We start from the raw sequence: 51840 nt of genomic DNA, 5'->3' as shown, positions 1-51840 counted from the left end.
CCACCTCAGTGCAAAGATGCTTGTGATAAGCTCATCACCCCAGCAGCAATGCAGACGGGTGAGAGTCCCTGTGGTTAGGGGGTGTAGGAGAGAAACGTGACAGCATTTTGTCCCCAGCACAGCAGTCCTAACCCTGGAGCAGCCCCTATACAGATTGGCATACAGATCCAGGCACAGCTGCTGGCACTATTCGCAGGCCCATGTGCTAGCTGCACAGTGGGATGAAGGAGTTTAGCACATGAGGGGGGCAGACAGCAGTGTGTGGTGCTACAGAGAGGGCTGAATGCAAGCGGCTTGTTAGAAGAGAGGGGGCCCCCTCTGTCCTGACAGCAGTGGCCCATGCAGACAGCAAAGGGACAGTGCAGGTTGCAGGCAGTGCGTATTCAGTGGAGCTTTCCAAGAGGGAGAGGGGACTCTATGTAATAATGCTGAGCTGTCACCATGCCAGCTTCCACAGGGAAACAGCTGCTTGTGTTGTTACAAAACATGCCTGTGACCTGTCCTGCCCAACAGCCCACAAGACAACACATCCAGAGTGATGAACAGCCCCTTTGGCCAGCTCCAGCAGCATAGGCCTCTACCGGCCACAGAGAAGACAGATTACACCTACACTAGGCAGTGCCTAGGTAGCAGTAGGGCCTAGGCCAGCTGTACACCAGGCCCTTCAGCAGGGCAATAGACACTATAGTGGAAGGGCCAGCAGGGCTGTTCATAAATGCTCCTGTTGGCTTAACTCTGCTCCCAACATCCAGCCACTACAAGCAGAGCATGAGCCGCCAGATTGCATGCACATGGGACAGGAGCCCCAGCCCTGAGAACCCTTCCCTTCCATGCAGTTCAAGGGCAGAAGACTCAGATCTAGTTTCCACGGTCCAAAGCACGGGGTTTTCAGTGTGGACAGAGCCGCTGTGGCCCTGGGACACCAGGAGTCGAGCACAGGTGGCAATGCTCCAAGCCAAACAAAATCCATATAAGCCACTCAGCCCCCTGGTAGTCAATAGGAAGAGTGACGCACCCTAAGCAAGGGGTGAGGGGAACCCACCTGAGAGGCTGCACAGGGAGAAGCAGTCAGGTGGGGAGCAGAAGACTGGGAGAAGCAGTCAGGTAGGGAGGCCCTTGCCTGGTGCTGTGTGAGCTGAGCAGGGCTTGGGCAATGGTCTGACTGAAGCACAATTCATCACAGCCAACAGCTCTGAGGCACTGACTCAGCCACACAGGCACCTTTCCTCTCCATGGGGATTCACATTCAGACAGTCCTAGAAGGGGCCTGAGCCTAGATCTCCCTCAACAGATGAGCAGGCACTGCTGGCGTCACCAGCACTAACAGCCCTGAGCAGGGAGAGGGTCAAGCTGGCTACGCTGACTCCAACACCACAAAGTGAGCACAATCCAAAGACCCAGGAAGTGCTGGCTTCCTGAGGCGGCTATGCCAGAGGAAGATTTAAATGCTCCTAGCGCTGCTACCAATCTGAGTCCCTGACTCTGCTGTTACCCCTTTCCTGCAGTCCCAGGCTGCCAGTGAATTCAGTGTTGTGGAAAGGCATGTGCTTTCACAGAAGATGGAGGCAGGACGCTGACAAGTCTGTCCCAAGACAGCCCATCTGCTGCTAATTTGTTCAGGAGACCCAGTTTCACAGGGACTCCAGCATGCCCAGCCCCAGAGGCCAAAGGCTCCTTTCCAGTCTGCATAGGACACAAGTTCCATTTGTTTGCTGGAAGTGGGGGACTGGTGCCAGCTCATGCCTCTCACAGTGGGTCAGTCAGTGCCCAGAGCACGAGGCAGGTGGCAGACCGGACATCCTGGCACCGAGTACAGGCAGCCAGGGCCTGAAGTACAAGGCTGTAGGAGAGCAGGGGGTCACTAAGCCTGGGGAGATCGAGTCCCCAGGCCCAGCTGTGGACTATGGGGGCTCCTGCTGGGTACCAGGCACAGTACTTTTAGCAACAGGGCTATAAAGCAGGGGCTCTCCAACTCTTTTTGCTGGGACCCCCTTTGAAAATATTTCAGGCTGTGATGACCCCCTCATGCCATGCCATCCTTATTGGCATACACAGGAGCTGACAGCTTGCAACCCCACCGTAATAACCTCACGACCCCATGAGAACCCCTGCCTTAAAGGGATAGGATCTGCTTAAAACCATTAAGGGTAGGTCTACACTGCACCTCTCTCAGCCGTATGTAGTGTACATGTGTGTGTAGCCCCCAGCATGGCTGTAAACAGCAGTAGACCATGAGGCGGGTGGGGAAAGCCCACACAGCTCCACTCAACCATGCTGTGCCTCCCCATCTACACTGCTATTTTTAGCATGGTGGTGTCCTGCTGCTGCGTCCACTGCAGGAAAAGGCTCAGCTTCCCCCTGCCACGGCCTTTCACGGACATGTATAGCTACGCCCCAGTATGCGGCGTAGTAGTGTGTAGTGTAGACGCAGCCTAAGAGACAGCATCCCCTTCAGATTGCGCCTTTCCATCTGCAGCTCTTGGGAGTCGCACCAGAGCTGGTTGGACCCCCGAGATTGGGCAGAGAAGGGGAGGTCTCCTAGGCCATTTTCCTTTGTGCCTTCTGGGGAGGGGCAGCTAGCCCAGGTGCTCCCCGCTAACAGCACAAGCCAAGCAGAGCAGGGAGGCTGTGTGCAGGGGAGGCAGGTGCAGCTCTAGCTCTTGGGGCCACTCAGAGGGACTCACACAGCAGCAGACAGGATGCTAGAGACCCTGGCAATGTGAAAGGGATTTAGAAGGAACAGAAGGTCCTGGCCCCGGAGGATTCTGAGTTATTCATGGGTGTGGATACTGGACATACCCCTTTAAGGCCCCAGGGAAGGATCTGATTGATCCGGCCCCACAGAGGATAGCCAGCAGCCATCACCAGCGCGCGCACACACGTGCTGGGCTGTGAACAATGCTCAGGGGAGGCTGGTGTCATCACTGCAGTGATTCCTAAAAACAGGATTTAAAAAGTATTAAAACTCCAAAGTGACTGGCAAAAGGAACTGAGCCCTTGGGGCTCTGCTGCCGTGGAAGCAGAAAGAACCTATCCTTTCCCACCGTTATTTCCATCAGAAACTTGGCTCCCCTCTCTGTGCTGGAGGCTTCTGGAAGGCTTGGAGACCGGCAGAATTGTGACATCAGAGCACAGCAGAGCACAGACACCGGGCTTTGTCAGACCCTCAAAGCTGAAGAGGTCTGTGCAAAGCCTGAGCATGCCCTCCCTCGCTGACAGGCAGAAGCTGATACCCGCTCCCAGCTCTCTGCTCCTCCATGGAGACCTCCAGTAGGAATCGGGGAGAGCAGACTGTTTCTAAAGGTAACAAAGTAGAGGAAAAATAAGGGCTCAAAACACCCCGAGGCAGCAGGAAGGGCTCAGTCCAGCGCCCGCAGGCAGGGCATGCTAAGGGGAGTGGCTTGAACATTAAAAAAAAAAAGTTCTAAAGCTAAATCCAAACTATCAAGAGCCCAGGCTGCACAGGGTGGCCAGCACAGCGGGGCACAGCTGGCCAGCGGCACAGGGGCTGCAGCAGACAGACCAGAGAAGAGAGCTAAGACTGGAAGAAAGACGCGGTGACAGAAAGCAGTACCCAGGACACAGGCTCTGGGGTGGCACCAGTTCCCAACAGGGGGTAGGGGGGGTTAAGAGCATCCACAAGGTCTGGAGAGCAGCATCTTCCCTGAACTGTCCTAGCCCCCTGCAGAGTTGGGCTCTCTGCCTAAGGGAGCAAAGGCTCCAACACAGGAACTCCTTCCACTATATAAACTCAGCACTCTGCTGGGCCTCAGGCTGGCAGAGACAGGGGCAACTGCTGCTGAGGGGTGGCATCGCCATAGGGCAGGATTGCTGGCATCACTGCAGTGCCCATCTCATTCAGGTTCCATTCCGCCAGGCTCCACGTGAGGAGCCACGCTTCCCCCCCAGGCAGCGACAAGAGGGGCCCTCAGCCCTTTTCCCCCTCCCTCCACAGATCACGCAGCCTGGGAAAAGTAAATAAAAAAGTTACATAAAAGCTGTGGCCACAGCCCAGGCAGAGCACGTGGCCAGCGCAGGCTGAGCACAGGGTCCATCGGCTGTCGGCTAAGGCTGGCTCAGCAGATCCAGGGCTCCTATCGGTGGACAGAGCTCAGCCACGTCTCTGCTTGGGGGCCACACAGCCCCACTCCTGCTACCAGTCCTTGGAGTCCTGCTGGAGAGGCAGCTGCCACTGGAAAGCAGTAGGGGAGGGCCCCAGATCCACAGGGCTGGGACTGTCCCCACAGCCAATTCCCTCCAACCAGTTCCATGCACAGGCTCAGTTCTGCAGCAGTGCAACAGAGGGCGCTCTCCCGCACAGGTCCACAGGTCAGGCTCTCCCACCAGGGCTGTCAATTCACCACCAGTATGTTGTCCTGTAGCGGAGCCCTGCAGGGGAACAGAGGAACCCGTGAGCACTACGGCCCCAGCCCCAACTGGGTTCGCTGCATCGGAGGCCAGCGCTGACAGGCACTCTGACGGCAGGGGGAATCCAGCCCCAGGGCAGAGCTGGCTGGCCGGGAGGCTGCCATGCAGCACAGTGGAGCTCAGAGCTGCACCAGGACTGACCTCTGTACAGCGTGCTGAGCTGGGAATTGCCCCAGCAGTGATGCCTGCTGCAGAGATGGGGCTGGGCCGGGAGGTCCTTGAGCAGGTTGCTAGACTCTGATCTGGCTGCTGTTTAGCCTGATGTTTGAGAACCTTTTATACCCAGACTAAACAATCCGTCCAGATGCCCCTCTCCATCCCACGTCCTAGGGAGCAGGTGGGGAACGACTCTCAGGCTGCTTCCCATCTCTAGGCTGTATGTACGCTGCCGCCAGTATTTTCACATGGAGCGCATGGAAGTGAAGGACTAATACGTGTAGTAAGATTACAGGCTTCCTGGTCACCACAGACCTGACCTGCTGTCCCAGCCCTGCCCCCCACAGCCCTGCCAGTGACTCTCAGTCCTGACCCAGTCCCCTACTATCACAGGAGTGGGCAGTGATGAGACAAAAGAACATAAGACCGGCCATGCTGAGTCAGACCAATGGTCCATCTAGCCCAGCGTCCTGTCTCTGACAGTGGCCAGAACCAGAGCTTCAGGGGGAGTGTACAGAACAGGACAGTTGGAGTGATCCACCCACGTCTTCCCCTTCTGGGAGTCAGAGGTTTAGGCTTGTCCCAAGCATGGGTTGCAACCCTCCTCCATGAACTCACCTAGTTTTTTTTCAAACACAGTTATACTCTTGGCCATCGCAGCATCCCATGGCAATGAGTTCCACAGGTTAATTGTGCATTGTGTGAAAAAAGTATTTCCTTTTGTTCCTGCTAAATCTGCTCCCTATTCATTTCATTGGGTGACCCCTGGTTTTTGTATTGTGGCAAAGGTAAATAATACTTCTCTATTCACTTTTTCCACATCACTTGTGATTTTATAGACCTTTAACATATCCCCTCCAGGCATCTCTTTTCTAAGCTGAATGGACCTAATCTTTTTAGACTCTCCTCATATGGAAAGTACTCCATACCATTGATTATCTCTGTTGCCCTTCTCTGAAACTCTTCCAGTTCCACTATAATCTTTTTCAGATCCGGCAACCAGAACTAGACATAGTATTCAAGGTGTGGGCACACCTAGGATTTATATGGTGGCATTATGATATTTTTGGTCTTATATTCTATTCCTTTCATAATAATTCCTAACATTATTAGCACTTTAGTCCACTGCTGTGCATTGAGCTGAAGTTTTTGGAGACCTATCCATGGTGACTCCAAGATCTCTTTCTTGAGTGGTAACAGTTAATTTAGAACCCATCATTATATGTGTAGTTAGGATTATTTTTTTCCAGTGTGCATTACTTTGCACTTATCAACGTTGAATTTCAACAGACATTTCTTGCCCAGTCACTCAGTTATGTGAGATCCCCCTACAACTCTTCACAGTCAGCTTTGGACTTACCCATCTTGTATCATCTGCAACTTTGCTGCTTCACTGTTCAGTTCCTTTTCCAGATTGTTAATGACTCTGTTGAACAGTACAGGTCCCAGTCTAGGACCTTGGGGCACCCTGTTGTTTAACTCTCTCCATTGTGAACACTGACTATTTATTCCCACCCTTTGTTTCCTATTGTTTAACCAGTGACTGATCCAGGAAGGGGCCTACCCTGTTATCCCTTAGTTCCCTTAAGAGCCTTTGGGGAGGGACCTTGTCAGTCTTTCTAAAAATCCAAGTACACTATATCCACTGACTTACCCTTACCCACATGCTTGCTGACTCCTAAAAGTCATGCCTCATCATTTGCAAACACCATGTTGCTCTTCCCCAACACGTTTATCTAAGTGTCTGCTCATTCTGTTCTTTACCATAGTTTCTTCCAATTTGCCCAGTACTGAAGTTACGTTTACTGGTCAGAATCACGTCTGGAGCCTTTTTCTATTTGTTTTTTTTAAATCGGCGTTACATTAGCTGCCTTCCACCCATCTGGTACAGAGACTTGTTTGGGCGATAGATTACATACCATAGTTAGGAATGTTGCAGTTTTATATTTGAGTTCCTTCAAAACTAGTGGGTGAACAGCAGCTGGTCCTGGTAACTTACTACTATTTAGTCCATCGTCTTTGAAAACCTCTTCTATTGAGCAGGGTACAATGTGCAGTTCATTTCTCTGCTTAGCACATGGGGACCATTCTCCCCACTGCCACATCTCCTAAGAGCCACACCAGTTCTGACCCTAGGGAGTTACTGGAACAGGGCTAGAGCAGAGTGGTTCAGCTCATCCTGTCCCCAGAGCCTGTGGGGCCTGGCCCTGGGGCAGGTTGGCTCCCGCCCTGCATACGTACCGCTCACAGCAGCAGAAGACTGAGCAGGAGGAGCTGCTGTCACGGCGGAACTTGCCAGACCCAGGGCTGTCTTTGCACTCAGCAATGTACATGTGGAGCTGTGTGATGGGTGTATCGCCCTCACACTGGTGCTGCAAGAATGGACAGAGAGGTCAGCATACTGCCTGCCAGCTCCAGGCGTGCTGCACCTGGCCTCCCGCCTCCTCTCAACAGCAGGTGACACTGGGAAGGGGAGCCAATCCAGGGCACTAATGGCTCGGAGGGCTGGTCAGTGCCTTATGTGGGCATGCTGGAGTCTTGACCATGGCCTAGCTGGGACCCAGATGATGACAGCAGAGGGTGAGGATCCAATGGGCCAGAGACAATCCCCTCACATCACAGGCAGCCCTGCCATGTCCCTGGGGAAAGCTCACCTTGCGCTGACTGCACTGGGCGAATCCCAGGGCAGAGGGGTATGCCCACATGGACGAGATCCACAGACCTGGAGAGAAGGCCACAGCATCCTTGGAGAGCACTTCCTCATGGGACTCAATACCCATGAGGGCAGGCTCCAGGGCCCTCACCCCCTTCCTCATAGCCCCCTACGGGGCTGTCAGCAACCGGGCCACAGCAGCACAGCCCAAGGGACCGTAGATGGCACCACTTTGGATTTAAATTGATGGAGCCCATGGGTCGAGCTGGGAACAGGCAGGCTCAGGCACACAGGTGCTTATGGTCTCAAGTAAAACTGCCTCCAAAGCACGTCCCCAGGGGATGCTTGCCAGCTCCAGCCAAGCCATGGGGGTCCTGCCCAGCGTGCCCTTCACCAAGTCCACCGTTGGCACCATTCTAACAGAGCAGCTTATGGAGCTCACAATGCGCGCTGCTGCAAGGGCTTCACAACCCAGCATGCTGTGCTCCACCCCAAGATGGAGACGGCTGAGGGAACTTGAGACAGGGTCCATTTCGTGCAGGCTGGACGTAGCCGTTGGGCTCTGACAAGCCTGCAGCCCAAGCTGGGCCCCACAACAGGCGGAGCCCAGAGAAGACGCACGCCTCGTACTGACCTTGATGGTCTCATAGGAGCCAGTGATGAGTGCAATGAAGAGGCTGAGCACCATGTAGATGAAGAGGCTGATGAAGGTGTAGAGGTAGACCTGGCTGAAGAGCCACACCAGGTAGCTGTTCTGCTGCATCTCGGCGAAGGTCACGAACATGTCATCCCCGTTGATGAGAGAGAAGAGGCACTCGGACACCATGGAGAGGGAGCGGAACTGCACATGGGGCAGAGATCGCCAAGCCCTTGAGTACAGGCACTGCCGCGGAGACACCGGAGCAAGGCCACGTGGGGAATTGGAGCAGCGCTGCATGAGCAGCTGGGCTCAATGGCACCAGAGCTACCACGACCACCAGGGATCTTCCCCCTTCACGTCAAAGGGCCCTATGCGCTATCCAGCCATTAGCCCCTCCTCTCGATGGGCACAGAGAAGGGAAGTGACTAGCCAGCATCCCCCAGCAGGGCAGCTGTGGAATCAGGAACAGGCCCCTTGAGGGCCCATTTCCTGCTTGACTCATATCCTCCTGCCCTCTCACCACCTGTCGCTTGGAGCTGCCTGCCCGGGAGCAGAGGCTCTGCCTGAGCTGAGTTGAGTCAAGCCAAGCCGTGTGCTAGAGGGTCTGTTATAGCAGCCTCACCTGCTCCAGGCCCTACACTGCACTAACCAGTGCAGCAGGACAGAGAGGGTCATTCCTCGCTGCTGCTCCCCACTGTGCAAGGAGAGGCTGATGCCAGCTGCTGTTGGGGGAAGGGCTGCTCTGTCCCCTGCATTTTGTTTCCGCTGGGAGGGTTTCTTGGTGATCTCTTCTCCCCCCCTCCCTCCCCCACACACACACACTGAAGGGACTGGGACAGGGATCAAGACTGGCTGTGTTCTTCCCTAATGCACAGGAAGGGTCGTTACCATTTCACAGGGCAGGGAGGGATGCAAGGCTGAGCTACCACCAGCACCACCGGAGACTCCAAGCTCCCAGCCCTCGGTGCACTCCAAGCCATAGAGATCCCAGAGCCTTAGAATTCCACTCAAGCAAAGGCATGACTCCAGTGCTCCTAGCCACAGACCCAGCCCCCCTCAACTCCCCATGATACAGACCTGGTCCCCTCCAATGCCTGGACAGGGTAGAGCCTGCCACACCTGGTCTCCCCAACCCAATGCCCTTAGCCACAGAAACCTAGTTCTCCTCCGCAACCTGGTACAGTTCCCAATGCCCCTGGCCAAACAGCACAGTCCCATCCCCCCAATGCCCCAAGCCAGACATAGCCCCACCACCACCACCACACATCCTCACAAAATGGTACAGTCCCCCCAGGCCCCTAGCCACACAGGTCTGGTCTCCCCAGCCAACCCCAACATGGCACAGTGCCCCGTGGTACCTTGACGTGGTATGGTCCCAGTACGATCCACCCGCAGAAGCAGTAACCCAGGTAAATGACGGCCACACAGCAGCAGAAGCGGATCACGTTGGGGAGGGCAACCCTCATGGTCACAATGAGAATCTGGGGGAGACAGATGTGATTGTGGAACACTAACACAGCAGGGCTTCTCCAGCGGCACACCCAGAGTCCACAGGAGACGGCTGCCTCCAGGGGAAAGGGACACCATCATGGAGCTGGGATCAGTCACCACATGGAGATCAGATGGGAGCAAGAATAGCTGTGGGGGCTGCATGAGAGGAGCAGCAGAGGAAACCAAGGCCTGCAGTGCCACATGGCAGCCAGCAAGGCCACAGCTACTCTCTGCTACACATGCAGAGGCATCACGTCTTGGAGCAGGGTGGCACGAGTCTTGCCAGAGCCCTGCAGGAACAGCACCTGGGACTGAGTCCTGTCCTAGGAACCCACTCCCCAGGCTGGCAGTGATCCTCCAGAGAAGAGCTTCAGACAGCTGAGTATGCATAGCTGGGAGACCTCGTGTCTGCTGGAGCAGAGGCTGTTCATAGGAACAGGAGCCAGGGAGGAGGGGCATTTACGTGACCCAGGGAGAGAAGCAGAGGCAATGGCATGACCATACAGGGCAATGGTGCTGAGTATCAGGGCAAGCGACCAGGCTGCAGAATGATTCTCCAAGGGAGTGTTGGAAGCGTCACCCTTTCGGAGGACTTATGCCAAGCACTCAGAGCATTAGCTAGCCCGACAGGTTTCCAATGAATTGCTCCAGTTTTGTTTGTTGAGAGAGCAGGACTAGAGTAGCAGGGGGTTGCGAGGCAGGACTGAGGGACACTGGCAGAGCTGAGGGAGAGGTGAACCCCCATCTGGAATGGCAGGGGCAGGGCTGCAGGTCAGGATTGAGGGGCATTGGTTGAGCTGTGAGAGCAGAGATGGGGATAGGGAGACGTAGTGACATGCTGCAGGTCAGGACTGAGGGGGGTTGGTTGAGCTGTGAGAGCAGAGATGGGGATAGGGAGACGTAGTGACATGCTGCAGGTCAGGACTGAGGGGGGTTGGCAGATTGGGGCAAAGTTTACCCAGGCCATCCCTCTGAGCAGAGCGTGGCACCGCAGGCAGTGCTGCCGCTAAGGGGGCAGAGCTCTCTCATGCGTGCTGTGTGCGTCTGCATGCAGGCATCACTCACATTGTATTTCTGGAAGAAGCTGAGGTAGCGGATGACCCCGACCCAGACCAAGAGTGTGGAGGTACCCAGGAGGATGCTGCACACGTCGTAGCTGGCAAAGTTCTGCAGACAGACACACAGACACGTCAGGCGGTCCCGCCCCTCCCAGCAAACATGGGCCCCATCGTTAACACGAGCTTTGGGTGTTCAGTGCTCTGGACTATCGGTCCCGCTCTGCTGTTCACCAAGGGCTGTGGTGGACTCTCCATCACTGGCAATTTTTAATTCAAGATAGGATATTTTTCTCAGAGCTGTGCTCTGGGAAAGGTCTCTGGCCTGTGTTACCTAGGAGGTTAGGGTCCCTTCTGCCCTTGGAATCTATGAATCTATTACAGCCAGGGGAGCAGGAACCCAGCTGAGCTACTGGCACGGTGGACGGGGCAGCTGGGAACAGCACGCAGCTCATTACACGTCTTTGGAACATGATCGGTTAGAAGAGGGCCCCAAGCAATTTGGGCTGCATCAGGAAAGACCTCACAGCACCCAGAGTGGTGACACTCCCTCACAGGGCAGCTCCAGCACCTTGTGCTCCCAGGAGGCAGCAGAGGGAGGACAGATCAGAAGGGAGCCTGGCTCCAGGACAACAGCCTGTCAGTCTCCTTTGGGATGGACCAAGGGGATGCAGCTAGGAGGCAGGGCGGGTTGGGCTCTGGATCAGCACAGGGTTGGTTAGGACACCTGGAATGGTTTCCCAAGGGAAGGGAGGAAGCCACTTGGACCCTTTTAAACTGGACAAAGATCTGGCCTTGTGTCCTCTACATCTGTCTGTTGGTGGGAGGAGCTGTGTCACTCAGGGCCCGGTACAGGTCTACAGAGCAGAACATCACTAAAACGCTCCGGTGGTTGTGCTCTGCAGCCATGTTCATGCCCTCACTCCAGAGCACGGGGAGAGCAGCAATCCGGCACCCCCAGGCAGCCACGGGGCCACCCAGTGGCAGACGGGGTCCCTCCTGAAGAGCCTGCTGGGCTGGGCACGGATCAGGAAAATGGTGCCTCTGAGCTCCACAGGAGGCCAAGGAACTGCAGGATTACTGCACTGATCTTACAAACAGCTCTGAGTCAGCAGGTTTGGCAGCACCCCATCTGCATCGAGGCTTGGAGCACCATGCCCCTAAGCCAGTCACTGCCAGCAAGACTACTGGCTGCCTGTCTGGCCTGTGACTCCCCTCCTGACACTGGGACGCTAGGGAGCTGGTTCCTCTAGTCTGGCTCCTTAGTGCTCGTCCCCTCAGGCTTTTAGCTATTCACAGCTCTGGCTGGGGGCAGATGGTGCATTCCAAGGGGATCAGCACCTGCCTCGCCTCCTCTGGCCTGGCTGAGCAGGGTCCTTGCCCCTAATCCTGTCAGGGCAAGGAGGAATCCCAGTGCCCCAACCACAACAGAGCAGCAGCCAGCTGCTGGGAACAAAGGTGTGGCCTTCCAGGGGCCATACACACCCCTGCCAGCATTCCTGCCCTAGCAGCATTCCCAGGATGGAGAGAAGAGATTTTGCTAGTGAGATTCTCTGGGAGGGTTCCCAGCCCCATGGGGAGGAAGGAGGGCAGAGCACACACAAGAATAGATGCCTGGTTATCCCCTCACCTTTGACTCAATTCCAATCTTCATGATGGTCCCGGACACCGTCAGGACATCACTCACCACCAGCAGGATGTACCAGCCGTTCACGAACTCCATGCGGTCCGACAGGCAGACGTTCTGGTTGTAGCGTCTCTGAAAGAAATGGCCCAACTCCTGCAAGCAGAATGGAGACTGGTGACGGACCCGCAGCAGGACAAGGCTCCTCGGGCAGGGGATTCAGGTGGACGCGCAAGGGACCCATGGGTATGTTTGGTTTGGGACCATGGCTGTTTAGAAGGCCCCAGTGGGAGCAGCAGGGCCCCATCCCTCAGAATTCTCACTCTTGCAGAAACAGACAAAGCAAAACTCCCAGCTCCGCACAGTGCTCCAGGAGAGGGAGATTCTCTCCGGCTCAAAGTAAATTCATATTTGCCTTTGACAAGGTCAGATCATCACCTTCATCTCCTTTCACTGCTCTGACGCTCTGCTCACCTCCAGGTCAGCTCAGCTAGGAGCAGTGTCTCCAGCCTCTGACAGCTCCGTCTCACACAGACTGCATTCCCACGGAGCCACACTGCCCCCAGAGCTGCCCGCGGCCCTCAGGCTTGTGCAGTAGTTGTGTGCCCCAAGGAATTCATAGGAAATGACTTGGAAATCTCACCAGTGAGACCCAGCCTCAAAGGGGATCACTGCAGTGAGCACGGCCTTACACCCATGAGGAGGCCCACTCATTCCTGAGAGGCTGCATGCGTGGCAAGGGGCCAGGCTGTCAGAGCCGGATGCTTGCGCCTAGTTGCACTCCAAGGGCTAATGCTGATCAGCACAGCAGGACAGGCCAGTACTCACATGCTGCAGCATCAGGCCCCGGATGATGGAGCGGGCACACAGGATGAAGGACAGCACACAAACGAGGATCACAGCCACATCGAAGAGCACGCGGAAGGTGTTGTCTCCTGGAAGAAGCAGTGTAATGTCAGGGCAGCCAAGCGGAGCCCAGAGTGCAGTGTGGGAGAGCCCCGGTGGAGGAGAAGCAGCTAAGGAGACAAAGCGCTCCAGGGTCTGCGAATGAAGCCAGCAGGTGCAGAGCCCACAGGCAGCACTGGCCTAGAGCACCCAGCAGACAGCAGCGTCAGCCTGCCAGACAGCAGGGGTGGCACCCAGTGCACACCCTGGAGCCAGGATTTGAGTTACGGGGGAGTGAGGAAATAGAGTGAGCGGGTCTGCTCGGATCACAGAAATGGCGCATGGTCTTCCAGGGACACTTCCGAGTCACATCACCCACAGATCACTCAGATGCTGCTGAACAGATTCCTCCACCCACCCCAATCATCCCCAGGCAGATCAGGGCGAGGAAGGCTCAGCCCAGAGGTGAGGTCACATTTGCTGAGGGGGGTGTTTAGAATGGACAGGCCTTAATGGAGCATCGCAGCACTGGCATGGCCGCACCAACGGCCCTTCCAGTTAGCAAGGGGAGAGGAAGTGCCCCCCGTTCTGTCTGCTCTGCCCAGCCCGTACCTCGGCCATAGACACTGGGGTCTTTGCACTCTTTGATGTCGGCTTTGTTGTCCAGGCTGATTTTCACCCGGCCACTGTGAGCCTTGTTGTCAAACGTGATCTGGTGAAGGAAGAGGAAGGCTGCTACTGCACAGCAAGGAGGGGCCGGGACAGCCAGGAACCTCTCTGGCTGGACATCTCGCCGTGCCCCAGAGAGTCCTCGCCAGCCCCACTCCCACCGCAGGACTCTCACTCCCTTATTCAAGTTCTGCTCTGGTCCCACACCTACCCTCTGATGGAGGACCCGCTTAGCTAGCAGCCATGCAGACAGGGTGCATCTGCCAGCCCACCAGCTCAGCGAGCCCAGCTGGGCTCCTGGCTCTCTGGGAAGGGTTTCTCAGCTCAGAACTGAGCAAGTCTCTTGGAGACGCATGAGTCAGCTGGAATCCAGCCACTGAGCTGGTTCTGCAGGGCTAAGAGGAAAGAGCTGCAACAAACTTTTCCATTGCTTAAGTCAGCAGATGGACTGTGGAGCAAGGGCAGTTCTCTAACTGAGACCTGCACTAGAATTGCACCAAGGCCAGAAACCCTGGCCTCCTCCCTGTCTCTCATGTCGTGGCTGCTCATCACCCCAGGACACAGCCCAAGGAGCTCCCTGCCCTCTGCCTGTGCTGTGTCGCAGCCTCACTCGCTGCCCTGGGGCACACAGCTGGGAGGAATTCAGCCTGAACCTTCCTTTGTTTAATAGCAAGTGCTCCCTGACAGCAAGAGTGACCAGGCTGTGGTGTGGGCTCCTGGGAAGAAGGCAGTGTAGGCCAGTAGGACCTGTCCATCTCTAGTTCCTCGGCTTCCCTCAGGCAGCTGCAGCCCTGTGGGAGTGCTGGCTACCTATTCCTCTGGCGCAGGGAGCCCTGGCTCAGAGCCGGCCAGGTTACTCACAGTGATGGTGAAGGTGTAGCAGTCCGGGATCTCATTGTTAATGATTGTCTGGATGTTGATGGCCTTCAGTTTAAACTGGATGGTGATGTTAATGAGTCTGCGGGAGACAATGCTCAGGATGAGTGATAAGACCAACGAGACGGCTTCTGAGTGGAACGTTCCATTCCTGCTCTTCACAACTAAAAACTCAGCACAGTACAGCCCTTTTCAGCCCAAAGCTCATCACCATCACTAAGCTATACAAACCATCCCCCCTTAAGAGGCAGGTCTTGGCCCATTTTACAGATGGGGAAACTGAGATGCAGAGACCCAGCTGAAATCACAGGAGCAGTGATAGAGTCAGGAGCAGAACCCAGGAATTCTGACTCACTGCTCCATCCCAATCACTAGGTAACACTACCTGTGTTTCCCTTTAGGACAGTGGTTCTCAATCTTTCCAGACGACTGTACCTCTTTCAGGAGCCTGATTTGTCTTGCGTACCCCAAGTTTCACTTCACTTGAAAAGTACTTGCTTACAAAAGGAGACATAAAAATACAAGTGTCACAGCCCACTAGTACTGAAATATTGCTTACTTTCTCATTGTGTTTGTACTGACTTCACCAGTGCTTTTTATGTAGCCTGTTGTAAAACTAGAAAAATACCTAGATGAGCTGCTGTACCCGCGGGAGATCTGTGCGCACCCCCTGGGGTTTGCATATCCCTGGTTGAGAACTGCTGCGTTAGGCTATGTCTGTACATTGAAGCTGGGAGGTACAATTCCCAGCTCAGTAGACCTACATTCACTAGTCTGCTCAAACTAGTGCCTAAAAATGGCAGCGTGGCCACCATGGCTTAGACTAGTCATCATAGTACAGCCCAGCCGAGATGCTAGGTACATGCCCAGGTGGCTAGTCTGAGCCACTGCCCAGGCCACCGCGGCTACACTATCTGTAGTGTGTTAGCTCGAGTCGTGTGTACGTCTACCCAAGCTGGGAATCACACCTCCCCGCTGCAGCGCGTCCCAGTGCACCTGGGGACGAATGTGGCATGAACATAACTGGTGGGCACTTTCTGAGCCACCTCTCCCCACAAACACTGACTCCTGCTCATTAATGCAGGGAAAGCATCTCCCCTCCCCTACCCCACCCCAGGGTTCAGTTCCACAGGGAGCTGTCACTTTAGAGCCCGTCTGTCTCAGCTCATTTCCCCAACCCTGTGCTCACTCCTATGTTGCACAGTGGTCACTGCACACATCCTCATCACCACAGCGCTCCTAGGTCCCTCCCGCACCATCCGCCAGCGCACCCAGATCTTGGCAGCCGTGCTGACTTCGCTGAGTTAGCAGCACACTGAGTAAGTATGGGGGAAGCAGACATCCTTGTAGACAGATGCAACTGTGCTGACACAGGCTGGAGCCGGGCCCAGACTCCCCACAAGAAAGAGAAAAGGGAAGAGGGACCCAGGGCACACGAAGAACGAGAATAGCTGGTTCAGCATTTCAGAGCCCAGCTTGGCACCCTGCCCCATACTCTCAGTGGCTTCTAGGGACTCCTGCAAGATCAGGAGCTTTCTAGGATACTGACCTGTTTTGCTCAACTAACGCTTTGCTCTGCCAGCTAGCCCACCCTCCTGTCTCCTCCACCACCACCTTAGCCCCGCCAGCCAGCACACCTGTCTCACCACAACCTCAGCGTCAACAGTCAGCCCGCCCACTTATGTCCCCCAACTTAGCTCTGCCAGCCAGGCTGCCCACCTCTCTCCCCCACTGCCACCTCAACCCCGCCAACCAGCCCACCTGTCTCCTCTCTCACCAACTTGGCATCAGCCAGTCCGCCATCATACCTGTCTCCTCCTCCCACCCACCACCTCAGTCCTGCCAGCCAGCACACCTCGCCCCCGCCCCATGCCTTGACTCCGCCACGGAGCCCAGGCCACTTTCACAGTCACTCACTCATTCTCCATCCCTCTCAGGCCCAGGTTGCCACATGTAGAAATCTGAAGATTGTTCTTGCTGCACCCTATGGTTTCACCCCCCAGCTGTGGGGCTTCTGCCTCTTACACTCCAGTAACAATTCTGCAGGCAGTGTAGTGTGGGAGATAGACTATTGGAATGAGACTCAGGAGACCTGTTTGTGCCTCTGCCACTGGCCTGGTTGGTGACCATGCCAGAATCACTTCCCTCCCCACACCTGTTTCCCCTCTTATCCTGGGTCTGTCTTGACCACTCAGATTATGCTTCTGGGGGCAGGGTCTGAGTCTCACGAGGCATCTGTGCAGAACCCTGCACAGCTGTGATGGGAACCGAGAGCCGCTGGGGTGGAGGGTGGGGCTAGCTCAGCAGAGTGCACGGAAGCAAGTCAGACCTGTATGTACTTGGGAAACAGCTGCTGAGGGAGAAGGGGCTGTGACTTCAGGAAAGTGACTCTCTCGCTCTGGCTGAGGAATTTGATTCATCTCTGTCCAATGACCCTTTTCATGAGCAAGGGCTGAGTTTTGCTACAAAGACCCCAGATCTGGAATCATTAGAGCAGGAAACTTCAAAGAGCTGAAGCCACACGATGCTGCATGTACTGCCCCCCAGTAACGCGGCCAGGGAACTAATGAGGTCTCCCCTCAGCCAGCATCAGACCCAGCCAATGACTCAGTTTCACTCCCTTCAGCTCTCTAATGGTTTCCCAGCAACAAGTCTAGCCCCCTTCCCGTGCTCAGCAGCCTGTTTGCCCTGTTGGTACAGGGCAATGCAGAGGGACTCCTTCCTACCCATCCCAGGAATCCCAGCCTAGACCCCAGAACAAGTGCAAGAGCCAATACCCTTCAACCCCCCCCATCTCATCCTACCTGCTTCTAGAGACACCCTTGCCAGGGTCCCCCAATCCTCTCCTTGCGGGTTGCCTCTGGCTGGTGTGGCCAGCTCCATAGTGTTACAGGCCAGAAGTAACCACCAGATCCCCTAGTCAGAGCTCCTGTGTATCACAGGCGACCAACACCGGCACCATAAACCCAGCAATCACAATTAGACCAAATGATTACAGCCCACAGGGGACTAAGCCACAGGCAGAGAACAGGAGGGACCAAGAGGCACCTATCCCCAAGGTCCCCACACTGGCAGGGAACTGATTAAGTGAGATACACCAAGATGATGTTGGCAGATGAGCCACGCTCCATGCTGCAGAGAAAAGCAAAAAATCCCAGGTCACTGCTATCCGACATGGGGGAAAATTGCCTCCCGACCCCACGTATGGCCGACAGCTAGACCCTGTGCCTGTGAGCAACAGCAGCCAACCTGAGAGACAGACTGCTCAGTGCCCCTTCAGAGTCCTGGCTCATCCCACCCAGTGTCCCATCTCCAGAAACCAGAAGACACTGAGGGGAGGGAAGGATCCCTTCCTGACCCTCTGCCACTCGACAGCTGAAACCTCGAAGCATGAGCTTTACCGACATAAATGAGTGTGTCCCCCGTCTCCCTGGGCTGTTGAGACCTGCCCCCACTATCACAAACAACCCCTTCATGCAACCGCACTCAAACGTGTCCAGCTCTCTCTCAAAACTAAACACATTTTTGCCCTGCAACTCCTATTGGGAGGCTGCGTCAGAACCTCACCCTTCTGATGGTTAGAAACCCTTTTCTAATTTCCAGCCTGAATCTGTTCATGGCCTATTTATAACCATTTGTTCTTGTGCCAACTTTGTCCTTTAGCTTAAATAGCTCCTCCCCCTCCCTGATATCTGCCCCTGGTGTGCTTCTAGAGAGCTGCCATATCCCTCTCAGCCTTCTCTTTGCTAGACTAAACTCCCTGCTCCTCTCTGGCCCGGGGTCCCCTGCAAGCTCTCCCTCCGGTAACCAAGCAAGGGCCTTCTTCCAGGAAGCACCATGCCTGGGCTACCAGCATGTGAGCCTGGTCATGGCGCCTGAGCTCTAACCCAGCAGCTGGAGATGGAGAACTAGGCACAGTTAGGGCTGAGCCCCGTCCCCTTAAGGGCCAGCCCCCTGTGACAGGAACACTACACCGCAGGTAACACTGCCAGGAACTCTAGCTTCAATGACATCTCCTGTGTTTCAGCAGGTAGCCGTGTCTGCCCTCAATAAGAGAAGAGGAGACCTCCACGTCACTCGTGACCCCTTGGCCGTGTCGGAAGAGATAAGGCACTTACTTGTGAAACTTGAGCGTGAAGTTCCGGTAGCTGTGGTGGGGCTGCAGGGAGAGGGTCTCCTCAGGATGCAGGGGCCATGGCATCTGCTCCATGGGGTCCACACCCAAGCAGTCTGCAGAGGAAGGGGAGGCTGTCCTCAAAGAAGCAGCCCAGCCAGCACCTTCATGCAAAGCCAGCTGTCCCCTCTCCCACCTTCGAGCAGTAAGGGGTGCCCCTCCCCCCCTCCACAATGGCACCATTTGCCACAGTGGGGACTGCCCAGCCCCCAGGATGGAGCCAGAGAGGAGCAGAGGCCAAGGACCTAAGCCTGCTTTTCAGACATGAGCTGGTCTAAGCCAAGCCACCCCTCACATATTTACAGAGCATGTTAGCATGGAGTCTGTCCCACTGCACGATGGGCAGCCATCGCTGGCTGGGTGCAACACCCCCTGCAGCAGACAACGCCTGCCTAAAGGCATTCCCAGCCACCCCATCCCCCGCAAGGCAGGGGCAAGGCTCCAGAGAACTCACCTGCCAGTGGAGAGCTCCCCCACCTCACCTGGGATTTAGCCTGAGAAAGGCCTCGAGTGCACCCACCTTCCCTGGCACAGCTGGGGCTATAAACCACTCGGACTCACTTTGCCCCCACCAAGGTGTGTGGTGCTCCAAGGGAGAGATGCAGGACAAGAGCCTAGGCAGAGACGGGGGCACAGACAGCAAGCCCACACTCTGCAGGGCATTGCCCCTTTACCCAACTAAGGCTTCAGCCCTGCCAGACAGTCGGTGCCCGAGCCTGTCATGCAGCTTGGGCACCACATGATATTCACCAGGCCAGCTGTGCACTCACGCTGAGTGTGTGGGAGCCAGCACCAGCCCATGGGGCCCAGCAGAGAGCCTGATACCAGTCCAGGGGCCCAGGAGCACCCAGTAGCCTGGGGCTCACTTACCTGTGATGATCTTAGGGTCAATGTTAAAAGTGTCGTTGGCTGGGTCGATCTGCCCTTTGCGGTAGTACTGCTGGCACAGCATGAGGGCCGACTGGTTCCCGCCGCACTCCCCATGCACGTAGGCGTAGCGCCCGATCGTCTCGTTAGGGATGGCCAAGTACTGGGGAAAGAGGAGACTTCACCATCCTGCCCCAGAGCCTGTCAGCAGTGCTCCGCCATGCGCCACAGACAACCATCAGGCTCAGCTCCACACCACTCCTCCCACCCAACCCACCTAGGTCTCCCAGTACTCCAGTACCTCTCACCTTCTCCACAGCATAGAACATGTGATCATAGAGGTCCCTCTGCGTATAGACAGCGTAAGTGTCCTCCGACCCATCCACATAGTCCTTCAGGAACAGGTGTTTGAAAGCAATGGTGTTCTCCTCCTTGAATGTCACCACCATCTGATTGCTGAGCCCAAAGAGGATGAGCTGCAGAAGGGGATAGAAGGATGAAACCTTGGCAACAGCTTACCATTGGAGTCTGTCCTTCTGAAGAACTACCAGCTTCACTCACTTGCACAGCCTCTATTACACAATGGCCATCAGCCTTCTGAGTGTCACACTCTCATCTAGTCAACCCGACGCAAAACCAGGTTTCTATAATCACCAGAACTACCTCTCTGGCTAGCACAGTAAGAGCTGGAGGAGAGGAGCAATGACTGATGATCATATCTGGCAGCAGTAGAGTGCTCTAGGAGCTTCCACTGACCGGTACAATTCTACAGAGGACGCGTGGTTTGCGACCGTAGTTCTAAGCGGTGTTACATTAGGCTATTGGGGTCTCTGAGCATTGTGATGGCTCCTATCTCTGCAATAAGCTCCCATGTCCTTGATATTTTTAGGAACAAAGTTGCAGTCATCTTTGAGGATGAAAGCCATACTCCATCCCAAACTATGCCTTCTGCTTCTTCGTGTTGAACACAGCCACCTTCCCATCAATAACTGGGAAGTGGGGTGTGTCTGGAGTAAGGAGAAATAAGGGACATTTATCATTATTAAATGTCAAAGATGTCACATTTCCCCTTGTATAGCTAGAGCTACTCAGACAGGAACACAGGACTGCCAGACCAGATCAGAACCAAGATGCACCTAGCCAACCACCAGATGCTGCAGAGCAGGGTGTGAGAAGCCCGCAGGAGCAAATGAGGGATATCAGTCCGCATCTAGGGCTCACACTAGTCACTGCAGACCTGGAGCAGGAGGTTCAATATCCCTTCCACATCCCTTGTTATACTCATAACTCTGGATCCTGTTAGCTGTATAAACATCCAATCCCTTTCCGAATCTTGCTGAGTTCTTGGCTTCAACTAGCTGAGGTTAGTCCTGCTTTGAGCAGGGGGTTGGACTAGATGACTTCCTGAGGTCCCTTCCAACTCTAATATTCTATGATTCTATGACTCAAGGCAGAACTGCAGCACAAGCTTCTCAATCTGATCACATAGCAAAAGGTGGAAAATTTAAAGCTGAAAAGAGGAAATACTTTTCCACTCAAAGTCATTCTTTTAGCCGTATGTCTGCCCTGGCTTTTCAGTCTCTCTTCACAGGAGAATTTTCCCCTGCCCTTGATCATTCTCACCCCGCTTCTCTGAACCCCTCTAGCTCTTCAGAATCCTGTGTGAAGTGAGGTTCTCAGCACTGCAGTGTCCAGATGGGGCTGCACTGCTGATTAGATAAAGGCATTAGACTATTCTCTGGTTACTTACTAGCCCACTCTTTCTGCATCTGCACTTTGTTTTTCTGACTACAGCTGCACATTGAGCAGAATTCTCCAATGTGCTATCTATAATGACAGTCAAGTCCCTTTCCTGGGAGATAGCTCATTTAAACCCACCAGGTGCAGTTCAAATTTTTCCTTCCAATGTGCTTTGCATTTATCAACATGAAATTTTATGGCACCATGCTGCCTATTCATCCAGGCTGGTTAGATGTCTCCGAAGTTCCCCATAGTCCTCTCTGGTCCTCACCAACCTTATCAAGAGCAGAGAGAACTGTCTGTCAGGAACTTCAGAGATGCAAAGAAAAGTTATTGGTGCTTAAATCCATTGGTATAACGGCACAGGAACTTTCTTCTGAGAGCTCAGACTGACTATACATGGGAAGACATTTGCTCTTTTGATCTAAAACTTTTCTTGGGTCACAGATGACTAATATGAACAAAGGGCAGAGTGGGGAATTTGCAGACAGCTCAGGGGATGGTCTTATGACATATCCTGTGCCTTGGAGTTTTCCGTAACACATCCTGATATACTGCAGTATCTCACTGCAGCCTCCCTACGCTGAAGTTATCATCTAGGAATACTTTGGATCTTAGACTAGAAGCAGACTAGGCTTCGCAACAGTCAATTGCCTGCATATTATTTGACTAGTCAAACACTGTCATTCCAGCAAGAATAGGCGGCAGCCTACCCTTCTGATTGCATCACGGTGCCATTCTTTCATCTTTTAGAATTTCATTTCATTGTGATTTGCATTTTTATGAGTTAAAATATCTCAAGTAACTTGGTTTTTTTGTAATTAGGCATAAGCATTTAAGGCTGGGCCTACCGGAGACCATAAAGCCTTATTCTTTTTCTTTTTTTTTTTCCGTATTCTAACAAATTAGAGTTTCAGAATATTTGACCAATGCCTCACAGGTCAACTCACCAATTACTTTTTGACTGGTCAAATGCCCTACCCTAAATCACTAAGGACTTGTCTACACTCAAAAACTAAGTGAACAAAATATATGTCGACTTGCAGCCCTCGCAGTAACTACTGCAATGGCTGATGTCCACACTACCCTCCCTGGGTCGGTGGATTGCATCCTCACCAGGAGCACTTCCACTGACCTAAGAGGGGCTGTGTCAGCTGACAGACCAGGCTCTCAGCTCCCTGCCTGGAGCCCCACAAGTTGGCTCCCAGGTGGGCTGCTTCCCCCCCCCCCCCCCATTCCTGCCAGGAGCAGCCCCAAGCTTCTCCCATCCCCATTCCCCAACGGGAGCCAGGGGAAGCTGCCAGAGGCTTACCTCCTCCCTGTTCTAGGAGGAAGCAGTCCAGGGCTTCTCACCCCTGAGGAGTGGGGTCCAGCTGCCTGGCTTCTCACCTCCCCCTGCTCCCTACCAGGAGCCAGGAAGCCTTGTCAATGTCATGGCTCAATTGATAAGGTTGCCGGGAGCCAGGCTCCAGTAGCCCAGGCTTCTCGCCCCTCTTCCAATCTGGAGCGGGAACCAGTGGCCCTGGGCTGGGGCTTTCAAGAATGACAGCCCCACCACCAACATAAGGAGACACAATGTCTACATTGACACCGCGTTGCCCTAGCTATGTCAACAACAGCCCTATACCTCTCATCGAGGTGGTTTTATTTTGTTGAAAAAAACAGAGCACTTTTGTCGGCAGAGGGGTGACTGCAGTGTGTACACCAGCACTGTTTTGTCGACAAAATTGTCTAGCATAGACCAGGCCTCAGTGAGGTAAGGCCTTCCCCTTGACAGGAATTTTACTCCAGCTATTGTTTCCTTTTAACTGGGTCTTTTCTATGTCTTTAGCCAGTAAAATTTCATTGATGGCTGTAATGGACAGTGACTTTTTTAAAGTTAAAGTGCAGTTCTGCCTTGAAACATGCCCATGTGACAAATGGATTCCTTTACTCAGCAGATGTGGGAGAGGGAGTCAGCTGGATCTGATGGCTTCCGAGAACAAGCAGCCTGCTTTTCACAGAATGCCTGGGTAAGAAACTAGGGCTGCGTCTATGCTGCGGAGCCCAGGCTGCCATAGCTATGACAGCCAAGCCCCCTAGCAGAAAAAGCGTACAGCCACAAGAGTCTTTCTACTACTGCTACAGGAATGCTAACTCTCCGCACAATAGCTACTACATAAGAGAAGCGCCCTTCCATAAGCATTGCGCATCTACAGTGGCGTTCTGTGGGCACTGGTCTGTGGCTGGGAGGTGGGGTGGGTTTTCACATTCCTGATTGATGTAGCTATGCCAGTACAAGTTTTAAATGCAGAGCAAGCCTAGAACAGTTTGTGCTCCCTCTCACACCTCCAAGGTCACACCCACCCACACAGGGCATTAAAAGGAGCTGCATCCCTTACCCAAATCTGGAGTCCCAGCCCTCCTTCCACACCTTCCCTGGTGCCTCCTGTGCAGAGTTTATTCAAACTGCCTGTTAGCTGCTGAAACCAGAAAGCTTTGCTAATTAATGCAAATCCAGCTGGGTGAGCAGCATGGGGTAAAGGGAAACCTCCAGAGATTGTAAGAACAAGCTGAAAAGCAGGAAAGGATAGAACTCACCATATGAAGTGCATGGGGGTATCTGCAAACATAGGGGCAGCATGAAGAGGGTGGAGCTGGGGAGGAGAGATGACAAAAGAAGATGGTAGAGAGAGCCTAGATGGGAAACAGAGAGCTGCAAGGAGACACCTAGGCAGGATGGGAAGAAACAACCTTGAACCAAATAAGACCAGTGAGGGGATTGGAATCAGGAGGAGACAGAAGAGGAAGATGACCTTTGCGGCTGCATTTGGATATGAGGGGCGGGGGTGGGACGCTGGCTGGATTAGAGGGACCATTTACGATATTATTTAACATCAATATTTCAAAATTACAATAATTTGTATGAGGTAGGCGGTCAGGTACCATTAGAAAGGTTATACTTTGTGAAGTATGATATTTGTTGTGTATTTGTATTGTAAGCTACGGACAGGTTTGATTTATCTGTATTTCAACTTGTGCTGTGTTTGTGGGTGACACCCCAAACAGGATGGCAACAACAATAAGCCTGCTTAATGGCCCATTAAGGGAACACACAGGTACAATAAGCCCAGGGACAGAAGCCAGGGCTACACCTTTATGAGTCATTAGGACTTGCCCAGGTGACCCTGGACTCCCTCATGTTTCTGTAAATTTCCACAAGCAGCATGGCAGAGGGACATAAAAGGCAGCTGCTCCATTCCATGTTCCAGTCTTCATTCCTGCTTCCTACCTCTGGACCAACTCATTTGCAACTGAAGCTGTGAAACAAAGGACTGAGACTCATCCAGGTACTGGATTCACACCAGAGGGACTATATAAGCCTGCAAACTCCACAATTCTACTGAAAACATGATATGTTTGGACTTTCAAATCATTTGCATGTATCTGATTGTTTTAATCATATAACACCTCTCACTGTGTTTGTTTCTTTCCTTTTATAATAAACCTTTAGTTTGAGTCACTGAAGGATTGACTGGAAGCCTGGTATTTTGGGTAAGATCCAAACTTATATTGATCTGGTAATGTGGATGACCCTTTGGGGTCAAGAGAATTTTTTGGTAAAGAGTACAGAGTTTTAATAACTTATCTCTTTACTGGACCTAGTGGCTGATTGGGAGCCAGGGACTGAAATGCAGTAAAGGGAGCTGTACATTTCTTGTTGTAGCTTTTTGATAACCACAGTGGGGAATCAGAAGCACTGTTTGTGATTGGTTGGTGAATTTACTGCAGTGTTAGCCACCAGTTTGGGAGAATCTGCTCTCTGATTTTGCAGCATGCCCTAACCTTGGCATTTTCAGGTGGCTACCCTCTAGGCACGTATGGATCTCAAGGAAGATGAGCTTCTGGGAGACCCTAGAAGAATACATTGGAGCTGCTGAAGTGATGCCAGAACTGTGATCTTTAAAGCTCTCTCTGTTGGTGGATTCGAGGAGGGAAGTTTTATTAATGACTCAGATCTAGACTCCAGAATTTCACTTCTAGATGTGCTGCTTGCAAAGGGAGGTCTTTCCAGGCATGAGGGTTTTCTCATGGAAGTTGCTTGGCCAGAGGCTATGTGAATATTTTTCACCATCCACCGATTATTCTTCTCCCTGCCCTTAAGTGCTTTGGATTTTCCCCTTGACATTCACACATTAATACAAAGACACTGTCGCTGAACAAGCTTGATACAGAAGTCACTGGGTGAAGATTCTCCGGTCTATGTGTCAGACAAGATAATCATAATGAACAATTCACAGTTACCCTTAAGGAGGGCTAGCTGATGGGTAAGCTTGATTTGAACAGCAACTTTGGAAGCAATTCCAACACTTAGATGAGTGCAGAACAGAACAGTTCAAGGAGGTTTTTCATTACAACACTGCCTACCATTACATCCACTCCTAGAGGAGTTACCCAGCCAACACCAGGGGGCAGCCAAGTCCCTGTGTTCATTTACCTAGAGCCCCATGTAGTTTCAAGCCTATTGAACTGCACAATTATATTGCGCAACTCCACGGAGCTCCAGCTTCTGCTTCCTCTGCCTCCTTTAACTCCAGCTCCTAATATCTGCTTAAGGCAGAAAGGGAAAGAGTTAATTCTCCCATCAATACAACATGGTGTCTGCAAATTCAAACACAAGGCAGGAAATGCCTGAGCTGAGGTTCCAACAGCAGCATTAGTTATGTCACATTGCACATATGCCCCAATCTTACATACCTAGAGCACTCAGAACTCAGAGTCAATGGGAAGTTAAGTTATGCAAAGAACGCAGCACAGCCAATCTCATTTGCAAATGCTCATCAGAGCATTAGATGTGCAGTGTGTCCAAATTAACCTCGCTAACGATCTTAGAGCAAAAGTTCCCAAATTGTGGTGTGCTTACCCATGTGGCTACATGAGACATCTCTGGGGGGTACATGGGAGAAAGTGAGTAATGGTGGATTTTATTTATTAATTATTTTGCTTATTGCATTTTCATGATAGGCTACTCAGACAAAGCTCTAAAACTCTTCCGGAATTTATATAAATATAGTAGCTAATTTACTTCAAGATGTTTCAATGAGAACACAGATACACAGAGAACTGACATGGAGCCCTCACCTCCAATCACCATATAGTGAGGGTTCAGTTGCCCAGCAACTATCTAGTCTAACCAAGCTCAGAATAAGAGTGAAATGTGGACAGCTGGCCAAAGGCAGGTAATGTTAAGAAGAACACACAAAGTAACAGTGATGAGATGAGAAAGACAGGGTATGTGGGTAGCTGGTAGACCTGGAAGGAGGTTCGCAATAAGAAAAGTTTGCAAACCTCAATCTTAGAGGAAACTCAGGTTAAAAACAACCATTACAAAAGTTACCTTCCCCATGTTATCACCAACATCTTTGCTTAATTCTTCCGATTGACTAAATCCAATTTACTTTTCAGCAGCAGTGACAGTTTTCCCTTTTGCATTGCTCTCCACTTGCAAAATGAAGAGACCAGCTCATCAGTTTATACAAAACCACCCTTTGTAGAAGAGCAAGACTTTCCCTGACCGGACTAATTTTAATTTGTCTCCAGCCTCTCACGTGCTTAGCACAGGCCTGCAATGGCATGGCTGGTTGCAATCACCGAAGGAGGACGATGGTTTCAAGAGATATTTCTATGGATTTTGTTTTTACAAAACCTGACCTGAGCCAGCAGGGCCCTTTCCATTTCGGAAAGACTGAGCACAAGCCTAAGAATGCAGCCTTCCTGCGGCGCTGATGGAGGTCTGTGCATCCAATGCACTATCCTAGGGGCTGTGCAGAGCAAACACTTTCAGGGTAGATGCTGCTCTGCTGAACATGCTGCCCATTGACCAGTGTTCCAAGCTAGTTCTCAGCAAGCAAAGCAATCAGATAGCCAGGCCATTTCCTCACATTCCCATCATGTGACTGATTATAGACCATGCGGTTTCAAAATACTGATCTTTCAGTCAGTGGGCTCAGCCTGCATACAGAGCCTGCCTGAGTGCCCCAGCTAGCATTACTACCCCAGAGCAAGCAGTACTCCAGGCTGCCCGATAAACAGGAGACAAGCATTATCCTGAACACTGGAACCAGAATGACATGGGCTGCAGGTCAGCACAGCCCAAACAGAGGACAGTGCTTTGGTGAGCACACCCTCTTCTCCATGCCCCCAGCCAGCCCCCACACACCTGGATGGTGACAATGATGATCTTGATGATCTGCAGCACCAGCTTGAATGGTTTGCGGCCCTTGGCACGGAACTTGTCACACGGGCTCATGAAGAAGTACTTGAGACGCCTGCGTAAGTCTTCTTCCTCAGGCAGGATGGAAGTGGAGCCCATGCCTGCTCCAGCCCCCCCATCTTGAGAGCCATAGCTAGTCACAGGGGTCAGCAGCTTCTGTGTCTCTGGGTGGGAGTGGGGGGAGGTGGAAGAAACAGGGATACAAATATAAGTCACCATGGCCCTCACCTCGCTGATACAAGAGATGTTTCAGAGCTGCTCACCTGCCCCCAAACCTAGGAGAGATTTCAGATTCTGGCCAGGTTTAGCCGGCTTGCTCTCCCCCCTCTTGTTCCCTCCCTCCCACCCCCTCTCAGGCTCCAGGAAAGTGGTTGGTCTTGTCAGCCTAATTTAACTCCAGTTCCTAAACAAAGATCTGAATATTGGGTGGTTGGGAGAGGGGGCAAGACATCCACCCTTCTTTGCAGAATTATGCCCTTGTCTTTAGAGGTGGGGGTGCAGGTGTTTATCAAGCAGTTTAAATCCCCAGGCTCCATAATCTTTACAACTGAACACTTCACCATCTGTATGTCCAACAAAATCACTTCTCCCATGACCCATCTGGATGTGCCCTATGACAGGAACCTCGTGGATCTTTGGTTCCTCAGATGAGTCAGACGGACGATCAACAGGTCATGAGGATTTCTCACCAGAAAGATGATTTATTTACTGCCTGGCACTGGCCTTAGCAATGACCTAGATAGCAACCCCCTGGGGACTGGCCAGATGATTTCATGTCTTCACAGGACTCAGAAGCAACACAAGGTTATAATTTAAACACCACTCAGGAAGTTGTTAGGCGCTCTACAGAGCTACAGACAACACAGGCCCTGCCCTGAGGAATCTATCACTAGCTTTAGACAGGAGTGTAACAAACAAAGAGGGGAGGGATTAGGGTTAAGCAGGAAGATCTCATGGTGAAACAAAGTAACACCTTCATGATAGATCGACTTTAATAGGGCAACACTTGCAGGTGACAGGAGAAACAGGGTCTTCAGGGAGCTCTGGATGAGGAAAGGGCTGAGCACATGTAAAGGTAAAGCATTACAGAGGAGTCTCCGACACCCTCATTCCATTGCCTCCATCTCAAAAAAGATATATTAGAATAGGCAAAGGTACAGAAAAGGGCAACAAAAATGATTAGTAGTATGCAAAAGCTTCCATATGAGGAGCGATTAATGAGACTGGAACTTTTCAGCTTGGAAAATAAGATGACTAAGGGGGGATATAATAGAGGTCTAAAAAATCATGACTGGTGTGGAGAAAGTAAATAAGGAAGTGTTATTTATCCTTCTCATAACACAAAAACTAAGGGTCACTAAATGAAATGAATAGGCAGCAGGTTTAAAACAAAAGGAAATATTTCTTCACACAATGCACAGTCAATCTGTGGAACTCCTTGCAAGAGGATATTGGGAAAGCCATGACTATAACGGGGTTCAATAAAGAACTAGATACGTTCCCCGAGGACAGGTCCATCAATGGCTATTAGCCAGGATAGGCAGGGATTGCTGTTTGCCAGAGGCTAGAAATGGCTGATGGGATGGATCACTTGATGTTCTCTGTTCATTCCCTCTGAAGCACTTGGCATTGGCCACTGTCGGAAGACAGGATACTGGGCTAGATGGGCCGCTGTTCTGACCCAGTATGATCATTCTTACATTAGGTGCTCCCTAAATTCATTCTATCTGAGAAGTCAGTGCCGCTCTGAAACCAATGGGGAAGAGACCCTGTAGGATCAGGCTATTGTTACCCCAAGTGTGTATGTTCTGTTTCTGTGACATGGTCCCTCTGTCAAAGGAGCTTTCTGTATCGGTCCTGGCAGGGGAAACAGGAAACCGCACAGTCACCCCAGCATGTGCACTAGGAGTGGGAGAAGAGTCTAGGCTCCCTTCTGCCATGGAGAAGGAGTCCTGACCTTAGTTTTTAGTGAGATTCTCCTGCCAGTTCTTGCCACTCACCAGTGACAAGCAAGAAGCTTTCTCAGAGGCATGGGGTAAAGGCAAGGGGACAGAGGCATGGGGGCAGACTCAAGTCATCCATTTCTGCAGACTGTAAACCTTCGCTTTAAAAAAAAAAAAAATCCAATCCTTAGGCTTGTGAAGAAAGTTTTCCACCTGTGTCAGTGAAGCCATGTTGGCAGGCAGCTCCAGCACCACCCCAGCTCAGAACTTTCCCTGGCACTCATAGCGAGATTAACAAGACCTTGAATAGACCTTGAACCTGGTTTACTATTCAGAACCCTAGGGCAGCGGAGGAAGTTATGAGAATTATGTTCTAATGTTAAGCTAATATTGCTTAGCTGCTGCTGCTGCTTGGGAAAAGTTCTGTCACCACAAACACTGGAGCAAGCACAATCCCAAGGGTCCTTCACCCTCAGAAAACCAAAATAAAACACAGAAGCCTTGAGGCTGGGGAAGGGGCAGAATAGCTGAAGCCCACATGCCTCCTGCACGGCAGCCAGGAGAATGAGCAGCCGCCAAGATGCCCCAGAGCCACACCAGGAGTCTGAGGAAGAGTCAGAGCCAGGCTAAATGTCACTGGACCCAACACAAACCACCAGGCTGCTGGCAATGGGAGGGGTGAGGTTAGGAGAGCTACTGCAGATCCCAACAAGACCCCTGCAGATAGCTGCCCCAGAGGAAGGGGCCAGGCCAATCCAGGCTCCCTGACAAGAACCCGCGATGGGAAGGGGGGACAGCAGCAGCGCAGCCCCCGGGAGGGGATCGGGCCCCAGCACACGGCGAGGCAAGACGAGGCGCGGCCCGGGCAGCGGCCGGCGCCCACCCGATGCGTCTCCCCATGGCACCCGGAGAAGGGGGGGAACAAGACAGCGCCTCCTGCCGCCGCGGCCGGGGGCTCCAGGGCCCGAAGACAAGACGGGGCAGGGTGGGAGCCCGGCACCTTCCCCCTCCCCAGGGAGCGCGCCGGCCGCCGGCCCTAGCCGCGAGGCGCCCGCGGGCTCCAGCCCCAGCTCCGGCTGCCCAGGGAACACGCACCGCAGCCGGGCTGCGGCCGGCCCGAGGCCCTGGCGCCAGTCGGGCCGTGTCGGGGGCTGCGGACCGCGGCCTCGTCCGCAGGGGACGCGAACCCCGGGACACGCGAGGCGGCTTAGCCGGGGAACCGCAGCCCCTCGGCAGCGAGCGGGGAGAAGCCGGGCCCGGGGCCTCACCTGCGGGCGGGCTGTCGCTGGGCAGGCCGGGCGCAGACATGCTGCGGGAGCGGGAGCCCCACCACAGCGGCCCTGGCCGGCCTCTCACTCCGCGGCGGCGGCGCCACTTGCGGGCGGCTGGGCGGCTCGGATCCGCCGCTCCGCCCCCTGGCTTCCCCTCACGTGATCCCGGCCGTGCGGGCTGCCCTAGCCAGGCAGGCACCCTACCGCCGTGGAGCGCGCCGGGGCGGCTTTGCTCTGATTGGCAGGGCCGCGTCGTGCCCCTGATCCCGACTGCCCGGCATGGCTCCCCCGCTACACAGGGAGTGGGTCGGGCTCCACGCCTGTGCCCCACCCCGTCCTGCCTGCTCCGTGGGCAATGGGCCCTGCCCTGCCCTGCTCCCGGGGGCCCCTGGCCACACAGGCGCTGGGTGTCTGCTGCGCCTCTTCCGATACTGCTCGCTCCGCTCCGCGCGGTGCACTCCGGCAGCAGGTGGCACAGGCGGGGTTGGCGCATGGTGAAGCTGGCAGGGTTCAAAGAGCCGCTGGTGGGGAGATGGAGCTTGACACTTCTTCCCAGTGCCCGGCCCTGGCTCTCGTTCAGCACCGCTACTGGCCAAGTGTCCCCTGCCATCTTTCCACTCACACTGCAGTTGCCAAATAAGAGTAGATTTAACCCCGCTTCTTGTGTCACCCCCAGTGGATACATTCCCATCTGTCATTCAGTTGTTGTCCATCAGCCAGTTGTCAGTTCAAGGACCAGTGCTTATACCCAGAGTTCAAACTGGAGCGTACACCGTGTTATGTTCATAGCACGAACACAGAGGCGGTAGATAAACACATACAATGCTCTGTCTGGAAGGCTGCAGCATAACTCTGCTCTATTTCTCAGAATTCGGAACAATAACACAAGAACCCACAACAGAAAGAGACAAAGCAGGCTGCTCCCTAAAACAGAGGGGCACAACTCCACCCCTTGCTCTAGGCTGGCTGGCTGTAAACAGGCTTTGCTAGGCTCAGATCACACACTTCCCTATACAGCCTCCTTAGACTGAAAGCAGGACCAGGAAACCTCCCCCAAAATGTAAAGTACTATCTTACAATTTTATCACATTTTCAATATACTACACTGCTCCCCTGTGAATTTCTTAATTAACAAACACACAAAAAAAGTACTCAGAAGTTTAGCCTTCTGGGAGGTCTGCAATTTCATTGTGACCCGTGAAGAGAACATGATAGCTGATCTTTCTCCTGTCCCTTGTTGGTTCTCTTTGGAATCATGCCCAGCAGGAGCACTTTCACTCTCCCTCTCTTGACCATCATCTTCTAGCACCTCCTTCTCCGGCCAGCAAAACCTACACCTAACTTCAGGGCCACATCCTGTAACCATATTGAGCTTTTATCTGGTAACAGTTGATCAATGTGCCTTCATTATCTCCCCTTTTACTTGTACCACATATGGCACTGGTAACACTATCTGCTTTACCACACCTTTTCCTCACTTCATCCCTCGCCTGTAATTTCATACCAACTGACAGCATCCTAACAAGACTCATAGACTTTAAGGTCAGAAGGGACCATTATGATAATCTAGTCTGACCTCCTGCACAACGCAGGCCACAGAACCTCACCTACCCACTCCTGTAATGACCCCTAACCTATGACTGAGTTATTGAAGTCCTCAAATCATGGTTTAAAGACTTCAAGGTACAGAGAATCCACCAGCAAGTGACCCAAACCCCATGCTGCAGAGGAAGGCGAAAAACCCCTAGGTCCTCTGCCAATCTGCCCCGGAGGGAAAATTCCTTCCTGACCCCAGATATGGCGATCAGCTAAACTCTGAGCATGTGGGCAAGACTCACTAGCCAGATACCCAAGAAAAAAATTCTCTGTAGTAACTCAGAGCCCATCCCCACCTCCCTCACATCCCTTCACAGGCCATTTGGCATATTTACCATTAGTAGTCAAAGATCAGTTAGGCTGTCCCATCAGGTCCCATCAGATTAGGCTGTTCCATCAGGTCTTACCCAAATATAATGCTATCAGCCAATCCTCAATAACTAAATCAAAGATTTATTGCTAGAAGGAAAGAGGGAAGAGTTACAAATGGTTAAAAGATCAATGTGCATACAAGTGATTTTCTATGTTCATAGATCAGGATTATAGCAGTGATGGAATAAACTGCTGGTTTGTAAAAGTCTCTCTGGAATATCCCAACAGTTCAGAATCCAAAAGCATCTTAGATGTAAAGTCTGTTAGAGTCTTTCCAAGCATTTTCCAGGGTATTCCAAATAATTATTTGGAAGATCTCCATCCTGTGGCTTATACTTTCCCTGTTCAAAATTTAGTCAGACTAGAGATGAAAGGATCAAGCCTGAGGTATCACTTTTATAGCTGAAGCAGTCTGTTAAGTGTTTTGAACACAGCATGTGAGTGAGGATTCATCTGTGGTGAAGACACACTGTCTCATTACTTTGAAGTTAAGATCCTCTTTACTATGCATACACAGATAATCCAGTTATACTAAAGACAACAGTTGATCATTCATTACAGAGACAGTTAAGCTGAAGACAACTGCAGATAATATTATTAGTTCCTGTGTTACCAGAAAGAATGTAGAGAAGCCAATTTGATATTACTGAGAGAACTTTAGAGTACAGGATTACCCCTAAAAACTATTGGTATGGTAGTTTGCTCTACTGGAATTTCCAGAGAGACAATCTACCCTTGAAAAGACATGGATACAGTCCTCTGGTCAAGACAGAATACACAAGCTGTGATACTTTGAAAACAGTTTATTTAGAAGTGAACGGTTACATTAAATAGAAAGAGATAGAAATCAAGCAGGACTTGTAACCACAGAACAATATATATATATATATTCATCAGCATACAACTATTAGAAGATATATGATACAAGAAAAGTTATTCTAATGTTAGCCTATCACTATAATACTTGACACTATTAATCTAACAATACATTTATTAATCTTATACATGAACACACTATACATATATTATTACTAAAAATCCTTAACAATCTATCAACCAGCAAGCATTATCTAGGCGGTTGATGGATGGGTACAGAGGGATAATCTCACTCAGACCACAAGCATCCAACTTTATTGACATGCAGACACAGGTGGACTTTACTTACACAACCTTTAAAAACATCCTTTTGTTCATCACAGAAGGTCCTTTTGTTCTGTCCAAGGATCGCTAAAAAAGTTACCTCAGGCTCAGACACAGAGCAGGGACTCAGTTAGCCCGGTTATCTGTAAGCCTAGAGGTGCCTGTGCAGCTTCTTAACAGAAGGATTACCTAGGCTTAGACATAGATAGGAGACTCAATTAGCCCAATTTTCTAAAGCAGCGGTGCGGTATTTCGAAGAAGGCTGGGTGGTACGCGAACCGTACCACGCCACTGAATCTGCCACCTAAAGTTCCCCCCCCCCCGAAACCCTGCCGCTGAAAAGGGGCAAACGGCGGCAGGATTTCGGCGGAGGGCATTGTTCCCCCCATGTAACCTTGCCACCACTGAAAGTCCCCTCCCCGCCGCCAAAAGGAACAACCCCGGATAGGAGGGCTGCAGAACAATGGCCAGCGTAATGGCCCATTAAGGCCTTCCCAGGTGCGAGGAACCCAGAGAAAGAAGCCAGCATCACCAACGAGTCACCAGAACCTGCTTACGTGACTGGACCCCAGGCTCACCTGAAGAGTCACCAGGATTGGCCCATGTGACTCTGGACTCCATTTTAGCTCCAGCAAAGTTCACAGGCCACATGGCGAAAAGACAGAGGGTATATAAGATCAAGCGAGAGAAACCATTTTTGTCTTTGCTCCTGTCCAGTCTGCAGACATACACCTACCTCTGGATCTATTCATCTTGCAACTGAACTGAACGACCTAGACCCATCCAGGTACTGGATGTGAACCAGAGGGGACTATACAAGCCTGCAACTCCACAATTCTTCCAGAAACCTGAAGTATATGGACTTTTAATCATTTGTATATCTGTGATTCACTTTAACCCTTTAACATTTCTCTCATGGTTGATTTCTTTCTTTTTACAATAAACCTTTAGTTTAGATACTAAAGGAGTGGCTGCCAGCGTGGTATTTTAGGTAAGACCCAAACTTATATTGATCTGGTGCTGTGGCTGACCCTTTGGGGTCAGAGGGAACCTTTTTAGCAAAGAGCAGAGAGTTTAAGTAACTGGTCTCTTTGCTGGACCTGGTGCTGATTTGGGAGCCTGGAGCTGAACTGCAGTGAAGGGGGCTGTGGGCATTTGTGGACTGGCTTCGTGATATCCAGTGTGGGGTAATCAGAAGCAGTTCGTGGCTGGTTGGGAAGCCGGGCTTTAGTGTCACCCACCAGCGTGGGGAGAATATGCTCTCCTTTTGCAGCCTGCCCTGACGTTGGCATTGTCAGTTGGCTACCCTGGGCACGGGTCGTATAACAATGCTCACCCCTGTTCAGATGTTTTCGGGATGTCATGAGGATGAGGTTCTTTTCTTCCAAGTGATTTCAGCTCTTCTTCTTTAGATAGTCAGCTCTCCCTCCATTCAGCTCTTCTTCGCCTCAGGTGATCTCAGCTCTCTACAAAGCTTAGCCAGCTGACTGTGGGCTTTATATACGGTTTGGTCACCCACGCTCAGCCAAACAGCTTGAAGGCCACCTGATATGCTAATCAGACTGCCTGCCATGTTAATTAGGTTCTGATGTAAAAACACTAAGCTAATCAATTACTTAGTGACCCATCCATGCCTAGAGTAGCCACCTGAAAATGCCAAGGTCAGGGCAGGCTGCAAAAGGAGAGCAGATTCTCTCAACTCTGGTGGGTGACACTGAAGTCAGACTTCCCAACCAGCCACAAACTGTGCTTCTGATTCCCCACACTGGTTATCAAGAAACTAAAACAAAAATATACACAGACCCCTTTACTGCATTTCAGTCTCTGGCTCCCAGTCGGCCACTAGGTCCAGTAAAGAGATAAGCTATTTAAAACTCTATGCTCTTTACCAGAAAGGTTCTCCTGACCTCAAAGGGTCAGCCACATTACCAGATCAATATAAGTTTGGATCTTACCCAAAATACCATGCTGCCAGCCAATCCTTTAGTAGCTAAAACTAAAGGTTTATTTTAAAGGAAAGAAACAAACACGGTGAGAGATGTTAAATGATTAAAGTAATCACATACATACAAATTATTGGAAAGTCCATATATATCAGGTTTCCAGTGGAATTGTGGAGTGTGCAGGCTTGTATCGTCCCTCTGGTGCACATACAGTACCTGGATGAGTCTCAGTCCTTTGATCCACAGCTTTAGTTGTAGATGAATTGATCCAAAGGAATGAAGACTAAATAGTCCATGTGCATAGTTTGTTCAAATTCTCCCATGAGAATTAGCAAGGTGATTCCAGGCTGGTGTTGGGATCTCAATCTTGTGATCCAAACTTTCCCTGACAAGCTTGGACAGATTTGAGATTAAAAGGATCGGTCCACTAGGGTCTTTTATAGATCCATGCAGGCTGACCCAATATTTTCTTAACAGCAGGTATCTCCTTGAACAATTAATAGATGATTACTTGGGACTCTGAAGTACCACGTCCTATTTCCTGAGCACACCAGTAACTAGTTATATTAGCACAAGATAATTGGCCATTTACAACCATTTACAGTATTTACGATTTAAACTTCAAAGAGAAATACAAACAATAGTATTGTTACATTCAAAGTTCCATCTAAATCTTCATATGCTCCTTTTGAACTCTTAATCAATAGAACAGTGATGGACAGGGAAGCAGTTTTTCTACATTGCTAACCTCTGACGAGATACGTAAATAACATCAAATAACTACCAACAATACACTTGCATATCAAAGCTCTAGTCTACTTATAAGGAGTGGCCCTCACTACCTTGTATTTTCCTATATTATATCTTAAAAGGTCAGAGTTGGGCCATGCAATTTGCAAAGTTGCTTGGCTTTTTCGGGTCTAGTGTCACAGCCTCACCTTTTATGCTAATTATCCTTGCCATCTATGCTAATTAGCCTGGCCTTCTATGCTAATAAGAAGGGCAGGGCAGGAAGTTATGTGCCAGGGAATGGGGGGGTGGGGTATGTTAGGCGTGAGAATGTCAAAATGGATAGGGAAGGGGCTAGGAATGAGGAGGAGGGAATCCCCCTTCCAACTGCCATTTCTCAGCTGTCACTTGCTGGATCCTTCCCACCACCAATCGCTGTCCAAGAATCCCATTCCCAAAACCAGTCATTACTCTAAATGCTACAAATGTCCCAACACTGATACCACTCTTCTCAAACACTCAATCCATCAATCTCAGAATTTTTTAAGACCCCTTTTGAGGCTTTTCTGCAAGCCTTTATTTCAACATTCTTTTTGGCCATTCAGACAACTAAAGCAAAAATCTTGGGCTACACCTGCAGTGTCTCACATCTTTGATCTTAAGGTTAACTGAACCATTCGGATACCTAATGTAAGGCAATTAAGACATGAAAGGGAATTAGCATCTACAAGCTAATTTGGTTACATTGTTAAATGTCTAACAAGATATTGACAGATAAATGGACTTAGCATCTACCCTTGATTTCTATTACTACAAATGAATGAGTTGATGATTGCCACTCTAGTGCACCTCTTTGAAATTCACATACAATGAGTTGTCTTGATACAATTGCAATGCCTCTTGTTAAGTTGTTATGGCCTGCCAGTGCTTGTTAAGTTGTCAAATTGTTATGTTAAGTTGGCTGGTCTGCCAGTGTCACTCTAAGCTTTTTGGGATTATTACTCATAGGTGCCATGGCAAAAATAACCATTCTCCATGGATAACTCCTCTTTCCTGAAACAGTAAGGGCCAAGTCGCTCTTCAGTTATGTTATTGGTTGCCATGAAAGTGCTTAGTGCATCACCCTAACCAGAGACTGCCCCCTTTGGGGGCTGTAAATAGCAATTGCCCCTGGTGGATGTGTGCTAGTCCATGCTCTGTCCTGTGAGATTCTGCCTGCCCCCAAGATCTGCCTGCTCCAGTGTTTCTGTCCACCTGATTGATCCTCTCTTGTATCCTTGCTGAACTAGTTCTCCGCACCTTTTTGTCCTGCTCCTTGCCAGTCTGTTGAGGGGCGCACTCCACCTCTTTCCCTGAACAAAAATCAATGTGCAATTGGTTTGCCTGATTACCTGTATCTATCACCAGGGGTGGTTTGATTAAACACAGACACTGGGTAAGGCAACATGAGTAAACAATTTATTTGGGACTGGTTACCGGTGGAATAGGGCAATGACTGAAATAAACCCACAAATCCCAACGAACAAAAGACTGGTGTCGAGATAATGGGAGTTGAACTCCAGTCCCACTACCTCAAACTTAATCCTTGGGCTTCCAATCTTTTGCTAACACTTTACGGTTTTTCTTCCTTCCCTCCAGGGAATGCTGGTCATGATCTCTCCTGGATGCTTCGCTGGAACCAGCCTCCATCAGGTAAGTTTCCTTCCTTAGGTCCTCGTCTGTTGGCGGTATTTCGTCTGCTTCTCTTCCTCGTCCGAAGCCACACAAAGAAACGATTCCCTCGCCATGCTACCGCTATGATGGGCAGCCCCGAGCTGTAGGACTTATATAGACCCTTGGAGTTTTAAACCTACCAATCACAAGGCTGGAAACCTTCCCGCCTAAACTCCACCCAGGGTACCCAACTGTGTCTACTCAGAGCTTCCCGCCACTGAGTCACTGGGCAGATCTTTGTCCGCTGGCAAGATGCCAACCTTTGGCACACTGCCAGGCACAAGGCAGTCTCCATGTTTTTTCAAGATGGAGTTTTCCTGGTCCTTTACAAAACATTCCAAACACATAGAAGGGGCTGTATAACACTCTTAAACATTCTCAGGTAACATTCTGACTGCGGCCCAGCTGCGGCTCCACCCCTGATCTTGGCTCCTGGCCCGGCTGTGGCCTTGGCTCCTGGATGCAGTATCTGACTCCTAGCTGTGGCCTGGTCCTGCTCCTGGCCCCAGCCACAGCCCCAGCCTCAGCCTACAGCTCCTGAATGAGACCTGGACCCTGGCCCTGCTCCTGGCTGCAGCTCCACTCTGGGCCACAGCTCTGGCCCCAGTCGCAGGTCCCAGCCCCCAACCGCAGCTCCCGGGGATGCTTGGGCAGATTACATTGGGAAGGGAGGGCATTACTTTAAAAAGTTTGGGGACCACTGCACAAGAGCAACTGCCCATCTATCTTCATAGCAGATAGAATCATTGATCTACAGTGTGCTGAGAAATTTAAGTCTAGTTCGTTGCCCTGCATAGATAAGAAACCCACACAGGAATCCGGGCAGTCTCCAAGATTTTATTCTGCAGAAGGTCAGTCACATAGCCACAGGCGGCCACTGAACAAAGACTCTGAAAAACAATTGTTACTACATTTTATACAAGCATAAAACAGAAGACACCCATGCGCAGTGCTACAAGGCTACAAGGCTACAAGAAGGCTACAAGAAGAAGATAAGACTACAAGAAGAAGGCTACAAGAAGAAGATAAGACTATTTCACACGAGATGATTGGTCCCTATACTAGTTCATTGTTTTAATTTTGCTGATACTTTACTTTGCCTGTTAACTGGAACTATCCGGATCTGGCAGGGCAGTTCTTCTTTAGCTGATAACAGGGCCCTTCTACAATCCTGGGTTACTTGCGGACAGCTAGACAAAATGGAGTTACTTAGGCTAACTGAAAAAGCATTACTTACAATTCCCCCCTTGAGTCATACTAAGGTACTTAGTAATGACTCACTACTGGTAAATTTGATCCAATTTACGCTTAATACCTACTATCTCAATTTGGGTTAGCATTTGCATATTAGTAACCTTTGGTTTTACAAATTGGGTAAATGCAGAGCATACAGATGGTAAATTACCTAGGCATTGAAAACAGCAACACACACAAATTAAAAGTACAACAACTGAAATTATAGCCACTACAAAATTATGCAACCAAGATATGTTGGGTAGCCAAGAGGTGAACCAATGCCAGATATTTTGAAAGCTAAAATTTGTGTTATCCAGAGTAACTGCATGAAACAATAATGCTTGCTGTTGTATAATATGAGCATCTGTTTCCACCCTAGCCCATTGGTTAACAAAAGCACAGCAGGATGAATTTATTACTGCACATGCCCCTCCTTGGGCTGCTAAGAGGTAATCGAGAGCGATGCGATTTTGGGCTACCACTCCTGATAATTGAGTTACTTCCTCCTGTAGGGCATCTGCCGTGTTATTTGCTAAAGTTTCCAAGGCAGCTGAGTAGAATACAACCAAACAACACAGCCACAACAACAATAAGAATAACCTCCTGATACCAAAGCATAACCTAGTAGCTATTAGGTTAATACGGCAATAGTCCATTGTTTACAGTCTGGCTGTTTGGTTAGCTTTAAGGGTGGTACCACAGCCGGGGTACTGTCGTCATATACAGCTGGCTTGATTTGGGAATGATGAATCCAGGCGGATCTCTCTGTGACTTTTACTGCTGTGTGTGTGGTCAGCAGTACCTGGAATGGCCCTTCGCACACTGGCGTCAGAGGGCTAGAATGTCTGGGTGTTTTAATCCACATTCGATCTCCTGGTTGGTATGGATGTACCTCGCCGTCCAGGGGCACCGGTTGGAGCAAGGCTCCTGCTTTTTGCAATGAGATATGACGCTTACGCAAAGATTTAACATATTTATACAGTTGATGGTCCCCCCCCATAAGGGTTCTGGTAAGAAAATGGAACTGCTTTGCCATAAAGGGAGGATGACCAAGCAACATTTGATAAGGACTTAGCCCTATATCCCTGCTAGGTCTGTTACGTAACTGGAATAACACAATTGGCAAAACCTGAGGCCATTTTAGCTGTGATTCACGGCATGGTTTTCCCAACAGGGTTTTAACTTCCCAGTTCGCTCTTTCTACCTGCCCTGAACTTTGTGGATGGTAAGGAGTATGCAATCTTCTGGTGATTCCAAAGACTTTGTATACTTCCTTGAGGGTTTCCCCGGTAAAGTGGCTTCCCTGATCAGAGTTTATTATTTGTGGAAGGCCAAACCGAGGGATGATTTCCTTTAGTAGGAAATTTCTTACCACAGTCGCTATTGCCTTGGCAGCAGGGGTTGCCTCTATCCAGTTGGCTGATCTACTATTACTAACACGTATTTAAACCCATTGCAGGGTGGCAGAGAAATAAAGTCCAAATGCAAAGTTTCAAAAGGCAATACAGTCCAGGGCTGGGCACCTTCTTTGAGCTTCTTACGTGGGACCACATTAAAAGCTTGGCATGTAGGGCATAGCTGAGTCACTCGCTTTGCTACTTGGTGGATGCCAGGGGCACACCAGGTTCGTAGAACAGTGTCCGTTATACCTGATGCCCCATAATGTCTTTGACTGTGAATTTGTTGGCATACCGGTCTCAGAAGTATAGAAGGTAAAATTGGCTTACCTTGTGGTGTCCACCACAATCCATCCTTTTCCTCAGCTTTATACAGTCTTACCCATCGAGCCTTTTCTTCTGGCGTTATGGCGTTTGTTACTTTATCCTTCTCCAATCCGGGCATGAAAACAGCTGCACACACTCTCAAGGGCAGAGGCGTCATAGCTGCTTGTTGAGCGGCCAGGTCGGCACGATGATTTCCTTGACTGACTTCATCCATGGAGTTTGTATGAGCTGAACAATGCATGACCGCAATTTCTCGTGGCAACATGATGGCTTTTAGTAAGTCTTCGACTTGGTTGGCATTGGCAATGTTATTGCCAGTTGAGGTGAGGAATCCCCGTTTTTTCCATAGAGCTCCTACTGCATGACAGATTCCAAAAGCATATTTAGAGTCAGTGTATATATTTACAGACAACCCAGCGCTTAACTTACATGCTTCAGTTAGAGCAATGAGCTCTGCAGCCTGTGCACTGTAGGAAGTTGGCAGTGGTTCAGCCCAGAGGGTTTCGAATGCTGACGTTACCGCAGCTCCTGTGAATCGTTTGCCTTCCTTCATGAAAGAGGATCCATCTGTAAATAGAATCTGATCTGGGTAGACAGAGGTACATCTGTTGAATCTGGTTGTGGCTGTTCGACCACTTCTATTACCTTGCAGCAATCGTGGAGCTCCTCTGTCGGAACTGGTTCAGGTAGAAGAGTAGCTGGATTCAATACAGAATATCTTTGAAGGGTGATGTTGTCTGCTGCCAATAATATTACTTTGTACTGGGCGATCCTTTGGTGAGTGAAGGCCTGGGTCTTTTCTTGGATTATAAGGGTTTCCACTTCATGAGGCACAAACACAGTCAATGGATAACCCAATACAAGAGCTTTACTCTTGGTAATCATCAGAGCCGTGGCGGCAATGGCCCTTAAACAACCAACAGTTCCTTTGGCCACTGCATCTAGCTGGGCCGAACAGTAGGCTACAGGCCGTCTTCTAGGCCCGAACATTTGGGTTAAAACTCCAGATGCCACCCCCCTTTGTTCATGCACAAACAGCGGAATGGCTTTTCGTAATCAGGGAGGCCCAAAGCCGGAGCTTGACTTAGTACATGTTTTCACTTATGAATAGTTAATTTTAGTTCAGCAGTCTCTTCAAGGGGCTCTGAGACAGAGGCCTTGATTAGTTCAACTAGTGGCTTTACCAACTCCCCAAAGGCAGGAATCCAGGGTCTACAGAACCCTGCAGCACCCAAAATTGCTTTTACCTGCTTTTTGGTGTGAGGTAGGGGCATGTCCATTAGGGCCTGAACTCGCTTAGGGGAAAGCTTCCTTACTCCTGGTCCAAAGATATGTCCCAAATATTCCACTTCCGGTAGGCAGAACTGTAGCTTACTTGGTGATAGCTGGTGGCCTCTGGGGGCCAATTCAGCGAGAAGCGTGACAGTGTCCAATTTACATAAGGCTTCACATGAGGAGGCAATTAATAAATCATCCACATATTGAACCAATGTAGATTTTCCTGGTAATACGATGGAGGCCAGATCCTGCTGAAGAATCTGGGAAAACAGGATCAGGGACTCTACATATCCTTGTGGCAGGTGAGACCAGGTGAGCTGGCGCCCCTTCCAAGTGAAAGCAAATAAATACCGGGAGGCTTCATCTATTGGAATGCTAAAAAAAGCTGCACACAGATCAATCACAGAATAACAACACGAAGATGCAGGGATAGCAGTTACAATAGTGGCAGGATTGGGCACCACTGCATGCTGTGGAATTACATATGCATTAATTACCCTTAAGTCTTGAACAAACCTGTAAACTGGGTTTCCTTGATCATCCAGCTTGGGCTTTTTTACCGGAAGGACCGGGGTGTTGCATGGGGAGGTGCAGGGTCTTAAAATCCCTTTCTCTAAATAGTCAGTGATCAAAGGTTGCAACCCTTGCTCAGCTTCTTTGGATAAGGGGTACTGAGCCACCGAGGGAGGGGGGTCCCTGTTTTACCTGCACGGTGACTGGAGAGGCCGAGAGGAGTAGTTTGACATCGGTGGCTTCCCATCCCCACAAGGATTTCGGTAAGTCCTGTAATTTCTTTAATTCTTTATCCGTTGCTTCACAAACCATTAATTCTTTATCCGTTGCTTCACAAACCATTACAAAGTTCTCTACCTCCCCTGGGGGCATTTCCAATTTTACACCGGAGGAATCACAGTGCAAAGTGGCCCTTAATTTGCATAATAAATCCCATCCTAATAAATTCACCGGAGAGGATTCGGCCAACAAAAACTGGTGTTGTACAGTTAGCGGTCCCACTGTAACAGTAACAGGAGCAGTAGTGGGCACTTGAGTTCTATTACCCCCCCCACACACACAATAATTTCACTACCCTCAATTTTATGATTTGCATCATCTTTACTTACTGCTAGAACTGACTTTGTTGCACCTGTATCAATTAAACATTCATACATAGTATTTTCCACATTTACAGTTACATATGGTTCACCCCCTTTCTTGTGATGTATAGGAATACTTAAACAACATAAACTTTCATAGTCACTTTCAGCATTCAAATAGTTAAAGCTCCCTTTTAAACTTCATTGCAAATAAGAGTCCTCCGTGCCTTGTGAAGTCATTTGTTTGGATATGGGTGTTGGGGGCGCCCCTTGATGTCTTGGGATAGCATACTGAAAGGGAGTAGTGGTAGTAGTGACCCCTTCTGAAGCCAAACGGCTAGGGCACTCTTGCTTAAAATGTCCAGGCATTTTACACCAGAAACAAACTTAGGTTCCGGTCGAGTTTGTACCTTCCCCTCTCCCTCACCCGCTATTCTGAAATCCTTTTCCTCTGCCTCTGCCTCTCAAATTACTTCCTCTGCCTCTCTGGTCAGACACAGCATTCTGCATAGTCACAGCTAGCAGCCTTAATTCATCCTGCTTTCTTTTTCCCTCTTTAGCTTACTCCTTCCCCTTTCTTTCTTCAAATACATACGTAGCAATTCCCCGTACCTCTGTTGTATTTTTTTCCACTCCATCCTGGACAAAACTTCAGAAAATAATTGCGAATGTCGGGGGCTGATTGATTAACAAATACTGCAGTTATGCTTTACTTGCCGGCTTTTAAATACTAAGGAGTTTGGATTATACGGGGGCAGGTTTCCTTCCTTGGTAACAGGCATTGTTACTATCGAGCAGTCTTGTCAGAAAGAGCCGCCCAGCAGTACCAATAATCCATCTGTCTAGGCACCACATCCTCCAGCTTAACCCTTAACTGCTTTAATTTACAATAGTCAAAGGTACCCTGCGAAGGCCAAATTTGGGTACTGTTATCATAATACTTTTGCCATTCTGTGCACAGTTCTTTAGCTCGAGTCTTGGTCATTCCTTTCTGTACCGGTAACTTTCCCGCAGATCATGCTGCTAACAACGTCCCTAAGGGACTATCCCTGGAGGGTTTACTTCCTTCAATTCCCCTTTCTCCCGTCCACAATCCTTTCGTCTCTCACACACCACACCACTCTCACCCTGTGTTAACACAGCCTCGGCTTCGTCCCTTTAAGAACAGGTCAGGTAATCTGATCTGAGCCCTTATCCTAGTTACTTAACACTAGCATGCATTTCTCACAACCATACCCCGTGGACAACATGTGCACACAACAATAACAGACAGAACAACAAAGAAGGAAAAAAGAAGAGAGGTACCTGTTATTCCTGGAGACTGCGAGACTCAAGGGGTCTCGACTGCTTTACAGCCTTCCACCGAGTTCCACTCCCCTTTCAAGACCTTCAGGGTGAACTCACCCGGTGCCGGCTGAGGCGTTGTCCAGAGCAGGAACTCGGGGTTGGCATGCAGAGGCAGTCCTGGCGGAGATCGCCAAATTGTGCTGAGAAATTTCAGTCTAGTTCGTTGCCCTGCATAGATAAGAAACCCACACAGGAATCCGGGCAGTCTCCAAGATTTTATTCTGCAGAAGGTCAGTCACATAGCCACAGGCGGCCACTGAACAAAGACCCTGAAAAATAATTGTTACTACATTTTATACAAGCATAAAACAGAAGACACCCATGCGCAGTAGCTTAACCTACATTAGCATACTTGGCAACCTACAAGGCTACAAGAAGAAGATAAGACTATTTCACACGAGATGATTGGTCCCTATACTAGTTCATTGTTTTAATTTTGCTGATACTTTACTTTGCCTGTTAACTGGAACTATCCGGATCTGGCAGGGCAGTTCTTCTTTAGCTGATAACAGGGCCCTTCTACAATCCTGGGTTACTTGCGGACAGCTAGACAAAATGGAGTTACTTAGGCTAACTGAAAATGCATTACTTACAACAGCTTATAACACGTAGATGTATATTGCTAACAGTCATAGAATCATAGAGTCATGGAAGATTAGAGTTGGAAGGGACCCCAGGAGGTCATCTAATTCAACCCCCTGCTCAAAGCAGGACCAACCCCAACTAAATCATCCCAGCCAGGGCTTTGTCAAGCTGGGCCTTAAAAACCTCTAAAGATGGAGATTCCACCAGCTCCCTAGGTAACCCATTCCAGTGCTTCACCACCCTCCTACTAAAAAAGTTATTCCTAATATCCAACCCAGATCTCTCCCACTGCAACTTGAGACCATTGCTCCTAGTTCTGTCATCTGCCACCACTGAGAACAGCCTAGCTCCATCCTCCCTGGAACCCCACTTCAGGTAGTTGAAGGCTGCTGTCAAATCCCCCCTCATTCTTCTCTTCTGCAGACTAAACAAACCCAGTTCCCTCAGCCTCTCCTCATAAATCATGTGCTCCAATCCCCTAATAATTTTTGTTGCCCTCTGCTGGACAGTCTCTAATTTGTCCACATCCTTCCTGTAGTGGGGAGCCCAAAACTGGACACAATACTCCAAATGTGGCCTCACCAGTGCCGAATAGAGGGGAATAATCACTTCCCTCCATCTGCTGCCAGTGCTCCTACTAATGCAGCCTGTTAGTCCTCTTGGCAAGAAGGGCACAGTCTCTTTTAGCTCTATAGATAATAGTCTCCCCAGCTATCTAGAGAGTATTTTTATGCATATTACATCTCGACTACCACATTGCTGCTGCTTAATAGTACCAGAATGGTGTTCCAGCATGACTACACCACTGAAGCTGAACTGAGCTAAGCAGGGATATAGAGCACTGAATCATACTGGGGAACAGGATGACTGGCTGCTCAATCTGTAGAAATAAAAGCTGCATGATCATGCGGGATTTCAATTTGAGTGGCACATGCTAGAGATCTCATGCTGCCAGTACTAAAACATTATTTGAATTTCTAAATATTATAGATGACAATTTCCTAACACAAAAAGTTTTTCATTCAGCATAGGGGAATTCTAGATTAGACCTTGTCTTCACAGATAAAGAACTGATCACAGAACTAAAAATTAATAGTAGTTTAGATACAAGTGATCATGACTCTATCACATTGGTAATATGCAAACAGAATAAAGTCCAAACCAATATTATTAATTATTATTATTTTATTATATATTTCTTAAACCAACTAAGCAGACATTGGGTAAGAGGGAAAGTCCTCTGCTGGATCAGTAACTGGTTAAAAGATAGGAAACAAAGGGTAGGAATAATGGTCAGTTTTTTTAATGGAGAGCAGTAAATAGCGATGTTCCCTAGGGAGCTATACTGGAACCAGTGTTGTTCAACATATTCATAAGTGATCTGGAAAAAGGGGTAAATAGTGAGGTGGCAAAATTACTCAAGATAGTTATGTCCAAAGCAGACTGAAAAGAGTTACAAAGGGATCACTCAAAACTGGATGACTGGGCAACAAAACGGCAGATGAAATTCAGTGTTGATAAATGCAAAGTAATGCACATTGGAAAACATAATCCCAACTGTACATACAAAGTGATGGGATCTAAATTAGCTATTGCCACTCAAGAAAGAGATCTTGGAGTCATTGTGCATAGTTCTCTGAAAACGTCCAGTCAATATGCAGCAGCAGTCAAAAAACTAACAATGTTAGGAACTATTAGAAAAGGGATAGATAATAAAACAGAAAATATCATAAAATCCCTATATAAATCCATGGTATGCCCCCAGCTTGTATACTGTTTGGAAGGTACAGAGAAGGGCAACAAAAATAATTTGGGGTTTGGAATAGCTTCTGTGATGTCCAGTACCCCCATGATCACCCTTATAGTGTAAAGGTGTATTGTCTAATGCAAAAGATGTCAGGTTAGATGTCTTTGGAATGCTCATTATTGTTGTGACCCTTCCGTGCCTAGGGTAGCCACCTGAAAATGCCAAGATCAGGGCAGGCTGCAAAAGGAGAGCAGATTCTCCCAGCACTGGTGGGTGGCACTGAAGCCAGATTTCCCAACCAGCCACAAACTGTGCTTCTGGTTCCCCAAACCAGTTATCAAGAAGCCAGTACACAAATACACATAGCCCCCTTTACTGCATTTCAGTCTCTGGCTCCCAGTCAGCCACTGGGTCCATTAAAGAGGCCAGTTATTTAAACTCTATGCTTTTTACTAAAAAGGTTCCTCCTGACCTCAAAGGGTCAGCCACAGTACCAGATCAATATAAGTTTTGATCTTACTCAAAGTACCACGCTGCCAGCCAATCCTTTAGTAACTAATACTAAAGGTTTATTATAAAAAGAAAGGAACAAACAATAAGAGAAACGTTAAAGGATTAAAGCAATCAGATACATACAAATAATTGGAAAGTCCATATACATCAGGTTTCTAGGAGAATTGTGGAGTTTGCAGGCTTGTATAGTCCCTCTGGTACAAATCCAGTACCTGGATGGGTCTCAGTTCTTTGTTTCACAGGTTCAGTTGCAGATGACTTGGTCCAGAGGTAGATAGGTTGCTGAAAGCTGAACAGGATTGAAGACAAAATGGATTCTGAGACTTCTGCCTTATATATCCTCTGGTCCCTGCCATGCTGCTTGTGGAATTTCACAGGAACCAAAATGGAGTCCAGATTCACATGGGCAAGTCCTGGTAACTCATCAGGTATATCCCTGGCTTCTCCCCCTGGGCCCCTTGCACCTGGGAATGTCTTAATTGGCCATTAAACAGGCTATTGTTCTGCAGCCATCCTGTCTGAGGTGCCACTCAGACAGCACAATTTGAAATACTGATATATCAAACATATCCATAACTTCCCTTACACATATAACACATGAACATAAACATCCTCATCTTACTTATTACATTGTAGCCTTTCGAACAGTTCCTGACATGGCATATCTCACATGAATTATTATGATTTTGACATACTGATGTCAAACAAGATCATAAATGCTCCCCCCAATCCAGCCAGTGCGACAATTGTTACAGTAACGTGTTTGTTATAATGTTGTGTATAGTTATGAGGCTGCACTACGTAATATTCCCAAAGATACGATGGTGGCAGGACAATAGCCTGTTTAATGGCCCATTAAGACACTCATGGATGCAAGGGGCCCAGGAAGAAACAAAGGCATACCTGAAGAGTTACCAGGATTGGCCCATGTGACTCTGGACTCCATTTTAATTCTTGTAATGTTCCACAAGACAGCATGGCCAAGGCCAGGGGGTATATAAGGCCAAGCCACAGAATCCATTTTGTCTTTGTTCCTGTTCAGCTACAGACATATACCTGCCTCTGGATCAATTCACTTGCAACTGAACCGAAGAACTAAGACCCATCCAGATACTGGATGTATGCCAGAGGAACTGTACAAGCCTGCAACTCCACAGTTCTTCTAGAAACCTGATGTATATGGATTTACAATCATCTGTATGTATTTGATTTGCTTTGACCCTTTACCATTTCTCTGATGGTTTATTTCTTTCTGTTTACAATAAACCTTTAGTTTTAGTTACTAAAGGACTGGCTGGCAGTGTGGTATTTTAGGTAAGATCCAAACTTATGTTGAACTGGTACAGTGGCTGACCCCTTGGGGTCAGAGGGAACCTTTTTAGTAAAGAGCATAGAGTTTAAATAACTGGTCTCTTCACTGAACCCAGTGCTGATTTGGGAGCCAGGACCTGAAATGCAGTAAAGAGGGCTGTGTGTGTTTGTGTACTGGCCTCTGTGGGGATTCAGAAGCGCAGTTTGTGGCTGGTTGGGAAGTCTGGCTTCAGTGTCACCCACCAGTGCTGGGAGAATCTGCTCTTGGTTTGCAGCCTGCCCTGACCTTGGCATTTTCAGGGAGCTGCCCTGGGCACGGGATGGGTCACAAGTCTGACCCAGCTGGAGGGCTGCCCTGCAGAAGTAGGCTGACAGCCTGCGGGGGGCACTGGGAGTTGAGCAGAATGGCAGCACCACCCCGGATGGCCAGGGGGCACACAAGGTGAGGGCAACCAAGCACAGTGGTGGTTTGGCCAAAAGGCCTAATACGATTCTTGGAAGAATAATCAGGGGAATCTTGAGTAGAGATGTTATTTTTTTTACCCTTGTTTTTTAGTACTGGTGCAACCACTGCTGGAATCCTGTGTCCAATTCCAGTGTCCGCAATTCAGAATGATGATAAATTGGAGAGGTTTCAGAGAGGAGCGATTAGAATGATTGAAGGGCTAGAAAACACGCTATATCGTGATAGACGCAAGGAGCTCAGTCTATTCAGCTTAACAAGAGAAGGTTAAGTAGTGACTTGAGTACAATTTATAGACACCTAAGTGGGGAACACGTGTGACAATGGTTTCTTCAATCTGTCAGAGAAAGGATAGCACAGTCCAATGGCTGGAAGTTGATGCTAAATAAATTCAGACTGGAAATACGGCGTATATTTTTAAGGGAGGGTATTTAGCCATTGGAACAACTGACCAACGAGCATGTTGGAGTCTCTATCACCAACAAGTTAGAAAACATCCAAACTTGATTTACAAAAGTTGTGCTCTGGGAACTATTTGGGGGAAATTCTCTGGCCTGTGCTGCACAGGAGTTCAGACTAGATGATCACAAAGGTCCCTGCTGGCCTTGGGATCCAGGAATCATAGAATTATCCGGGGGGGACAGATTAACATAATAAGGAGGATGCTGTGTGTCACAGATCCAAGGAGTCTATGCTGTGCCCCAGTTTTTAAACAGTCTCTTGGAGGAATCCTTTTTAAGGTGCCAGACCCCCACGGGATCTCACTCTCCATTCAAGGCAGGCCTTGCAGCCTCACTGCCTTGTAGACTGAGCTACAGGGCTCCAGCACTCCTGTTTCATGCCATAAGCTTTGCCCAGCGAGTCCAACTGAGACCAAATCTCTACCAGTAGTCTTACACTTTTCAGGGACTAATGCACCTCAGTCGGGATTTACAGTGACACCCCAAACCGTGTTTTCAAAACCGAGTAGGATTTATTAGGCAACTTGAACACAGTGTGGAAAGTCCTTAGGTTAGCACTGAGAAATGAAGGTTGCAGCATAGGCCATTCTGGTCAAATTGTAATTCACATGCTAAACTGTAGTGAGCTCCATTTTCAGATGCTCTCCCTCTGATGTCTTCGTTAATCAGCTCTCAGGTGAGAGAGCACTCAGCCTCTTCAGAAGCCAACTCGTTATCCTCTCCTGGTCACAGCTCAGTCCTTTGTTCTCCAGGCAGGCCATGCTGAGTTCACAACCTCCCTGGCTTGACCTTCCCACTGTTGAGTATTGATCCAAGAGTCATTGGAACTGGCGTTGTCTCACTGGACTGCTTGTTGATCTGGGTCGGATTCCAGTTCCTTTATTCATTCTACCCAGACAAGGACACACACACGCTTAATCCTTTCCTCCCCACTGAGTAGCAATGCAAAGTATAAGGGAAAACTGAGGCACACATAGGACTCATAAAAATATTCCCACACAATATGCCTGGCCATTTCCCATCAAACATGGTTCCATGAAATGGGCCATTCACTCTCCTGTCATCCTGGAGGCAACCAGCTTTCAAGCCCAACTTCTCCATAGTCACATAACTAGTTTAGTGGCTGCTACTTGTAGGCTTCCTCTTGTCGTATCCTTCAGCGGGCTGTGGTGCCCGAGGGCCAGCCTGGGGGTGTGCCCCCTTTACTACACTTTTTGCACTGCAGTTTATTAAAGAAACACTGCACCTGCTGCTGTGGTGTCCTTAATAAGCAGAAACATGGTTCCCTCCATTTTGTTTGGCTCCTGTGAGAGGTGCTGACTTGTTTCACCAGCTTTTTCACCGCCTGCAGAGGCCTTCTTCCCAGGCCTGGCACCATGGGGCCAGTTTATTTACATATTTTGGCACATTTCTTTTGCGGATTCAAGCAGAGCAATCTCCATGGCTCCCTCTAGTGGCAGTTCCCTGTTATACACAACATTCAATAGCCTTAGGCCTGGGCTACACAAGAGTGTAGTGAAGTCTGCTTTTCTCGACAAAACAGAGATGGTGCACACACTGCAATCACCCCTCCCCCCGACGAGAGGTGTAGGGTTTTGTCAGCAGAGTTAGGGTGACCCAGTGTCAGTGCAGACACTGCGTTCCCTTACATTGGTGGTGGGGCTGTCATACTTGTCAAGAAAGCAGAAGCCAGGGTGGCTGGTTCCCACTCCTGGCTGGGAGCAGGGTGAGAACTCCAGGATGCTGCAAGCCTGGGCAGCTGGTTCCCGGTCCCTGCTGGAACAGGCAGCTGTGTCAATTTTATGGCTCAACCTTGTAATTGACAAGACTACCCCAGTGGGGAGCAGGTGGAGAAGTTCCCTG

The 51840-nt window shown here is 49.9% G+C and overlaps 1 protein-coding gene across 1 annotated transcript; it reads right to left on the bottom strand.

The window, feature by feature from the left end:
* Nucleotides 1-2002: 2002 nt before the first annotated feature.
* MCOLN1 (mucolipin TRP cation channel 1) lies at nt 2003-30775 on the bottom strand. Its single transcript, XM_067544593.1, has 14 exons — nt 30723-30775; nt 27458-27675; nt 19827-19994; nt 19522-19681; nt 18596-18707; nt 14463-14559; nt 13545-13644; nt 12876-12982; nt 12054-12203; nt 10434-10535; nt 9236-9358; nt 7872-8078; nt 6826-6956; nt 2003-4389 (listed from the first exon to the last, which is right to left on the bottom strand). Exons 1-14 carry the CDS (start codon nt 30760-30762, stop codon nt 4353-4355), a joined length of 1752 nt encoding a protein of 583 aa, XP_067400694.1. The 5' UTR covers nt 30763-30775; the 3' UTR covers nt 2003-4352.
* Between the last annotated feature and the right edge of the window lie 21065 nt (nt 30776-51840).

This window comes from Emydura macquarii, unplaced genomic scaffold, assembly GCF_026122565.2.
Source record: "Emydura macquarii macquarii isolate MOO-44397 ecotype Brisbane River unplaced genomic scaffold, CSIRO-AGI_Emac_v2 contig_1002, whole genome shotgun sequence".
NCBI lineage: Eukaryota > Metazoa > Chordata > Testudines > Chelidae > Emydura > Emydura macquarii.
The sequence above is the reverse complement of the archived record's forward strand: the minus strand, read 5'-3'. Positions and strand labels throughout refer to the sequence as shown.

Excerpts from the sequence above, each read along its gene's own strand:
- MCOLN1 (XM_067544593.1), bottom strand. The coding sequence starts at position 30,762 with ATGTCTGCGCCCGGCCTGCCCAGCGACAGCCCGCCCGCAG. Across the intron at positions 14,560-18,595 it reads TTCACGCTCAAGTTTCACAA|ACTCATTAACATCACCATCC; the intron begins GTAAGTGCCTTA and ends TGTCTCCCGCAG. Across the intron at positions 13,645-14,462 it reads GCTACACCTTCACCATCACT|ATCACGTTTGACAACAAGGC; the intron begins GTGAGTAACCTG and ends TTCCTTCACCAG.